The 72,089-nt window shown below is 48.2% G+C and overlaps 1 protein-coding gene, 1 long non-coding RNA gene, 1 other non-coding gene and 1 pseudogene across 3 annotated transcripts; 3 read left to right on the top strand and 1 right to left on the bottom strand.

Moving 5' to 3' along the window:
• LOC125946215 (uncharacterized) lies at nucleotides 1-11,197 on the top strand. The gene is made up of 3 exons (XR_007467464.1): nucleotides 1-76; nucleotides 7,311-7,378; nucleotides 11,110-11,197. It is a non-coding gene; the product is annotated as an uncharacterized LOC125946215 (long non-coding RNA).
• A 2,881-nt stretch (nucleotides 11,198-14,078) lies between these two features.
• LOC125946278 (uncharacterized) lies at nucleotides 14,079-14,584 on the top strand (annotated as a pseudogene).
• A 19,928-nt stretch (nucleotides 14,585-34,512) lies between these two features.
• On the top strand, nucleotides 34,513-35,157 carry LOC119456597 (uncharacterized). Its single transcript, XM_037718426.1, has one exon. It carries the CDS (start codon nucleotides 34,513-34,515, stop codon nucleotides 35,155-35,157), a length of 645 nt encoding a protein of 214 aa, XP_037574354.1.
• A 9,129-nt stretch (nucleotides 35,158-44,286) lies between these two features.
• On the bottom strand, nucleotides 44,287-44,361 carry Trnas-gga (transfer RNA serine (anticodon GGA)). The gene has a single exon. It is a non-coding gene; the product is annotated as a tRNA-Ser (tRNA).
• Nucleotides 44,362-72,089: the final 27,728 nt, after the last annotated feature.

The following is a 72,089-nucleotide window of genomic DNA, read 5'->3' as shown; positions in this document are numbered from 1 at the left end:
TCACCGATCATGTTGTTATTTCAGAAATACCTTGGGCAATGTTCCGTCCTCCATTTTTCCAGCGAGGAGTTCCTCGGTAAGATATACACTCTCTGCATATATTTTTGTGAGATTAGGTGAAGGCACGAATATAGAATGTGCAAGAATCTGATCGACTGCGACGCTCAGCTTTCATGGCGCATGTGTCACTAAATTATGGCGTCTGGGGAAAATAAAGGGCGTGTGTTTTTTATGGCTAAAATATGGTATAGAGATTTCGCTATATGAGAGTTCAGAAGCTGCACTTTCTTAGTAGAGTTAGTTGAAAAGTTGGAAGTGTGTTAATTGATTTATTTTTATACTGTGGAAGGTACAGTAATATGCCTGAAGCAGAGTAGTTCTTGCAAAGTTAACTATATTTCCGGAAATATATGTATATATTTAACTTTAGTGCAATGTAACGACCGCAACAGGCGTTGCTACGTCATTTCTAATTGTTCCTTGGGTAATTAATATATTGCGTTGCGATGAAACACTTTGCACGATTCTATAGTTCTTTTCAGTTTTAGGCGTCGTTTATAAGAGCTCGATGCTCAGAACATTGAAATATGTATAGCGGGCCTCGAAATTTCTCTAAGAACACCTACTACCTCCAGAATTATAAAAAGCATATAGAAGTCACCCTATCCTGCATATTTTCTTTAATGTCACAGAATAAACATTTTTGCATTTGGTAAAAGCAGCCAGGATTTGGATGTGCAGTTGGATGAGAAACGTCAACGTTGCTGGCACGAGCAACAGCTTGAAAAAGAGCACTGGCAGCGCATATTCACGAATGTCTCTAGTTCCGTTCGACAGGAACAGCCATCTTTGTGTCTACCTTCGCAGGGGCATCTGCGTCAGCAGGCGTTTGGTGTATTGCAATATACTGCACCCGAGCACATGTGGGTTAGGACCCTCCTGCGTCTATCCGTGCATGGCTTAGCCGTGCCAGGGGCAAAGATGATTCTAGGGTTGAGCTGATGCTCAAGGCTTGGACCTTTAAGGCAACCTGGCGGAGGAAACACACTGCATTGGGGTCCGCTTCACGCAGACGGCAGCCTCGGGCTGACTCATTCAGGGAAAATTGTTCGCTGCCTTTTCGTATCCTCCTCTCTAAAGAAAGGTGTGGTTCGACGACATGTCATCGTCCTCCCAAATCTACGTCTTCGTGTCTCAATTCCAGTTTGTTCTGTCGTTTACCCACTTTTAAAGCGCAGTCCATAGGCGCCCGTTCCTCCACTGAGCGTCAGCGTTGCAACATATCGTAACCGAGCGAGCGAGCACAGCGAAAGAGGAAAGCGAACGCCGACCGCAGCGGCAGATGAAAGTGCGCACGAGGAGAAAAGGGGAGGAGGAGGCTACAGTGAGAGCATGAGGCGGGAGGGCAGGAGGAGCGGAGGGGAAATGGCTTGCGCATGCGTTGAATTGCCGGCGGCCACGGCATCGTCAGCGGCCTGAGTGGTCGGGATGTCGGGAGGTCAATAGCTTACAAAACTTGACCTGCGCGACGATTACCAGGCTCTTTAAAGCCACATGTCAGGAAAACATGGTATAATATTGCCGCTTATGACTTTGCAACGGTACTTACGTGCCTTACGTTTGTATCTTTGTGCACAGCAAGGACGCCATTACTCGACCATGCATGTGTCGCTTGCACAGATGGTGCCGTTATCCGTGCTACGCTGGACGCAATCCGAGATCGATTTAGCCACGCGCACGGCGTTGAGTGAGCCGTAGCTCGGCATTGTGTTTCTCGATGCGAGCAAAAGTGTTAGGCATTTATGAGAGCTCGCTCAGCCATAGTACGTATAATTCGTGTAATTGAAACCGGTGATCATCCGGAGTTATGTGGCCTACAAATGCGCAATTGGTGGTAGAAACTTTGCGCTATGGCGCCACTCCATTCAACACGGAGGTCCCACATAGAGCACTGCGCGGGCCAATTTTTGCGGCCCGGGCCCGGCCCGCGGGCCCGTTTTTACATTGGGAGGCCCGCCCGAGCCCGATGAAAACTTTTATGGCGAGACCCGGGCCCGGAAATAATCTACGTTACCCGCTCGGCCCGGCCCGCCACCCCTTTACCTTAAGCCCGAGCCCGGCCCGAGCCCAACTCGAAACCGGCCCGAACCCGGCCCGAGACCGAAAAGTACATGTTTTTCAGAGTTGAGAAGCCCGAGAATAACTCGCAGAAAGCCCGAGCCCGACCCGGGCCAGCGTCAAAAAACCCGAGCCCGGCCCGGGCCCGGGTCAAAAAGCACACGCCGTGCCCGAGCCCGGCCCGAGCCCGTGAAAAAACTCCTCTACCCGGCCCGGCCCGGCCCACGGGCCGGCCCGGGCCCGGGCTTTCGGGTAAGCCTGAGCCCGTGCAGTGCTCTAGTCCCACAAATGGCGAGCAAGACAGCGATATATTTAACCCCTTAGATGGCGGCGAAACGTGTCCGTATCCATAGGGAGCGCAGGTGGAAGACATTGAGGTAAGAGCTGTAAGAGCATTGAGGTAAGCGCCACCAGTAAGGGGATTGTTATTATACCCTAGTGCGTAAAGGGCCTCTACAATATAAAGCCCACTACAAATACTAAGTGAGCACAAATGCACGTACATTAAGGCCTAGAGCACTGCACGGGCCGATTTTCTAAGCCCAGGCCCGGCCCGGGCCCGTTTTTACATTGTGCTACCCGCCCAAACACGACCAATAAATTTATGGCGATACCCGGGCCCGGCCCGGGCCCGGAAATAATCTACGTTACCCACCCGGCCCGGCCCGCCACCCCTTTACCTTAGGCCCGAGCCCAGCCTGGCCTGGCTCAAAATCGGCCCGAACCTGGCTCAGGAACGGAAAAGACCTGCGAGTGGCATTAAAAAATAAAATATTGAATAGAATGAGAGGAATTTATTCTTAAGGCATAAATACGTGTCATATGGAATTATCAACACCATTTGAGCTGTCTGAAATGCAAATACCAGCGCGCAAAGTAGTACGAATGACCCTGCCGAGCAGTATCGCCAGCAGTTGGGACCGGCGCGACCTTGATGCGGCCCAATCCACTTCTATCGCAGTGCCGCCACACTATGTTTCCACGTCGGGCGCCTCACTGCAAAGCATGTGCCGCCCCAGCCGCTCGTCCCCCTCAACCGTATTCTAGTACACTCTAGCCGAAGCACAGCCACTACCGGTCGTGAGTGCAGCGCATGGTTTGAATTAATTGAAAAAGAAAGCTTCTCGTTCCTCCATGGTGCAGCGTAATGCGCTGATGCTAGGCGGCCGCTTGAGAACATGCCTGCAATCATGGATGGACGCAGTGCCATATTTCAGTCGCGTGACGAATTATCTTATCTTCCCAGTCATGATTTTACCAATTCGCCTTTGAATTATCAGCAATTCGCGAACGCGCTTACCCTGCGCTTAAAACATTTTTTTTCATTGATTTAGGTGAGGAATACAATGGCTCCTCTAGGTTGAGACGACTTCGACGTTTCTGGACTTTTCTGGACAGCGCAAAATACGACAGAAGGAGAAACGGGAAGTACACAGGAGTAGCACTGCTAGCTTCCAGCTGCGCCGGGGCAACATATTTATTAGAGTGGAGACGCGCGAGGATAACTCGCTGCACGTTACATGCAGACCACCAGAAAGTCCGAGCCCGGCCTTAGCCCTGGTCAAAAAGCACACGCCGTACCCGAGCTCGGCCCGAGCCTCTGAAAAAACAGCTTTACCCGGCCCGACCCGGCCTACGAGCCGGGCTGGGCCGGGGCTTTCGGGTAAGCCCAAGCCCGTGCAGTGCTCTAGTAAGACCATCATAAGCTGTTACAGAAAGTGAGCATGTGAGATTTTTAATGCACGAATAAATATAACTTGTATATATGGTTACGTGATTTCTCTACCCATACCCCTTCTGCAACACGCCCAAGACTTTTTCCGTACCCCACTGCGACTGCGTCCCTAAAACAGCCTACCGGACATTTCTCGCACACGAAAAAACTGGCTTTGCGGCTTCTTATTTATTATCAGACATAAATATAGGCTGATGATGATGATTGTTTTTAAGGAATCATGAGGGAGGTAAGAATACAGGGATAATTGGAGATCACAGGGAGGGGCATTCGTCCTGCAGTGCACATACATACATATAGGCAGATGATGATTATCCTTTAAGGGCGTCGTTGCCTGTCATCTCTCTAATTAATATTTACTGTAATGAACTAAAGTACAAAATATTTAAAGAGCGTGACCCCCGCAGTGAGCATGCGCAAATATTTGAGTATAGAAGAGGGCACCAATAGTTAGATGGTGGTTTTCACTGTGTAGCATAATGCCGCTGTCGCAGTAAATGCGCTCAGATCCGATGGAATCGATCAGGTCTGCTGCCCTTTCTTGTTTCACATTTATTGGCACATAATCGGGTACCATTTTCCAGCACACGTCTGGTCCCTGCTGCTATCGTTGTTTCTCGATATTCGACAGTGCGGGAATAACGATGGCTTGCTTTCCAAATAACCATGGACTCGCGCCGGGTACAACCGCTTGCGACGTGGCAATATTTTCTCTGCACAAGTTTGTCATCGATAAACTATGCTCTCGCTAAATCGAAAAACTCATCAGCGTTCATTAAATCCGCCGTTGACCAAATGTAAGGTGTTCGCAAGCTTAACTTGTTAACAAAAAGTTCAATAATAGACACTGTCTACAAATTGCTGTATTTAAATACGCTTACACATTTTAACAAATACAAGTTACCACGTAATCAGAAGTGTAGAATGTGTATACCATTAACTTGTTTATACGTACAACCACTAAGATGTCACCTATAAGTGGATGCTAGAACACGCGTTTTTAGCAAAAAAGGTAGAAGTGCAACAAATTGGTCAAGAGTAGTTCATTTTACCTGTTTTGTAGTGGCGCCAAAAGGAGGCATTTAGCCTCTCCGGACTATGTTCCGCAATCTTAAGCTCCCATTTCATTCCTATTCCATCCCAATTGATGCCATCATTCAGTTACCATGGCATTCCGGGTATTTGAAAATGTGGAATGATTTTCGAATCATTACAGCTCCTCAGTTGCCACTCCGTAAATCTAGTCTGGACGCGCCTCTCGCGCCAGCCTAGACAGATTCACTCTTTTTCCCGTGCGACAGTGTTCTCGGGAAATTGTAAATGTCTGTTATAAATAGCTGCTTTTTTAACGTTACGTCGCCGCCGCAGGCTAGCGTATACAAGTTTCGCTTGAAAAACTCCCAATACAGCTTTTTGTTGCTTAATACGTGCTACGTAAAATTTTTTTTTTCGAGCGTGAAAGAAGCCCCGCTAATACACGCAGAATTGCCGCGCGAATGGCCACTCGAGGCACTTTGCGTGTATTCGCGGGCTTCCTTGACGCTCGGAAAAACGCTTATGTAGCACATATTGAGCAACAGAAAACTGTATCGGAAGTTTTAACGCGATAGCGTTAAGGGCCCCGGTGTCGCAAAAAATCCGGCGTCGGCGTCCGGCGTCGGCGTGCGATGTCAGCATCGTTGGCGGAGAAAATCATCCCCAACCACCCCGACCGCGCAGGCCCTCCACGTGGTGCAAGGTTCTGGTGAACAAAAACTTAATTTCTTACAGTGAAATCCGTCAGAAGAATGGTAAAGTACGACTTTACCATTCGGCGTCGGATTCGCCGTCGGATTGTTTACCATTCGGCTTCGGATTGTAATTGGAATGTACGAGAAAACCTAATTCTGCTATGAGGAAACTCAAGCACAAACCCTTTTTCCAGCATTTCTACCAGACCTACAGCCGCGCACTCGGGTACTTTACTTGCGAAAATGATATCCATATGGGTGCTCGCATCCTAGGCAGGTCAAATTGGGACGTCGCCTGCTAATTCGTTTTGGACACATGCGCACGTCGGGGCAATAACAAACAGTTAACAAAATAATCAAAGCGGTGCTACGGCCTTCACTTTTTATTATAAGACCACTTATATTGGCCCTGGAAAAACGTCTTTCCTACAATGCATTTCTGTTTAAAAGTGAAGCCGACTTTCAGGGGATCGGTTTTAACTTGGTCTTTGTAATCTGGCTTTCCCACGTGTAGTGTTGGAGTGAATGAAGCCTACTTGCCGGATGCGAATGATGCGATGCGAACGGGTCCCGATAACGCTATCGCGTTCTAGTCCAACACGCGAAGCTTAAGCGTCGTCCCATTTTTTGTTGCTCTACAATTTTCTCATTTACTCTTTGTATTTAAATATAACATTTCAGAAATTTATTATTTTATTAAGACTAAATATGTAATTAGGCGGAATGGAAAAAAATTTTTCTGAGTATCTTCAAGCGACCACAAACAAGGTTACTTTGGTTCCGTCCAGTGACGTGGTATTTGCATATTTTTAAATGTTGTTGCATGTTAGTTGGGACACCCTGTATAGAAAGGCAATGTGAATGTTACACACATATGTGACTGTGCGATACTATATGCATCCACCGCTATAGCCCAGTAGGTAAAGTGCTCGACTACTCAGCTCAAGGTCGTGTTCCTCATTCATGGTCGAGGCGCCCAGATATAAACGGCGTGATAAAGCACAGCTGCTTATTTGTTACTGATTTGTTTATATTTGTTTGATGAGGAGTAATCAAACTTGGAATGCTGTAAAAAATTATAGGGTTTTTTTAAAAACCTACGGCGTGCCTGATGATGAGGCACGCCGTAGTGGGGGACTCCGGAAATTTGGACCACCTGGGGTTCTTTAACGTGCACGTAAATCTAAGTACGCAGGTATTTTCTCATTTCGCCCCCATCGATGTACGGCCGCCATGGCCGGGATTTGATCCGGTAACCTCGTGCTCAGCAGCCCAACACCTTAGCCACTGATCAGGAATGCTGTAGGCTAACGTTTCGACAAAGACACATTGCTTCATTCAAATCCCCTTGTCGAAATGTTAGTTTAAAGCCATATTTCTTGTTCGACTCCTCAGAATTTCAAGTTTCCATCTTCCTTTGAATTTCTGTCTTTTTGATATTGGTTGGGGCGTTCAAGAACGCCAAGTGGTTGAATTTTATTCGCAGTCCTCTACAACACCATGACATATAGCTCGTATGTAGCTTTTGGACGCTAAATACCAAATTAGGATTTGTTAAGAGCTACACGTAGAAAAATACTCGCGGTTAGTTTACATTTCCTTCTCTAGGAAGCCGCGTCCACTTTGCGAGTGTCTTTGAGTGCATGTCTGTAATACAAGGAAGTAGTGCCGTGTGAAAATACTTTGTTTTAACCACGTAGTAATTGCAGGCATCTTTTTGCTTGCAGTTCCCTAAACTTTGGTGCCATCGGCGGGCTTATTGCTCACGAAATGCTCCATGCCTTCGACGCAAGCGGTGAGAATAAGCTACATTATTACATGTTTAGCGCATGGGTCAGGATGCTTCATTCGGAGGCCAGTCATGACGAAGGTTACAGTACAGTGATTGTAGTTGCCAAGCATTTAGCTTGCAGCTCCCGAGTTAAATATGCCTCCCAAAAAGAAGAACTGGCTGTACCTTATCGTTTAACAGCGCTACAGTGTCCTCATGGGGCAACCTGAGCTCGAAAGCGTGGAAAAGAAGGCTGGGGAAGACATATTTGCAGATTAGGCAACGGTGTCTTTTCTATAGAAAATTTTGATTTATTCGCAGCGTTCGCGAAAAGGAACCAATTCCATATAATGATTGCCATCTTCCGCAAACGCCGTAGGATGTAGTGTAGAGAGGGAACGCCCACTGCTGAAATATGAAACCGAATTAATTTGGCAATATATCCAAATCATCAGTACACTGTGCTATGCTGAAGTGTTACGCAGGCTGAAGGATACTATCCAAATATAATTGAGGTTTCATATAACCCTCAATTTAAAAAGAGGTAGAGGAAAGTTGGGAACTATGTGACAGACTTGTCAGCAATGAGGTAATAATCGGTGAGACTGGACGGCATCACAATCTATAACTTCAGAGCTGAAGTCAACGTGCGTGCGCAGAGTAGTAAATCAAATGAACTAATTGACACTTGCTAATGTGACGCTATAAACAGAAAAATCTGTTTAGAAGGAACAGCATATACGTTGTCAAAGCTGAGCATTGCAATCTGAGCAACATTTTTTTTGTGTCATATAGTAAGGTCATCAATGCAAGTCGATATGTAATATGCGGTACCTAGTACCGCAACCTAATATGGATTATACGTAGTAGCTAAAAAAACGGAAACTCCTTGTGCAACTACCTATGAGTGCAGAGCAGCTTAGCGAAATGTGATTAAGCAAACAAGCCGCATGCTGGAGTAGAATAAGAGTCGATATAATAAAACATCACGGGTATATATATATCACTTCAAAAGCACGGCGGCATACTAAATTGCAGCGGACGTAAACTGCACCCGGAACGTGACAGAATGGCAACATGTTTTTACAGCGTAAGCTGTTATGGGCTCATTCTAATAGCCGTTTCGCTTGGCGACGGTGTCCGCCGCTACCGCCGGTGGTTTCTGTAGCAGCTATCGCCGGGCATGAAAAATACCCATTACCCACCGGGATCAAACCCGCGCCCGCTGAGTGGGAGTCAGCTGCTCTACTACTGAGCCATGCCAGCGCTTTCTACCCGGCAGCGAGAAAATGCCCTTTAAATGCACCTTAGCGCTATGGGAAACACGCGATGTGACATGCGCGCCGCGTAGCGTCGATACGTGCACACTTTGCATTGTATTTGCATATTATTACACCAGGTTGCATGCCATCTAGCAGACGCACAGGTAGCGGTACAAGGTAGAAGGTTTGTGGATTTAAAAAATACTAAAAAAATGTATTGTGTACCTGAATAAATCAAGCAGGCTAGTGACTGTCCCCGCCATGTTTCAAAGGGCTGCCAATAAATAATAATAATAATAATAATAATAATAATAATAATAATAATAATAATAATAATAATAATAATAATAATAATAATCATCATCATTATGAGCTGGCTATGTGACTGTTTGTCACCGCTTGTTTCAAAGGGATGCCAATAAATCCTTTTCATTATCATCTTCATTGGCATCGTAGCGTGCCATTTGTCACGCGATGTTACATGCGCACCGCGCACCATTCATACGTACGAAAATTGCATTACAGTTGCGCTATATTCTGCCAGGTGTCCCGACCTGTAGCCATTGCATATAGCAGTTCAATGGGCGTAGCTGGACCTGGTTAACTCAAGTAGGCTAGGTGACTGTTTGACACCACCTCGCTTCAAAGGGGATGCAAATAAACCATCATCGTCATCAACAGCACCGCATCGTGCCAATGGGTCAAGAGATGTGACATGTGCTCCACGTAGTCTGGATGCCTGTGTTTACTATTCAGTACACGTTATGGCGCCTACTCCCAAAGTATACAAACTTCTGCTGAAGAAGAGAATTGTAGAGCTACGCGCGCGGCTGCAACCAGGCAACGTCAGGGTCAGCTCTGTGCCGAACCCGACGTGTGGCGGCACAAGCCACAGCTCGCCGTCGACGCCGGGCGGACAGCTGAAACTGTTCTCGTAAGAACGAAGCGAAGAGACTTCGCCGCGAAGACCCTGTAGTGCTTGGTGCAGAAAATTAACCTGCTATGAAGCCGTTCTCCAGCTTACGCTGTGACTGTGCTGTGTGCTGCGCAGGCCTGTGACTTTTATCCTCGAGAGCAAAGACTTAAAGAATGGAAATACTACAGGCGAACTACCTAGCTTGCAGTATGTTAGCCAACAGTCACTAAGGCAATTTGAAACAGCATCAGGGCAATCTGCAATGTAGCAGATTGCCAAATTAATGCCATAGATTCATTGAACATGGTGAGATACACTTGCAGGATACTTATTTCTCACGTCTATTGGTTGATGTTATGAGGCATGCGGCTGCTGTGACGCATGGGCATATCGAAATGCACTTCGCAGGTAGACCTCGTCCTCCACGTGCAAGACGAGAAACACGCCGTCGCATTCACTTCCTCTTCAGTTATGGTTATAGAAAGACAGACGATGTGACTAGCGTCTTGTGGAGAGTTGCACAGGCTGCAAATGCAACAAGCATCATCAAATACGGTGCAGTGATTGCCGAAAAAAAGCAATTTGAGAAATGCGCCCGAATTAAATCTGCCTCCTAAGAAGAAGAGCTGGGCGTGCCTTGTAAAGGCATAGAGCAGATAGCCCGTCGTTTATTATACTGACAAAGACGGTGCAAAAAAAGACAGGAAAATGAGGCAATGACCGTTGATGATTAGGCAGCAGAAAAGGAGGAACAAATTAGTTGTTTGGCGATTCAGCCTACGTTTGACGTCGATCAATGTAAAAGTGCCCCGGAGTGAGCGTGTAATTTCAGTGCGAAAGCTGGTACTGGGCTAGTGAATGCCGGCCTCATTCCATTCTGCTGCCGTGATGTTCTGAAACTTCCCCGGTGCAAGCGCGATGTAGTCAGTGCTCATCCACGTGCTGAAGGCGTAGTCACTGCGCGCGGCAGTCTATTGCATCACCCCTCGGGTCATGGGTGTAGGATAAGCCTAGAACGACCCTGCATGCGCTATCTGTCCTTCAAGGTGGTACAGTCACCCGGATGACGCATAGGCTCCCATATATGTGACGAGCTACTGTAGATCAATAGGATGATAGGCAGACCCAGTTTACTGCTGTACGAGGTGTAGTTGGCCGTTTAGGGTAATTGAATCGGGGCGGCTTTCGGCTGCGCGATCGACCTCCTTTGTTGGGTAATTTCAATGTATGGCGTACTTCGTAATGAAATTTTCTAATGTAAAACCATTTTCTTGCATTGTCTAGATTGTCTAAAATTCCCTAACTTATGATTTTGTTATCGAGTTTTTTTATTTAATTCTTGTTTAAAGTGGTTTTCGTGCTTTGTGAGAGAGGCTAGAAATCTACCTACCTATACGGTAAAATGCGGGTGACACTTTAAAAAAAGACGTTGTGTTTAAAATCTTAAGGCGTACGGTGGAGTTTGCAGATGCAAGAAGGTATAGGTGAAGACGGCTGTGTGGTGACTCTTTCTAGCAGCGGACATGCATAACGGTATAACCATGCTGAGTACCATAAATGATTTTTTTTTATTGAAGCTATGATATTCAAAAAGGTTGGATCAAACGTAAGTCTGGATTCTAATGATACAGCGGCGTTTAAAAACAAAACGAAGTGTTTTTTCAACCAATACAAAAACGCCAGCGAGACACTGTGGAAGGTGAGTATTGCATCGCTTTCTATTCGGCTGTGACATTCATCACATTTAGTTCGTTTCTTCTTTTACCATTGCGCGAATGTTGAAGTACGGCCCTGTCGCAAACAGCTCGATCTTCTCTGTGGTCGATCTTCTCGAGTTACCCTCGAGTTCAGTCACTTCTCGAGTTCTCGACTACCCCGATTCCAACAGGGCGTGGGATATTGGATGCTGGTAGAAGTCATAGTCATGAGCATGACTCAGCAAGAATGACCATGACTCAGCGAAAAGATATGAACACTCAAAAACCACTGGAATGGGTTCGGACGTGGTAATTACGTGAAGGAAACACTAAATGATCATGCTAAAAATCATAGTCATGAGCATGACTCAGAAAAAATGACAATTACTCAGCGAAAAAAGATGAACGTTCAAACGCCACTGAAATGGGTTCTGACGTGCGTACTAAGTGAAGGAATCACTAAAGGATGATGGTATAAGTCATAGTCATGACCATGACTGAACAGAAATGACAATGACTCAGAGAAAAAAGATTAACACTAAAAAACCACAGAAATGGGTTCTGACGTGGATACTAAGGGAAGGAAGCACTAAAGAATGATGGTGGAAGTCATATTCAAGGGCGTGACTCAACGAAAACGACAATGACTAAGCGATAAAGCCGGCAGATCCCACGCCCTCTGGGAATCGGTGTTATGTGAAGCAGTGTACGGGGAGCCTACCAATTTAACGAAACGACCATGAAAGCACAAGACGCAGGCGGCTCTTTCATGACCTACATGACACGCATACCATGACATTCATGTCATGAGTCCTCAGTAGTCCCTTTAGCCACACCTAAGAGACGTTAAGACAAAATCCTTAGTCGTGCTCATGATTATGACTTCCACCACCAACCATTAGCCCTTTCCTTCACTTCGTACCACATCCGAACCCATTCCATTAGTTTTTGAGTGTTAAACTTTTTTCGCTGATTCTTTCTGATTTTTGCCCAGTCATGGTCATGACCATGACAATCCTTTGGTGTTTCCTTCACTAAATGTATTTTAATTATTTTATTTATTATACCCTTAGGGTCAATGGCATTACAGAGGGGAGTGGGGACTGAGTTGAACATAAATTATGCATCACATCAGCAGCAAACAACCCAAAATATACTAGTATACTTGTACAATTTTAGCGGATCACAAACCAGAGTACATAAACATTATTTCTAGTTAGTCAATCTAGTGAATTCAACGCACATAGACAGGGTAAACCAAGATGCATTATGTACATAAACGATCACGAGTGCACAATTCATGGTAAGCAAAACATTCAAACAGTAGTTATAAACAACGGGAAAACAAGAATACTCAAACTGAAATGTCGCGTTAAAACGTTTAGTATCATTTATGGAGGCAACAGTTACGGGAAGGTGATTCCACTCACCAGATGTCTGTGGGACTAATGAGTGTAAGAAGGAGTAGGATCTACAAGATGGAATACTAACTTTGTAATGTGTGATGTGATACCGAAAGAAGCTCGTTTCGTAACACAGGGTGATGATATATCTTATGAAAAAGAAAGAGCCGACAAATGTTTACGCCGTGATGCTAAGGGTGCTAATTGCAGGTTAGATTTCATTGTGGTGATGCTGGCTTTTCTGTTATAATTGGAGTATGTGAATGTTCTGGAATGGTTCTGCACCATTTCTACTCAATATATTAAGTTACTCTGACTATGATCCCAAACTGAGGCGGCGTATTCCAGTTTAGGCCGGATAAGTGTTTTATGAGCATTAGTTTAAGAGACTGCGGCGCACGTGAGAAATTTCGTCGGAGATAACCTAACGATCTGTTAGCGTCGCTTATTACGTGCGCAATGTGTGTCTTGCAGGTAAGGTCAGATAAGACGTGAACACCAAGGTCTTTATAAGATGACACACAATTGAGTGGGATGTTATCAATGTAATAGGCTGGTAGGGTGTTATTACGTCTGTATACTCGCATTGGCGTGCATTTGCTTATGTATACTTCCATGCGCCACGTATTGCACCATGAACTGATAGCATAAAGATCAGATTGAAGAATGGCTGTATCATGGTTAATTTTTACTAGTTAATTTTCGAAATATTACGCAGTCGTCAGCAAAGAGATGACTATGAGATGTAATACAAGAAGACAAGTCATTAATATAGATTAGAAATAGTAGCGGTTCAAGGACAGAGCCTTGTGGTGCGCCCATGGAAACCAGATTAAGGGAGAGTCATCGCTGTTGACAGAAACGAACTGAGAACGACTGGACAGGAAATATTCAAGCCAAGTAAGTAACTGGGGATCAAGGTTAAGTTTATGCAATTTATACATTAGTAAACTATGACATACCTTATGAAATGCTTTAGAAAAATATAGAAATACACAGTCCGCAAGAGAAGAACGATCAAGATGCCCATGCCCATGTCAGGACCCATTTTAGTGGTTTTTGAGTGTTAATCTTTTTTTGCTGAGTCATTCACGTTTTTCCTGAGTCATGCTCATGACTATGACTTCTACCATCATCCTTTAGTGTTTATTTCCCTTCGTGCCCACGTACGAGCGCATTTCAGTGGTTTTTGAGTGTTAATCTTTTTTCGCTTAAGTCATTGTAATTTTTGCTCAGCGATGGTGTTATAGTGTTATTACGTTGTACTGGAGGGCGCCACGGGTGGCCCCTAGTTTGTATATATTCCCGCTAGTAATCGATTAAAGCTATCTTCGTTCGGCTACAGTCGTCGTGCTTGTTTGCACTGGCTGCCGCTCCGTATGGCAAGTCGGAGATACAACAGATGGCGACGAGGGTAAAAAGGAGTGGACTCGAATAAGTTGCAAGATGAGCCTCCTTCAGCCACCAGAATTCCTGCCAGCGCCGCGAAAGCCAGCGATGCCGTGGATGCAATGGCGCAAACTGTTTGAAAATTATCCGCTGGCCTCGGGGAACAACGCCCACCCTACTGGTCACCGCCAAGTGCTTTTGCTGCGCTGTTTGGGCGTGGAAGGTCAGCGCATTTTCTACGCATTACCGGAACAACAGTCATTGGCTTCGACTCGAAAAGAGCAAGATACTGGCACGGCCCAGAAGACGACGTGCGAACAGGATGAATTTACCATCGCTTTGGCAAAGCTCAAAGATTACTTCGTGGCAACAACTAATATCGTTGTTGAGCGGCAGCGGTTCCGCCAGCGTGATCAACTGCCGGGGAATCGGTGGTTTCGTTCGTCACAGGTCTTCGTGAGCTTTCTGTTACATGTGACTTCGGTACACATTTGGAAGAAATCATTCGGGACCAGCTCGTGGAAAAGACTGGCCATCGCCAGCTTAGGAACGACTACTGCTAGAAGGTTGCGCTCAGACTTTGCAACGTGCACTCCACATTGCCATAATCATGGAAGCAAGGCAACAACATTCCCTGCAACTTACCCCATGTACGGATATTCACGTAGTGGACCGCCTTGTATCATCATCCATGTGACGGGAGTGCTCTGCGGTCTCTAGAGCGGTGCTAGACCAGCCACCTCAAGAATTTGTTGGCGCTGCGGCTCCCCGAGGCACATGGCAAGTTCTTCAACGTGCACAGCCAGAACAAGAACGTGCAACACGTGTGGTAAGTTGGGTCATTTCGAATGTATGTGCAAGAGCCCAGGCAATCACTAGCCATTCGTGAGGTCACTGACGAAGAGGATATTCAAGTCATGACAGTTCTTGGCTGACGGCATACAACAGGAATACACGTAGACGTGCAAGTACACGCTGTCACTGTTTCACTTCTAGTGGACACTGGCTCTGCGGTCTCAATTTTGTCTGCAACTACATACAAGAATCTGAAGGCTTCGACTTCGTTGCGATCGTCTTCCGCTACCCTCTTCGATTTTTCACGCAATCGCATCGCTGTTCAGGCATGTTTCGACGCTCCTGTTGTGTTCCGCGACCGCCCGGCAGACGTGCTCTTCTATGTCGTACCTGAAGGGACGGCCACCCTGGGGTTGGACGCCATCATCGCCCTGTGTTTGCAAATCGATGGCAGGTTCGTTAACTGCATGACATCTTCGCAGGTACCGCAGGGCATTCCAAATAATTTATGCACCGAATTTGCACACTTGTTCGACGGGAAGCTAGGTCTAGCTAGGAACTTCATTCACAATGCGCGAGTTTGTGAAGGCGTAATCCCGGTCATTGCGAAATTGCGAAGATTACCGTTGGCAGTAAGGGACCAAGTGCCCGATGAACTCAAGCATCTTTAACGCGTGGGTGTCATTGAAAAAAAGTGATAATTCTGAATGAGTCTCACCGCTTGTCATTGTGCGGAAAAAGGACGGGTCCATATGTTTATGCGTTTACCTACGCCAGCTTAGCAAGGCGATTGTTGTCGATAAATTTGCGCTGCTGTACACAGAAGAGCTCCTCAACAAGCTGCATCGCGCAAAGTGCTTTTCGAGATTGGATTTAGCTGCAGCGTACCACCAAGTTTCATTGAGCGCAGAAAGCAGAAATTTAACAGCGATTATTACGGACCAAGGACTACACCCATTTCAGCGTGTACGCGTCGGACTTGCTTCAGCACCGTCAGCTTTCCAAAAAATGATGACTGCAATTTTGCAATCTTGCAGAAACACCTTCTGCTACATTGATGACATTATTGTATTTGGCAGTTTGCTTGACGAATAAACGCAAAACTTTGCAGTGCATCAGCGATAACGGGCTGAAGCTAAATCACAAGTGTATCATAGAGAAAGGAATTCAACAAGAGGGGACACTCCCTAGGGCCCAGCGGCCGAATTGACTGCAGCGTGCCAAGCGGTCGGCGTCAATCACTTCCGGTTTCAGTTTGGGCGCGCATATTTTGAACGCAAGCTAGCCGCCGGCTGCGCCCCCACCCCCTCTTTTTTTTTGCTCTTCGTGCAGAATCCGTTTATTATTTAGTAAAAATGATTGCGAACGATCTCATAAAGTCCCATCGAATTTGTGCCACGTGCAATTTCACAAAGTAGACGCAAGACCTTTTGTGCAATGAGGAAATAGTTATTTTCCTCTATATAACAGCTCGTTCCACGCTTTTGGTGCGTTCATCCATCGTTGTGACCTCAGCAGGTAAGGCAGTAGTTCCTGTGTGAAGCTCCACCGGACGGCACCAGCTGAAAAAAAAGTAAATTACAAGCATGTTGCATTTACAAGCACGTAACAGCATGTTACAAGCATGTGTCATTTTGGTATTTAGACATAGGAATACTGCGTGTAGAGGCGAAACGTGCGAAAGCGGTGAATGGGCTGCATTACAAACAAAAGCAATTCGCTTTTACATACATGGCGCAGAAAATACCGGACTCATCCCAAACAATACCATAAAATATGAAAACATCTGATTTCCAAGCGTTCCCCCATTTCCGGGCATTATTTCCCGCACTTTGGAAGCACAAATACACGGGCGACTTCGCGTTTCCAAAACTTGGCCTCAGGCGACGCGATGGTACGCTACATACATAGAGACGGATGCAACAGGCACTCAAGACAAATGTGTAGGTGCAAAGCCTTTTTTCAGTCTTTTAGAAGACGGAACTTTCGAATTACAAGTTTCTGATATGTTCCTCGGCGTTATCTTTCGCGCGTTCTGCCGGCGCCAGCAGCACAATCCCAAGTTATCACTCTTGGCAATCGCCCATCGCGTTTTCAACAGGCGTGAGTACCGAAAGAAGGTATATGTTGTTGCGGAGCCATAAAAAACGTCACAGACTTGTCCCTCTAAGATTCATTACACGCCAAACTAACTTTATCACCACGGCCGAGCTGCTTATTGCTAACCGCATCACGGCGCGCTGTGCGGCCAGCGTGTCTCAAAAGTACCCCAGAAAGTAACGAAATTATTTTTCGGTAATGTCTAGCATCAGATAAAGCGGCACAAGCTTCTCCTAGCAAGATGCACTAGACTACGCACCACGGCCGACTTAGTTCTCGCTAACTGCGACACGGCGCCCTGTGCGGCCAGTGTGGCTCAAAAACCTAAATAAGTTACCATAATCCCCTAGGAAGCGTCGGAAACATGTCTCAGCACGATTCATGAACTCAAATTAACTGCGCCAGGATGGCCGAGCTGTTTTTCGCTAACTGCGTCTTAAGTCTCGGTCCCGTTCCGTAAGCCTAATTGCGTCGTAGACCGTGAACAAGATTTCTCACCTTGCACTAGTCGAATAGTGCAGTGGTGTCTTGTCCCAGTGCAGAAGGAACGCAATAATACGCCGAGAGCCCAATAAACCAGGTTACAATAAAAAAAGGAGACAGACGGGTCGCCGCGCGCGAGCGCTCAAACACGTGCGCAGCCATCCTCGCTGACTTCGGGGCCCGGAGTGTCTGGCGGATGACGCATGTATCTGGCGCGTCATTGACCTGTGGCTAGGTAAGGCAAGGAAAATAAGTCGCAAAGCTTATGTTCATTTCTACGCAAAATGTTTTAGTTTTCGCGGCAAAGAATTTAAAAAATAAATCAATGCCTGTTAACTTAAGTTCTTTTTGTTTTTGTTTTTTCGATGCTCGCGGCACCTAACGTACGGTGTCAAAAGTATAGCGTGACGTGTGGCGACGTGTTTCCTGTTGCCAGTTTTGCTGAGTGTCCTCTCTTGTTGAATTTTTTTTCTCTATTTTCGGTGTGAGCAAACTTCCATTTCATGGTCATATTGTGAGTGATAAAAGCTTGCAGCCACTGCAGAGCAACATTAATGCCGTCCAGAATGCGCCTGCGCCGACAGGCAAGGCAACGTTACGCTCCTTTCTTGGAATGACTGGCTATTATGCTAAGTTGCTGCGGAAGGACTCTGCGTTCAAGTGGGATTCAAAGTGCCAAACTTGTTTTGACGAAGTGCATCGTTTCTTGTCGTTCAGATGCTTGCAGCTGTTTGACCCTGCCTTGCAGACCATCGTTACAACTGATGCTTCTGCAATTGGCCTCGGAGCAGTACTGCAGCAGCAGCGTGGTCACGATTTCTTTTCTGTTGCCTTCGCTTCCAGGAGACTGACAGACGCGGAAAAGAAGTATTCGACTGGTGAGCTTGAAGCTTTCGCATGTGTCTGGGCCTGCGAACATTGGCGTGTGTACTTATGGGGCCGTTCGTTTACTTTGCGCACAGATCACCAGGCCCTGGTAACTATGTTGACCACTAAGGGGGTGGGTCGCAGACTCTTCAGAATTGCAAGATGGCATGCTTGGTTACTTGATTACAACTACACTATAGAATTTCAGAAGGACACTGAAAACGTTGTGTCGGATGCGCTGTCAAGAATGCCCCAATCTGCACGCGCGGGACACATGGAGCCGGAAGAGTCTGATGACGTAGTGTGCGTTCTTTCGTCGTGCACAACCCATGAAGAATTCGTTGCTGAAACTTCGCAGCATCGGCTGCTGCAGAATGTCATCCGGTGGACCACCTCGTCTTGGCCTCCAAGTAAGGATCTGCCCTCTGTTGCACATCCGTTTCATCGCATCCGAGACGCTGTCTGTCGCAGGGGGGCTTCTTCTTTGTTGCGAGCAGTTTGTCGAACTGGACGTCTACTGGAAGCAGCTAATGAGTCGCACCCAGGTATTTCACGGACCAAACCACGGTTGCGTGAGAAGTACTGGTGGCCAGGAATGGACAGACAGGTGGAACACCTGATTCAGTCTTGCACTGTCTGTCAGTCTGCGGACAAAACGGCGCGACCGGAGTGCCGCCTTTACAGCCGGTAGAGTTCTCTTCAAGTCCTTGGAAGAAAAAAGGCATTGGGATATAGTTGGCTCATTTGTGTATGCACCCACACATACCCGGTTTGCCATCACGCTAATTGACTACTTTAGCAAATGGCCAGAAGTCTGTTTCACAGCGAAAGTCACGCCTTCTAATGTTGTATCATTTTGCGCAGTGTATTCAGCAGAGAGGGCTACCCCGAAGAACGTGTGAGTGACCATGGGCCTCAATATAGATCAGTCGAGGCTGAACAATTCCTGCAAGATAGAGGGATAAAGCATACTTTTTCCGCTATCTACCATCCCCAAGCGAATGGACAGATCGCGCGATTTAACCGTGTGCTTAACGATTACGTCCAGGTGTGCTTGCAGGAAAAGCGGCCCTTAAGGGATGCCATCACAGTGTACCTTGGAGTATACCGGTGAACCCACACGCGGCGACAGGTGAAAAACCTGCTCTGCTTCTGCATTGTCGTCACCCAAGAACTAAACAGGATTTAGTCAGAGCTCCAGGTGTTCAGTTCTTCCAGAGGCCAGACATAGAGTTGCAAGTGCTGAGTCACAGAGTGGCCGAACATCAGCAGGCAAGCAAGCAGTACACGGATATAGGCGACGAGTTGCCAAGCATGCGGCGCTTCATCCGGGCCCGCGGGTACGAGTCAAGTTGCCGGGGAAAATTCCCAAAGGTGGTATAATATATTCCCAGCACTTGACTGTGGTTAGGCACCGGCACCATGACACCTACGAACTAGAAGATGGTCGCACGTGGAACAGGGAACGGTTAGTGCCGTACCGTGCGGAGAACGATATTAAGTTTCTTCACGCTGCCACCGCTAACTTTGAGTTCGACGACACACGCAACTCCCTTGAACCACCTCAGACTTATGGGGCCATGGACTGTCACGAGCAGAAAGCGCAGGTCAAGCATCACCACCAAGTAGCGAACCACCAGCAGGGGCGTAGCCAGGGGGGGGGGGGGGGAGCTGATGGGGCTTCAGCCCCCCCCCCCCCCCCCCTCCCGCGAAATTTTTGCGTGCCGGCATGCACCGCCGACCAAAACTACCACCGACGCCGAGAATCATTATGGATTCTGCCTGCAATGTCTTTTTCACGCTCGACAAGACATTTTGGCACGAACATTGCGGACTCGGGCTGGATTTCGTGGCAACGCCCTTGCACCTGGAGTTACGTAACGCAAGGAACCCCATCCGCGCACAAACTTTCAAGGGCTTTTCGATAGCGAGCAGGCGCGTTGCGGCATCTCGCAGCAGCCACGGAGTCTACGGAGCGCATGACTTTCAGTTCTGAAACTTTTTGGGTATAAAGTTCTCAAACTTTTGACGCGCAAGGTGCATTGACGTTTCCAAAGGCGTGCTTTAAAAGATTTTCAATTCTGGAACTTTATGGGGTTCATGCTCTTATACACTTGGGCCAACATGCGTGCACTGTGAGCCCTAGTGTCCAAGCCGTTCCAGAAATGAAAGCACGCGCTCGCAATCTTCCACACACACAAAAATACTTAATATCACCGTGACTGCGAGCTAGCAGCTGATAATTTTCTCCAAACATTTTCAGGAAGCGTGCCCAATGTGATTGATCAGCTGGGCCAGGGCAGGCAAAGCAAAATATGAGAAAACAGAAGAAAGTAAATGGCCTATCACTGAGAAAATTCTTTTTGCGGGCGGCAAGGTCTGGCTCTCCGTAGCCACAGGGATCCTGGCCCTATGGATTTAAGCATAGCTCCCGCTCAAAATACAAGTATTTTCAAAGCGCTTCTTCGCATGCGAGCTAACTGTGGATATCCATATCTGAAGAACCATTTGGAAAGTTCCCGAGTAATGCCTCGTATCTAAGCCCAGATGCAGAAAACCAAATTATAGAAATTTGTGGTGAAATTATCAAAGAAAGCCTAGTTGCAAAAGCAGACGGCTTCTCCATACTTCCTTACGAAACGACGGACATCGCTGGAATCGAACAGCCTACTGTTTGTGCAAGGTACCTAAACAAGGATGCCAACGACATCGAGGGAGTGTTTTAGGTTTTAGCACCGGAATAGATGTCCTCTCTCATTGCGACTGCAGGTTCTATGTAAATGTGTACAAACTGCTGCAGATTCTAGTCACCCTTTCAGTGAGCATTGCCAGCGCAGATAGACCATTTTTTAACAAGAGTTTACTAAAAAACAACTTGTGTTCTACTATGTCTGTGGAACGCATGGTTAGGCAGGCGCTTCTATACACCCACAGAGACGTCGGCATCAACGTGTCCGAAGTCATTGACCGTTTCGCTCAACTTCCCCGCCGAGAGAAGTTTGTCCTTTGGATAGCGAAGCAGCAAAAATCAATGCAAGTAAAAAGCTCTGTTCCTTCAGGTCATTAAGCTCGTAATTATGAAAACGTATGACTCTTCGTTAGCTTTTAAAGCCGCAGACATTTTAGCCGTTTATTCAAGCAGTTACAATCATCATCAAAATTATCATGCGAATACGAAAATTACGAGGACATCAATAACCAATTTTCACCGACCTTGCTCACTGAAAGCCCAGCCCACGCGGCGTTTGCCAAAAACACACTAGGATATTGGGTAGTTCAACTTGCCGCATCATCTGTGGATTTCGTTTGTCCTTTTCTTTCCTTTTTAGCTACCTGCTTTTATTTCTTTTTTGAAACAAAGCAATACTCTCCTTTAATTTTGGGTGCCGCTGTGCAGGCAGTTAAACTACAGATTTTCGTGCTGATTTCTGCATTATTCCTCTATTATTCTACCCACACGGCGCTGTCGCGACCGCTGCATGGCCCGAGTACATATCACGATTTCTGCGATTATAGTTTTGTTCTTGCCTAGATTATCTGTCTTTCTGTGCGCAAAGTTTACTATCTGTGACTGCGCAACATGTTTATTTGTCTTGTTTGACGCATTATATACAGTGGCGTTTGCTTAAATACGTAGATTAATTGTAGACTTAGACATATATTTAAATATCTTGTTGCGAGGTTTTTTGTATACAAGCAGGGAACTTTGTTTCCAGCGACTTTTTCTTGCCCTTTAGTGAGTTGTACCTTCGCATTTGGATATTTCATTCTATCTTCCAATTTCTAATGAATATTTTGTAGAACTCCTACTATTTATTTGTACTCACTGTTGCGAGTATAATCTCGGTGTAAAAACAATACACGACCGGTAACAGCTGCTCCTGCGCAATCTATTGCAACGAGGGCCAGCGTCATTGAGATTTCTTCCTGGCCGTTGCAGTTGCATATATGCAAAAATGTAAACAAGGTTCTTGAATGACAAAGATTCATCAAAATATTTGTCCTCAACTTATTCGTTTCATGGCCTTTACGTTTTTCAAATCAGCTGCATGCACTGCTTTGCTGGTTTCGAACTGATATAGTTCTAAAATTCGTGTGATATTTTCTTTACTGATGAAATAGATAAAAAATAAAAACGCGGCAGCATTGATATCAGGTATTTCTGCCACAATTTTTGGGACATACAAATCTATTCGTTTATGAAAAAATACATATTTTACTTGACAGTGCCTAGCGTTCAATAATTCGTTTGCAGCATCTAATATACAATGGCATTGGCAATGCAGTTATTATTAATGTATGTGATCCCGCGCCAAATTCCATGATGAGGAGGCCGCGCTGCAACCCGAGCCCCCCCCCCCCCCCACCCCCCCGAAAAAAATTTCTGGCTACGCCACTGACCAACACCAACCCTGCGATGATCAGCCCGAGAGAGAAGGCAACCATCACCGTTCGCAGACTCTGAGATGTGATTTGTCATTTTGAAGGTAGTTTAATGAGCCGCCATTGCGGCTCATTTTCTTTAGGAGGGAGGATGTTATAGTGTTATTACGTTGTACTGCAGGGCGCCACGGGTGGCCCCTAGTTTGCATATATTCCCGCTACTAATCGATTAAAGCGATCTTCGTTCGGCTACTGTCGTCGCGCTTGTTGCGCTGGCTGCCACTCCGTATGGCCAGTCGGAGATACAACAGATGGCCATTACTATGACTTCTACCATCATCCTTTAGTGCTTCCTTTACTTATTACCCACGTCAGAACCCATTTCAGAGGCGTTTGAGTGTTAATCTTTTTTCGCTCAGTTATTGTCATTTTTTTCTGAGTCATGCTCTAGACTATGATTTCTACCAGTGATCATTTAGTGTTTCCTTCATCTAGTGACGACGTCCGAACCCATTCCAGTGGTTTTTGAGTGTTAATCCTTTTTCGCTGAGTCGGTCATTTTTTCTATGTCATGCTCATTGCTATGACTTCTACCAGCATCATTTAGTGTTTCCTTGACTTAGTACCCACGTCCGAACCCATTTCAGTCGTTTTTGAGTGTTAATCGTTTTCGCTGCGTCGTTGTCATGACCTACATGACATGCATGTCATGATACTAGGTCATTACCTATCATACTTATGTTCGTGATACACTCCTGTCATACCTATGCCAATTATGGTACCTACCAAGTTACCGAAACGACAATGAGAGCACCAAGACTTAGGCGGTTGTTTCATAACCTACATGATACGCATGCCATGACATTCTTTTCATGACATATCATTTATGTTCGTCATATACTGTTGTCATAGTATGCCAATTTTGGTACACACCAAATTAACGAAACGACCATGAGAGTACAAAGACGTAGGCGGCTAGATAGATGGATAGATACTGTCAAAGTAGCAATTGTTCGCCATGAAATGCTTCGCATTTAAATCCTCTCAACTTTGATCACCCTGTATATGTACGAACCGAATGACAATATGCAGAAGGCGATCAAGTATGCGGTAATTATTTTCAATGATCGTAATTAGACAAGGAACGTCAAATATTATTTTCACACATCATGCTTATTTTGGCGCCAATTTCCACTGAATGTGAGCGTGGGCTTTCTCTACCTCGTAGCACGTGTAGAATAAAACGCAAGCCCCTAATAACATGGAAACTGCGCTTTTGAACATTAAGTATGCGGCACTTCACAACAGACGACTTACGTTCCATAATGTCATACATTACATCTACACTATCGATGATTCGCCGCCATCATGACCTTTTCATTTCCACCAACATCTTACAACACGTGCTGGTCAGTTCGAAGGGACGTACGCTACCAAGTAGAGGTTTGCGAATATTGAAAACTTTCGAATACCGAATTAGTGTCCTATTCGATTTGGTCTTCGAATCATATAGTCGATATTCGTCAATGCGAATATTTTTACGATACCTTTCGAATGGCCCCAAACAAAGATATCGCTCAAATAAACATAAATTAACAGCAAAAGTACCGAGAACTTTCACCCAGCGTGCAAAGTATAGACATAAAACATCAGAATTTGCGTAGTGGAGCAGGCTACGTCAACAAACTTAACATTTGGTTGGTTTAGAACAATGCTAATCTTAAAACGCTAGTATTTATATATTTCCGAAGTCTTTCGCGTATGTATAGATCAAAAAGAAAAGAAAAGAAAATATGTTTGTGAACGGATGACAAACATTTTGGGTGGAGCAGGATCAGTAACTTTTTCAAGTACAAAGACTTCTAAATACGGATTATTGCAATGAACGCCACTGAAAAAAATAATATTTTGAGCTGTGCAAAAAAGCACGGAAAGTAAAACATTATTTCGTTATCCATTATAGCGTTGTGTGAGGCGAAATGATGGAAGGAAAAAAGAATAAAACATAGAGGGAAATGAAGTGAGTTTTTGTTGTAGCAGTTCTGTCATGAACGATTGTAGAGTTGCACAGGCTTACCAAATCCGCAGACAGAGCATTCCAATCAGTGACAGTGCACTTAAAAAAGAATTTTTAAAGGCTTGTGCTTTGCATGAATACCCCCTCACTTTTTTAGATGCTCGGATCGAGTTGACCAGCGATGAAATTATTCTATATACGCGTTGTTATTTATGCGCAGCTTGTCTTGGTAAAGCAAGAACATATAATTCAATCGATCATTCTGCCGTCTTGTCGGCAATGTATCCAAGTCAGCTTTTTATAGAAATATAGTCAGTGACGTAAAGGAACTGTAGCAAAGATAAACAAATCGTATTGCTTAACTTTGCATAATTCAAGTTTTTTTATAATTCATTGGGTGTGGGGATCCGATACTATCAATGAGTACTCGAGGAATGGATGGAAGAAGGTTTTGTACGCAATTACCTTAATTTTTTGGTGAATCTACGCAAAATCCTTCTCAGAATTCTAATTTCTCCATAGCTCTCTTTTCAATGTAGGCAACATGATCATAGCACTCAAAATCTGCGCTGAGTATAACGCCTAAGTATTTATAGGTAATAACAAAAGATCGATTTTGACCATTAATGGAGTATTCATGCCATAAAGCGAGTCCTTCTTCTGTTAAAATCATAGCCACCGTTTTCTTGTCATTCACCTTCATTTGTGAAGTTGATACCAAGAAGATATTTTCGTTAAAGCTGTGTTTAAAAGAGCCTGGTCGCGTGGACTACGTATTTCTTAGTAAAGGATGCAGTCATTTGCAAATAACTTAAGAGTAACCGGAATATCATGGGTGATGTCGTCAATAAAAATTAATACATAGAGTGGCCCAAGCACTGAGCCACGAGGAATTCCGGATGTCACCGGTTGTGAATCGTAGCATACGTTATCGATAGTACCTATTTTATTTCGGTAAGGAAGGTAGGCCTCAATCCATGAAACGAAAGTATCATATTCAGTATACTCGTAGGTTAAATTTTATCAGAAATTTTGGATTCGATAAGCGATTAAATGTTTTGTTTTTCAAATCTAGGAATATCATATCAATTTGGTCCTAATTATCTAGAGTAGCTGCAATATCGTGAACTGTGTCCAGCAGTTGTGTAACAGTAGAGAAACCTTTTCGAAAGCCGTGCTGGCGGTCGTTAATTAGATTATGTTACTCGAGAAAAGGTGCTTGAATATGATCTGTTCTAACGCTATTGCGCATCATTACAGCAGGGAAATTGGTCTGTAGGAAGAAATGAGAGAGGTGTTAATTGTTTTCGGTAAAGGAATAATCTTTGCAAACTTCCAATCGTTTGGAAGCTCGCCCTGCGAAAATGATTTCTTAAAAATTATGCACAAGAACTGTGAGCACCAATGTACATACCTCACAAGAAACGCGTTAGGTATGCTATCAATACCAGCCGACTTTTTGGAATCAATATTAAGGATCATTGATAAGATTCCTGCATTTGATATCGAGATGTCACTTAGAGGCGGAATATCATGAGTGGTTTTTTAACATGGTCTAACACCGTCATCATCGGCAAACACTGATCAAAAGAATGTATTAAATGATTCTGCGATTGCTTCTTTGTTAGTAGGCCTGACCAAAATATTCATGGTCATGACTATGACTTCTACCACAACGCTTTAGTGTTTCGTTCACTTAGTGCCCACTTCCGAACCTTTTCCAGTGGTTTTTGAGTGTTAATCTATTTTTCGCTGAGTCGTTGTCATTTTCGCTGTCATGCTCATGACTATGACTTCTACCACCATTGTTTAGTGTTTCGTTCACTTAGTGCCCACATTCAAACCCATTCCAGGTGGTTTTTGAGTGCTAATCTTTTTTTTCGCTGAGTCGTTGTCAGTTTTGCTGTGTCATGCTCATGATTATGATTACCAGCATCCTTGAGTGTTTCCTTCACTTTGTACCCACGTCCGAAACCATTTAAATGGTTTTTCAGCGTTTAATGTTTTTCGCTGGGCATTGTCATGAATTAAATGATACGCATGTCATGATATTCATGTCGTGACCTATCACTTATTTCCGTCATACACTCCTTTCATACTATGCCAATTTTAGTACCTACTAAGTTAACGAAACGACTATGAGAGTACCAAGACGTAGGCGGCTGTTTCATGACCTACATGACATGCATGTCATGGCATATCATTTATGTTCGTCATATACTCTTGTCATATTATGCCAATTTTGGTACATACCAAGTTAACGAAACGACCATGAGAGCACAAAGAAGTAGGCGGCTAGATAGATAGATAGATAGATAGATAGATAGATAGATAGATAGATAGATACTGTCTGTATCGTGCAAGGCTCACCTGCCATGCGAGCGCATGCGCCGCTACCACCATGCGAGTGAGGTACAGATAAAGATCACACGTGCTTATCATGCAGGGGACTATATATACCCACCTTGTCTTGTTAATAAACGTTCTTTGTTGCTGACTTCCCAACGTGTTACATCTGATATATGGTGTCAGAAGTAATCGCGTCGCGTCGCACATATGCAATCGACTCCGGACAGCAAGCAGCAACTGACAAATACGACGCAAAGTTCGGGCTGGACAGGATCAATTGCTCGCCAAGGATGGAACTACTTAAGGCACATGACCCCCTGCTGCTATCCGGAAACATTACAAAGCATTGGGGGCGATTGAACTGAAGTTTGAGCTGTTCTTGGAGGCAACAGCAGCAGCGAAGGAACCGAGGACTCCAGCCGTAAAGACCGCGCTTCTACTGAGCTTTGTGGGAGATGACGCGCTCGAGGTATTCAATAACTTTTCTATTTCCGCGGATGAAAGCAAACAAGATTATGAGACCGTAGCAAGGAAGTTCGCTGAATGCTGCCAAGAGCAGCAGAATGAAGTTTTTGAGAGATACTTGTTCCGCTCGAGACACAAGCGGAAGGCCAACCTTTCGAGCATTTCCTGCGTGACTTCAAAACACAGGCACGCAGCTGCAACTTCGAGCCCTTGACTGAATCCTTGATCCGCGACCAGATTGTCTTCGGTACAAACAACGCCAAGCTGCGCGAAATGATGCTCAAAGAAAAGGACCTCACGCTCCTCAAAGTTGTACACATATGCCGTGCAGCGGAAGTATCCGCCCTACAGAATGAAGCGTGGTCGAAGGCAGACAGCCAAGTTGCGGTGGTAAAAATGTCGCAGTTTCGCCCGAAAGGCGAAGCATCAATTGCAATAGCAAATTTGTAAAGAGCTATTCGGAGTAGGGATAGTAGAGTAGTTTTATCGGTCGCATAAGCTTGGACACATTCGCTTTCTAACTGAATTGACAAGCGTGGTGTCATCGCGCACAAGCAAACATGAATAGATCACACTGAATGACCGCAGACAACGGCTGTCAAAACGCTGGCGCGGCCGCTGCAGCGGGCGAATAATCGTGCGGTCTATCGCTTCAACGGAAACTGAGCGGCGAATGGACAGCGGATAAAGGTCAGAGCCGTGTGGAGACACGGCCGGGCTCGACTGGCGCGCGCGCTTGCTCGCTTCTTAAGAAGCGAGTGCGCGCGCCAGTCGAGCCCGGCCGTTGTGGAGATAAAGAGACGGTGCGGGCGACGGCACCACAGCCAGTGCAAGCGTATTTGTTGGCAGAGTAGAAGCTGCACCCCCCGTCCCTCGCGCGCTGCCTCCCCGCTTTTTTTTTTGCTTTCGCGTGGGAGATTGCGTTGCCAGTTGTCCTTGCGCTGGGTTGCAAGATAAGCATTTGGTGCCGTAGCACAGCGTCGCCCCGCCTCCCTCCCCCCCATACCCCCACGGCCTTTTGGGCGACAATCGCGTTTGCTTTCCGCCGTGCGTTGACTCTCCGTGATAGCGCGCGTCCCCCGCGCGCTTTTACTCGTACGGCGCGCAGCGACGATTTTATCGCCCTTGGAATCCATACGGAACCTGACGGCGACGACGACGCCGACGGCAAAAATCCCGTTGAAGTGTCCATATAATTGCTATCGCAATAAAAATCGCAACAGTACAGTTGCAAAAAATGCAATCGGTCTCATGCGCATTCAAGGTGTCCGGCCTTCGTAAAGACATGCTTTATGTGCAAACAAAAGAATCATTTCGCTCTGTGCTGCCGCAAACGAGTGGGTGAGGTACACGAAGATTGTGACGACTTCAATGTTCTGGATGTAAACATCTGCAACGTCAGCAGCAGAGAAGACTGGACGGTTAAGGCAGAAGTCGCGGGTGAAACGGTAGTTCTCAATGTTGACACATGTTCCCAAGCCAATTTGTTGCCCTACTTTATCTACAGAAGATGCAAGGGAGACCTGAAGCTAAAGCCAAGTAGTGCAGTCCTTCGGTCATATAATGGTGGTGTCAACAAGCACATCGGCGTAGCGACCCTGCAAGTTGCTGCGAATCATCGGTACAGCAGCTTTTGCTTTTTCATTGTAAAGAAGAGTAACCGGCAATCCTCGGACTAATCGCAAGCGAAACGCTGGTCCTGGTGTCACGCACAGTTGACACTGTCAGCGAAGACGCACCGCTGACATCCTGAAGGAATTTCCAGATTTATTTCGGAGAACCGGCTGCTTGCAACGAGAGTACCACATGGTCTTACGCAAGGATGCAACGCCAGTAGTAATGCCAGCGCGACGGGTACATCTGGCACTGAGAGAACCCCCTCCAGGATGAGCTAGACCGAATGGAAAGCAGCGTCATCATCGAGAAGGTCTTCTTCTTTCTTCTTCTTTCTGGGGTATTACTTGCCAAAACCAGTTCTGATTATGAGGCACGCCGTAGTGGAGGGCTCCGGATTAATTTTGACACCTGGGGTTCTTTAACGTGCACTACAACGCAAGGACACAGGAGTTTTTGCATTTCGCCTCCATCAAAATGCGGCCGCCGGGGCCGGGATTCGATCCCGCGACCTCGTGCTCAGCAGCGCAACGCCTTAGCTGACGGAGCCACCCCGGCGGGTATCGAGAAGGTCAACGAACCGACAGACTGGGTGAGTCCTCTAGTTATCGTCAGAAAAAAAAACGGAAAGCTGCGCGTGTGCCTCGATCCACGAAACATCAATGAATGTCTAAAGCGGGAGAATTATCAAATGCCTGAAACGCGAAGATATTGAGGCACAGTTGGAAGGGGCCAAATACTTCTCGCGCCTTGAAGCAAACTCCGGCTTCCACCTAGTCCCTCTACACAATGTGACGTCAAATATCTGCACGTTCGGCGCACCATTTGGGCGTTAGCGCTTTCTAAGGCTCCCATTCGGAATAGCTTCAGCGCCAGAAGTATTCCAGAAGGCAATGAGTGAAACCTTGACCGAGCCACTGGAGTGCACGTGTACATAGGTGACATATTATTCTGGGGAGCTACTAAAATTGATCACGCTGCGCGCCTCTGCCATGTTTTGCAGTTGGTCCAGACAGGCTGGATTGACGTTCAATGCTGATAAATGCAAGTTCAGGCTGACTGAAATTGATTTCTTGGGTGACGTCATATCTGAAGACGGCAGAAAGCCAAACGCTTCGCTGAGCACATTACTGGGCGAAATGCCTGACCCGGCAGACAAGGCGGCGGTGCACCGGATGCTAGGAGCGGCAAATTACTTCAGGCAAGTTCATGCCTCACTTGGCCGATAAAACCAACCTTCTACGCAGTCTTTTAAAGAAACGCACTATATTTGAATGGACTCAGCAGCATGCTCACGAATGGGCAGTTATTTGCAAGCATTTAAGCAAACCACCGTTGTTGGCTATCTTTGACCCGTCTAGAGAAACAAAAACCTCTGCAGATGCCTCAAAATGTGGGCTAGGAACTGCGCTTTTGCAGCGTTACGGCGACGATTGGCGGCCAGTTGCCTACGCATCTCGTGCTATGACAGCCGTAGAACAAAGATATTCCCAGATCGAGCAAGAAGCGATGGGCATTACATTTGGCTGCGAGAAATTTCACCAGCTTGTATATGGTCGCAAGATTCTTATTGAGACCGACCACCGCCCGTTAATCGCTATTACTTCAAAAGCGATTGGTGACATGCCACCACGACTTCAGTGTTTTTTTTCTGCGCTTGCTTACATATGACTATGACCTTCATTTTGTGCCAGGCAAGAAGCTGCTCCTGGCCGACATGCTGTCAAGATCGTCGCCAACTACAGCTCTGGATGCCACTGGATCCAGCGAAGGATGTAGAAGTCCCCGCAATAAGCATTGTCTCTGATTTGCTGAGCAAAAAGACAATGGATCGCCTAGCGAGGGAAACTGCAGCCGATCCCGAGTTCAAAGCAGTTATCAACTACCTAAACGGCAAGAGAAGACTGGAAGGCAATTTGAAACCGTTTGCATCCGAGTTAACTCTTGTCGAAGGCATTATATTTAAAGGATGCAAGGTAGAAGTGTCACAGTCATTGAGCACATTGATGCTCGAACGCATTCATGAAGGCCATTTGGGTATCAACAAGTCCAAGGCAAAGGCTCAACGTTTGGTTTTCTAGCCAGGGCTTAACACTGACATCGAAAGGATGCTACAAAGCTGTGTAGCTTGCCGCAAGTATGCTTACGCGTAGCAAAGTGAACCTCTAGTATTAAGGACTTCACCATTGTATGTATGGTACAGAGTGGGAGTCTACATCTTCCAGCAAGGTGGAAGTTCATACCTATGCGTCTTTTACGCCTTGCCCAATTTTGCAGAAGTAAAAAAACTGACCGACTCTTCCACCAAACCTGTCATCGAAAAACTGAGTGCCATTTTTTTCCAGATATGGTATCCCAGTAGAAGTTTGTACCAATAATGGTCCTCAGTGTTCATCTCATGAATACGGACTTCTTGCTTCTAGATACGAATTTCATCATGTGATTTCAAGCCCACGTTTCCCCCAGTCCAACGGACTCGCCGAAGAAGGCATTCAAATTGTAGAACGAATTATGAAGAAGACTTCGGAAATGAAACAGGACTTTTGGCTTGGACTACTAAGCTACCGTTCGTGCCCTCTCGAAGACGGTCGCTCACCGAGTGAACACATACAGGGAAGACGCCTACGCACGAGACTTCCGGACTTCAGCCAACACTCAAGTATTCCGTGACTAAACACAAGCAGCCCGAAGCTCGGGGCCGATGCCTACCAGCACTCAAGAAAGGCGATATTGTAAGGATCAAGGACAAGTCATGGACCCGCAAGGCACAGGTACTAGGGCCAGCCGACCAAGGTCGTATCAGGTAGCTACGGAAGATGGCAGAAGTTTGCGACGCAACCGACGACACCTGCTGAGGACGCGCGAGAAGTACCGTAAAGAACCATCGGAAAGTGAGCTCTCGTCGAGTGACGATAGTGATGACGCCACCGAGCCCGAATTGCCCCAGCGTGTACACAACGAGGAACATCGAATTCACACACAGCCTTGGGGCGTAGTGCGCAGGCCGATAGCTAGGACCATCAGAGCCAGGGTGGTTCTCAGGATCCCATTGCACATCCAGTCCTACGCAGATCAGCGTGGCAGACACGACCACCTGATCGACTACGCTACGATAGTAACTTTAATCAAGTAGCGTAAACTATTATGTGTCCGTAGAGAGATGTATCGTGCAAGGCTCGCCTGCCATGCGAGCGCACGCGCGGCTACCACCATGCGAGCGAGCTACAGATAAAGACCACACGTGCTTATCATGCAGGGTACTATATATACCCACCTCGTCTTGTTAATAAACGTTCCTTGTTGCTAGGCTTTCCAACGTGTCACATCTGAATACAAATCAAAGTAGCAAATTTTCGCCAAGAAACTGCTTCGCATTTGAAAGTACACGCCCCTGCGATTTAACCTATGTATTTTGGGAAAGGGCTTGATCCGGCAGTCGACGTCAGCAGGCTCCAGTCTCGGCCGGCTGCGCCCAAGGGGCCTCAGCCGCAGCTAGCGCGTCCCTCGCACCACTCTCGCACGTCACTCGTCTGCTTCGTCCACAGTTCGCTCTAATGCTGCTAATCATGTCAGAGTTCCCACACTGCCCCTCCCTCTGCGAAGGCGATGACGGCACTCTCCCGCGGTGGCTGGCAGCGACAAGACACCCTTAACGGCGGGCGAACGTTGTTGACTGCTAATGCACCAAGCGAGGATCGGCGGGGCCGGCAACGTCCGAGTCACCAGTAATCCTCGAGCCCGCAGGCCCTAAACCTGACTGGCTTCCAGGAGGGACTCTTCGCGAAGATTGTGCAGACCAGGTGGTGCAGCCTCCGAGTTGGTCTTGCAGGAACCTAAAGGCCCTAAACCGCCCCCTGACGTACATCTGGCCTGGTTTACCTCTCCGACCTCGTTCTCAGGAGTGCACGCATCAGGTACGCCGGAAGGAGCTGCCGCCCGCTCAATGCCTTGCCACCACAGAGCCCACACGGCACCGCAGCACGCAGGTGACAAGAGGGGAAGATCTCAGGTGATCCCGATTGTCGCTCTAACGGTGCCGCCGCCGTTACCGTTGGCAACTGCAGCCCCGAGCTCCGGCAATCTCACCGGAACAATGGACACCGCTCACGATGTCCTCTAGAGATGTCTGTGTTGAACCACGCACGGCAGTGCCGAGGGACGGGGGCGTTCTTAAGGTGGTGTTGGCGCCATCATGCTCATGACGTCACCTGCGCCAGTGGTGCCCTTCTCGAACGTGGCGCCGGGAGTTGCAGTTGTGCGTAGGAGAGCACGCCGCCACCAGGTCCCCCACCAGGCTCGATGACGGCGACGGATGAGGAACCGGCGGAAGCTCTCGTCACCGAGCGCCAGAAGTGTAGCTCGTACTGCGGAAATAGTCACGCACCAGGTCGGGATGGGAGTCGCTAGTGGCCGTGGAACGGGCGCCGTCAGCCTTCCCCACGACCATGGTCCATCCCGGAACGCAGCCGGGGCCCAACGTTACGTGCGCCAATGTGGGAAACGGCACGATCCACCAGTCCAGGCCGCCGCGAGCGGAACGCTGAACGGACGTGCTTCGCATGGGATCCGTATTTCTTGGCCCGTTTCCCCGCAACTCTGCACCCTTTCTTCACGAAACTTCACCAACGCATCTGTGAATGTCAGAGGATCCCTTTGACACCTTCGGACCTGATTTCGACCATTTCAATCATTTTTTGTTATCTGCTACGCCACCGACGCTCTAAGCCTAGCGCGCGACGCTTGACTCCGAGCCCATGCGCAACGCACAGCTGCGTTCCGTGCCACACCTGCGGCCGACGCCGCCCGGTTTTCCCGCCCCCGCGGATACCGTTAGCAGCCCTCCGAGCCGCCGACATGGCATACCAAGTCGAAGGCCTCTCCATCACCCCTGCTGAGCTTGCAGCCGACTCACGATGGATCCGTGGCGTGAAAGCGCACCGTGCAGCCGCGGCCCACCAGGCGATCGCCTCGATGCCGCTTGCCTCGCCCCCATCCAAGACCCCTACTCCACCGCCAGCCCTCACCTCCAGCACTACCACTCTCCGTCGTCACGCTCCCCTCCCTCACCTCCCAGCAGAGGACTTCAAAATCGTCTGCAGACCAGGAGGAGGGCTTAACCGCCGCACTACCACTAACGGAGCCCTGCTACAAATCCTCTGCGCTCTTGCCACCATCGACTATGCCACCGCCCGCACCACTGACCGTGTACGGATCAATCCGTACAACTCCCTTGCAGTCAGCACCCCGTCTGAGCCACGTGCTCGTCTCTACTGCCGGGTATCGAAACTCCGCCTGGGTCCCACCTCTTACTCCCGCGTGTCTAAATGGAAACACCCGACAACGCCCTCCGCGGTATCATATACAACGCCGTGTACTCCCAAACCCAAGACGAGATCGTCCAAGATCTCCAATTCATAAATGTCAACACCCCGTACGCCATTGCCGACGCACGCCACATGGGGCGCTCCAAATCCATCCTCGTCACCTTCGTCGGCACTGCCACCCTTCCCAGTGCCATCGCCTTCAACTGCGGGATCTAACACTGCCACCCGTTCCGCCCGAAAGCCGAGGTCTGCACTAACTGCTGGGCTCCTGGCCACCGCGCGGACGTCTGCACCAAGCCCAAGTCCGCCCTTTGTCACCGCTGCGGCCAGGCTCACTAGGCACTCGAGCCCCCTACCTGCGTCCCCTGCTGCATCCTGTTCAAGGGAACCGTGCAAGCTTCGGTTCGACCGGAACGGCCCGTCGTCACCTCCGGCCACGTCTAAGCCCCAGCCTTCCCCACCAGCACCACCCACCGGGCCCAACCTCACGACCTCCCGGCTTTCCCGCCCCCGCCGCCGCTCTGCCTCCCGTGGTGCCCGGTCTGCCAGCCGCCACCGCTCCGTCTCCTTCCCGCCTCTGCCCAGATCCGATGCGTCCAACGCCCCCACCACCACATCACCGGTTAGCTGGAAATCGCAGCCTCACAAGTCGGACCCCCAAACCGCGGCCCTCGGGGCCACTATCGCTGCCGAGCAGCTTCAAATTCAGGAGCTGTCGCGCCAGTTGCAGGCGCGCTAGCGCGTCTGTCATCCCCCGCTCCTCCTCCTGCTTGTCCAGCTCCCGCACCTTTACAAACGCCGCCTCGAGCCGGCGTCATCTGAGGAGCCAATGAACACGGCACCCTCGCCTGCGTCATCGCGCGCCTCCTCTCCCACCCGCCGCCTCCGCACAAACGCCGATCACCCTCCTCTTACGACGTCGCGTCCAAGCGTAACATCGTTCGCAAAACAGCCTGCTTCTTGGAGGCTTTTCAGCAGCGCGTCATGGCCCGCTTCGCGCGACTTGAGGAGCGCGTCGCCATTGTCGACAACCGCGTGGCCGCCATCGAATCCCACCTTACCGCCCTATACACCAGGGTCGCGGTCCTAGAGGCCCGCCAGAGAGCGACTGAGGCCACCCACACGCACCTGTCGCTCTACGCCCCACTTACCCCGGCACGTACCCCAACTCCGTCCGGTGACCCTGCCATCCATCATGGCCAGACACCCCCCGCACCTTAATCTCTGGCAGTGGGACTGTCGGGGATTCCGCGGAAAGCGAAGCACCCTGCAGCTGCACCTCGATAACATCGCTCCCTACACTCTCCCCTCCGTCCTAGCACTCCAGGAACCCCTAGCTCCCGTGAAGCTGCGCGACTGCGTCTCTTTTCATCCTTCTTCTGAGGCCCACCCAAACGATTGCCACGCTGGTGCACCGTAACCTTGCTGCCGTGCTGCACCAGTTAGGCGTTTCAGCCTATGCCCATCTCCTCCTCGAAATCCTTCCCCGTCGTCGCACTGAGGCAAGCCTCTTCGTTCTCAATGTGTACAGCCCTCCCAAAGCCCCTTCAGCCCCTCTACTCCTCGTCCTCCGCAAAGCGCTCTCCTGCGCTGGCCGCAACGCCCTCGTCTTTCTGTGCGACTTCAACGCGCCCCATACTAGCTGGGGCTGCCCCCAGACCACCCGCAAGGGCCACTCACTCTGTACTTTCATCCACAACGAATGCCTTTCCGTCCTTAATGACTTCGCTCGCCCCACCAGGATTGGATCCAGTGTCCAACGAGACATCAATCTGGACCTTACTCTCGCCAAAACTGTAGCCAATTCGACCTGATCTAATACGGGAGTCTCCCTCGGTAGTGATCACTACATCCTCTGCACCACTTTACTTCTTCCCTCCCTTGCTCGCACCTCTACTCGTCTGACCCAGATAGTTGACTCGGACCGCTTCCGTTCCACTAGTCTCTCTACTACCTCTCTCTCCTCCTATCACCGATCTCTCTACCTGGACGGAGACCATTTTGACGGACGTCTGTACTGCCACATCCACACTCCCTGCAGTACCACACTCCACCACGGCAGACAGCCGTCTACTGCACCTTTGGGAGGCCTATCAGACTGTCCACCGCTGGTGGCAGGGTCAGAAACACAATCGCCGCCTGCGCCTCCGTTTGGCCCGGCTCACGTTGGACATAGAGGAGCACTGCTCCTCTCTTCTTCGACAACAGTGGGGCGAGACCTGCGACCGCATTGCCGGCAACCTGGGCCTCCGCGACTCGTGGTCGCTTCTCAGGGTGCTGTTAGACCCTACGCACACCAAAGCTTCCCAGTGCAAGGATATCTCCCATCTCCTTCACTCCTCCCCATTCACCGATACTGACTTACTGGCAGCCCTCCGGGACCGCTCCCTGTGCACGGACCGCCCTACACCTTTCCCGGCTACACCGGCTACCCCAACCCCGACCTTGAAGTGGACATCTCCCTGGGAGAGGTTCGTGCGGCGCTACTCACGCTCCATACCACCTCGGCCCCAGGTGCGGACCGCATCGCTAACAAGACACTCTGAACCCTAGATACCCCTCCCTCGAAGCCCTTACTGACCTTCTCAATACACATTGGCAGGCTAGTACTCGTCCGTCCTCCAGGACCCATGCACGTGTCTATTTCATCCCAAAATCCGCTAAACCTATTGCCCTCAAGCATCTCCGCCCCATCTCTCTCACCTCCTGTCTCGGCAAGCTGTTCGAGCACGTCATCCTGGCCCGCCTCCAGACCTACCTGGATCATCATGACCTACATAGTGACGTCCTTTTCGGCTTTCGTCCCCAGTTTTCCACCCAGGATGTCATGCGCCAGCTCTCCGAGGATGTCCTACACCCCTCCCACCACAAACGCGCTCGAGCTATCCTGGCGCTGGACCTCACCAAACATTCGACAATGTACACCGCACCGCCATTCTGGACGCTCTCTCCTCCCTTCATGTCGGACCCCGTGTCCATGCTTACGTCACCGCTTTCCTCGCCCACCGCACAGCCGAAATCTCGCATGGTCTACTTGCTTCTCCTTCTTTCTCCCTAGGCAACAAGGGTACCCCCCAAGGCTCTGTCTTATCCCCTATTCTATTTAATATCACCCTCTCCCCGCTGGCACGTGCTCTACGCATTATCCCAGCTCTGTCTCATGCTTTTTACGCTGATGACACCACCCTGTGTGTGACCACCGGAACTCTTGGCGACATGGAGACAACTCTCCAGGTGGGTGTGGAGGCGTGGCGACGCATGCTCGGTTAATTGGGTTGAGCTGCTCCCCGACCAAATGGGAGCTTTTGCTCCTTCTGCCTCGGGGGATGCCCCCCCCTCCTGTCGCCTTCTCCACTCACCGTCTCCCTTGATGGCACACCCCTTCACCTCGTCTGTACCCTCCGCATCTTCTGACTCTTTCTTCAGTCCAATGGCAAGCACACCACCCTCATCAGTCGACTCACAAACACTGTACAGCAGACCATCCGCCTAATACGCCGCATAGCCAACCGTAACCACGGCATGCGCGAACACGACCTCCACCGCCCTGTCCAGGCCTTTGTTCTCAGCCGCTTCATCTATTCGCTTCCGTATCTTTCCTTTCACGCACTGAGGAAGACAAAGTTATACAGCCTCATTTCCCAGGCAAGTGAATCAGTGGCAGACAGGGTCAAGTCCGCCTGTCTCTTGCCACATCGACTTCAACAGGCTCGGCTACTGTCGATGGGCGTCCACAAACCTCCTTAACGAGCTACGGAGGCCCATCGCACGGCCAAGCTCCTCCGTCTCTCCCGCACTCCGGCCTGGTCGCGCACTTCTCTATACCCTTAAACTCTCCCCTCTTACCCCTCTTCCCACCTCACTGCCCATCCCTTCCCACGTCTACTCCCTGCTAACCGTTAATCCCCCCCTAAGAATATGCACCCTGAACACCACCCCTTCCGTAGAGCAGCGCGAGCCTCCGCGCTCTGGCGTCAGTACGAACGGCAACCCGCCGTGGCTTACGTGGATGCCGCCCCGTACCGCCACTACCCAGCCTATGCCTTGCAGTCACTGACAACTCTTTCCGACCCACTCTTACTGCCTCAGTATACACTTCCACCTCGGTCGAGGCCGAAGAGGCAGCTATTGCCCTTGCCATCACGCAAACCTCCAGTGATTCCAAGCCTGTAGTCTACAACTACGTGGTTGGACGGGTGGCATCCCCGGCCTCCGGTATCATGCGTTCCGACACTGTTCCCTTTCGCCCAATCCAAATCATCTGGGTGCCCGCTCACGTGGCCCATCCTGGCAACGAGGCGGCCAATTCCATCGTTCGCGATTCGACTGACCGAGCAAGCCCGCCCCCGCCGGGAATGGATACGCGCGATGCGCTCCTCACATACCACGATATCACCTTGCACTACCGCCTATCTCGTCTCACATTCCCCCCACCGCACAAATCCCTTTCCCAGCACCACCAACACTTGTGGCGCCACCTTTAGGCCCACACCTTTCTTACTCCTGCACGTCTTGCCCTCTTCCACCTCGGGACGTACTCGTCGGCCTGCCGCTAATGTGACAGCTCACGCGCCAATTACGATCACATCTTATTCTCTTACCCGGCGCACTTTCCCCCTGCCTCATGGCACCTAACCAGCCCGCAGCAGTGGGAGGCTGCTTTGTCCAGCACCGAGTCGGATCTCCAACTCCGACTGGTGACCTGGGCAGAGGGCGTCGCGACTAGGCACGGCCTGGACGCCACAACCGGCAGCCTGAAGGCCGCCCACAACGCTGCTTTTTAATTTTATTTACTTCGGGCCTTTTCAATAAACGTTTTCCACCACCACCACGCAGGGGCGGCTGAAGCGAAAGAAAAATAAAACCAGTTGACAGTTGGGATTCACGCCGTCGAGTCGTCTCTCTCTCTCTCCTCCGCGCGTACTCGCGTCCCAACACCGCCAAGTGGCTTACAACAGTGATGCAACCCGCTTAAGTAGCCTTGCGATGATTTTTGCAGTGACGCGAACAGGTGACATCACAATGGCTGGTAGACAGTTGCGGCTTTGCTGACATTTCTGGAGATGTGATAGCTGGAGAACTGCGTGAACAGGAAGATGGACTTTTTGCAAGCCTGCTTCTCAGCTTCCCTAACGTCACCAAGATTCTGGCCGGTCCGATGTGGCTCTCGCTGAATTGTTTGCTTTAAGGTACAGTGTGAAACTCTTTTTGGAGTACTGTAATTGTGCTGTTAATCGGGCTAGTTGGTAGCGAGATTCCTTATTAATGCTCCCAGAAGGAAAAAGCGGGGCACAAAGGAGACGCAGACAACATAAACGTGGCACCACCCGCGTTTGTGATGTCGGCGTCTCGTGCACTCGTGTTTCTGTGGCGTTACTTCACGCTGGTTAGATGAAAGAAAAAAAAAACACATTTCTTGGTGCCTCGCTATAGTACCACAACGTTTTTCATTCCAATCAATTTTCTTAAGTACAGGAGCATTGGCCACTGTTGAGGCGTTCAGTTACAACTGCTTTATTTGGGGCACTATGTTTGGTAATGTATTTTTAGGGGGCGATAGAACTATATACTTTGAATAAATTGTGCTTAACTATGTTTATTGCGCTACTGGATACACGAAGAGGTGTCATTACACGGCAACAGTAATGTAATGAGCATAGACACCGGGCTCCTGAAGATCCCGAAGGCCAGACGGAACTTGAGATTTCATCTGCGCAACGCTGACATGGAGTGGAGGGAAGCGTCACGAGCCAATGCAACGTCGAATGGGATGGTGGCGCCATCTATCAGTCTTTTTTGTAACGGATAGCACACACTTCTGATATTGAAGGTGCGTCGTATAAAGATCTGGAGAGTAGTGGAAGAATGTGGAAAGATTGAGAGATGGAGCCACCGTCTTGCATGATGTGCCACGCTGTCAAAGCGCCGCCTTTTGAATTATATAATTCCTTTGTGTCCGCAAATCCCGCCCTCAAGGTGTACATCGAGCGGACGAAATATCAATTCGGCTCTCCACGGCTCTCCCATAGTGGGTGAATGGAACAGATAATGAGAATAAATCTTGTAAAAAACACTTTACTTTAGGGTTACAATAGAAACAAAATCAACTGTTTCTTTTTGATTGTAAACAAGATCGAGCTAGTTAAAGACGTGACTCGCTGAATATATTTAGGTGTCGTTATTGCAGATTAACTATCTTGCAAAGCACATATCGCTATTATATGCAATGCAGAATAGTTGCAGCTCTGGCCTCTACGACGTGAGCTCAAACTTGCGTTTTTGAATATAGGTTGACTGTCTACTTAACATTAATTAGTTCGTGCCACGTCATTGAGCGCTAACGTAGTGTTTGATCCATTGAGGCCGGTCCAAATAAGTAAAGAGAAAGTCAGAAGCGTACCACAAGGTTTAAAAAAATATTGATCTATGGATTTAGTAACCGAAATGCTAACATAAACTTGCTTGCGCTCTGCAACGAAGAAAGGTAGCCAGGTCAATTTTTTTATTAATGAACCACAGTTGCTTACATTTAGCTGAACAGTGCCAAGTAGTTGAGAGCTTGGTATTCGGGTTTTTATGTAACAGAACGCTTCTTTGTAACATTGTGGTCCCTGTAACATCGCACTTCAAGCTTCGGAAACGAAAATAAAATAAGTATTCATCATGAGTTTATGTGGTTTCTGACCAAAACACCCTAGGGTCTCAAGCGGGCGGTCTGCCACTGCACGAGCAGCTCAGCAAACAACTTCGTGTTTCGACTCATATACTCTACTTGTTAGTCTGAGCCTGCGTGAGCCCAGTTGAGTAGACTTTTTGTAAAACTGAGTGCAAATCAACCCTAAGGAAAAAATAAATTTTGTGAATGACACTGAGAGGTTCGGTTACTTTTCCGACCTATGCCACTAACATGCGAGATCAAGAGACCGACGACAAAGCGCATTGTTCCGAACTGTTTCTGCGAATGGAAACTGAACCGGAGTGAAATTGGTGTTCATTGAAGGAGAACCTAAGAGTTAATCCTTTTGGTTCGACTCCTTTTAAGCGACACAATGTTCGCGGGAGAGAAAAGGCAACGTTGGCCTGGACTAACAATAGTACCTAGGTAACAAGGATGTAGTTGTCGATTTGTCAGTAGGTTCGTATTTGTGTGCGTACGAAGGAGGATTGCACGCTACGCGAGCGAGTGTTTTTTTTCCACCCTGCATTTTCAAACGAAGAGCCCATAGGCGCAAATTACACCTTAGTGAAAGCGCAAGAGTTGGGTGCTTTTGAGAAATGCACTCCAAAGACTTGCGAACCTTAGGCGCAGGCAGCTTAGGAAATAGAAATCAAGGGCGCAATTCACAAAGCCTTTTGTTCATAAGTGTTATTCGCCATTGAATGTGTGCCCTTACTAGCAATATGGCCAGCATGGCGATTGGCTAGAATATGGTTTTACAAAAATATTTTAGTGTAAGAACGCCTCAATGAATAATGGCCCAGTTTAGTAGCTCGAGCACCACCTGACATCGCACGCCTTCAAACTTTGATTCAAATGACACAACCCATTTGTGTTATTGAAACCCACCCAAGCTTGTTGAATCGAACACCAATCGTTAGTGCACAAACTCTGATTAATGGCCTCTCACCAAGATTAAGATTAACGTATAGTCTGGCGAACTCGAAAAGATGGAATCACGTGTGTGGCACAGACCCGCTAATTTCAGGCCCTCTAAGTTCACATCGACTCATAATCACCTCGACTTACTCACATGCATTTAACCACGTTGGTAGAATGGGATTCAGACTGACTAGTTAGGTGTAAGTGCGAGAAAGTAGGTACGCCTGAAGGCGAGCGTGAGCGGCACCAGAGGCTGATGATGAGCCGGTGATGACAAGCATAAGAGTAAACAGGAGAGTGTGTCATTCTGTATTAATTGACGTGACTCCAATCATCAGTGAACGCCTGATTGTGAGTGGTCCTGATTATCGTCGTGAATAAGTACGTGTGAGGGCCAGCATATGAGTGTACATGACAGTGCAAGTAGACGGGATTCCGACCGTGACTCTGAAGTAAATTGTGATCTTGCTCTATAAGTCAGCGAGGCTCTATCGCACTCGTGATTTAAATAAGATGTAGATCTATCTGTTCGAACCAAGCGAACAATTCTGTGAGTTCGAATGAATATTCAGTCAAGGATTCTGTTGCTACTACTGTGTCCGTCATTCTGTGAATCTGAGCAAGCCTGAGAGAGTCTAGTTTTATGTTCTTAAGGTGGGCCGGCTTGAATCTGATTCTGGTGAGTCTGAGGATGGATCTTCCAAGCTAACAAGAATTTAGGTCAGTCTGAGACCGACTAAGCCCGGCTTATCGAAGCTGGGTGTGTTTGAGGGCGAGTGAGCCCCTCTGCCTCCCAAAAAGCAGCTATAATTTGTAAGCGAGCCTATGTGGGTTCTGTTTATTTTGCTCGCCTATCCCTACACCACAACCGCCTTTCGTTTGAGTAGAAAATGTGGCTGGGGTAGTTGGTACTAGTCTATGGCGTACAAATTAGCGCGACGTGGAAAAGACTTAGAAGGGGAGAGTAAGAAAAAGCAGAGCAAGCGCTAACCCTTTCCATTTCGTCAAAGAAAACTTGCGTTATGGGTTAGCTCTCCTAGTTCACAAAATGGTTTCAATGGTTGACCCAATAAGATAACATCTAAAAACAATATTTTGGTGACCGTGGTACAAATAAGGCCCTTTATCTACGCAAGCACCAACGGAGCAAGCAGTGCCCCTCCTCTCGGCTTGCTTCCATGCCGCAAAGAAAAAAAAACGATTGCTTTATAATCTGGTTGCCCTCTATAAAATGCTGTTGACGGGTTACATTAAAGGTATAATCAAATTATTCGTATTATTTATTAATAGGGGATATTCAAAATGCTTAGTGCTCCGGCAACACAGCCGAGGACACCATCTTCCCCGAGACGCAGTTACAAACACTAAGCCGCACTAAGCTGCGGCTCTGTATGCAGCTTACACTAAGCTGCAGAGCCGCAGCTTAGTGCGGCTCTGCGATTGTTGATGTGTGGCTATGAGGACTCTTAAATGTAACAATCCTCTTCGTCCCGCTGCTAAGGATGAGCGAACTTCACGGTGGCCCCATTAATCAAAGAAGTCACGTATGCTCGTTTTGGCTCTCTTATATATCCGTCCGGATGGCATTCTCAACCAAGTGTACTACCTTGAAACCATAACTTCTGCATACGCGTTTTTCGCGGTAATATACTATTCCAACCTGAGCTAGGAACCTTTAACAGTTGCTAGAATGCGCTTGAATTTTCGACCAAATCCTCTAAAACAGCTTTTCATTGCCCTAAAACCTTCCAATTTCCTTGCGTCCGCATGAAAAGGCGTCTCATGTGAAAAATGTCGCAGTTTCGCCCGTAAGGCGAAGCATCAATTGCGATAGCAAATCAGTAGAGAGCTATTCGGAGTAGGGATAGTAGATTTATCGGCTGCATAAACTTGGACACATTCGCTTACTGACTGAATGAACAAGCGTGGCGTCATCGCGCACAAGCAAACGTGAATAGATCACACTCGATGACCGCAGACAACCAGTGTCAAAACGCTGGCAGCAAGCGCAGCGGCATGTAACTGAATTTTACAAGATTAACATTTGCTAAGAAAACGAAACAGGATGTACATTATCTACTCAGAACCATACACAAAGGCAGAATTATAATCACATCAGATACGTTATAAGCGACCAAAGTGTGAGCTGAGTTGTTTCTTACTGAAATTATTAAAGGGAAACTGAGACTTCCACCCAAATGTAGCAATTGCTACAATGGAAACCCAACCGGGTTCCTCGAAAGAAAGCCTCGCAGTTGAAGAAAAATTCGTCCTGGTCCGGGACTCGAACCCGGGACCACCGCCTTTCCGGGGCAGCCGCTCTACCACCTGAGCTAACCAGGCGGCTAGCAGATGGCAGGGCGAAGTCGAATTTGTCGACAACTGGAAGCAAAGGCAAGTGTTTGATGTAAAAGTTCAGCGGAAATACGCTAGGTGGAGATAAGTAATTAAAGGAGAAACAGACTTCCACCTAAATGTAGCAATTGCTACAATGGAAACCCAACCGGGTTCCTCGAAAGAAGGCCTCGCAGTTGAAGAAAAATTCGTCCTGGTCCGGGACTCGAACCCGGGACCACCGCCTTTCCGGGGCAGCCGCTCTACCATCTGAGCTAACCAGGCGGCTAGCAGATGGCAGGGCGAAGTCGAATTTGTCGACAACTCGAAGCAAAGGCAAGTGTTTGATGTAATAGTTCAGCGGAAATGCCGCTGAACTATTACATCAAATACCTGAAGTATGCTTCAGGTATTTTGAGCTTATCTATCTATCTATCTATCTATCTATCTATCTATCTATCTATCTATCTATCTATCTATCTATCTATCTATCTATCTATCTATCTATCTATCTATCTATCTATCTATCTATCTATCTATCTATTTATGAACGCACGGCGCGTTGTTGTGAACGTGCTGCGCTGAATTGTGGGCATGTTGGAAAGCGCAGCCCCTGTGCAGTGCTCTCTCCCTTCCAGGAGGGACGCATAACACTCTCGGTGATTTATTGGAAGCTGAGTGGGCCACTGAAAGACAACGTCTTTTGCTCACACCCACTGGGCAGCGCCTGCTCTCGAGATTGGGACATCCAGTTTTGCACAATTACGATGAGGACATCACCATCACTGTTTCGACTTGGGTCCGTACAGCCTTAAAGGTGCACCCACTACCACGAAACATGTATCCTGAGCATGACGCGGGATGCCGGCGCGCCCGTGTACGCTACCTGATGCGCATGCTCGGTGACATCCCAGAGACAAATACCCTATACACGGATGCTGCTCGGTGCCACAACGGTATTCCGCGGCACTGCTGGATGTCGCTGAAACATTTATTACGGCCGCCTCCTTGCGGGGTTCTACACCTGGACACGGAGAAGTCCTTGGAGTAGCGCTTGCTGTGCGACACGCTCTCCAGATTACTGGGGAGGTGTATATCCTAACCGATTCCCAGCAAGTATGCCGCGCCTTTTTGACGGCACACGGCATATCCTGCACCAGTCACCAAACACAGACACATCTGCCCCACAACGCATTCACTTGCTCTGGACTACTGGCCATGCCTCACTGTCGGGTAATGACCGCGCACACGCTGTCGCTCGAGAAATTACACTCCGAGCTGCCCGGCATGACGAGCATCGGAGTCCAGATCAGGTGGGCTCCCCACTCACATAGAGACATGTTAAAATACTACACACGAGCTAGACACATCATGGGCCCGCCGCCGCTGTCGTTCTCGCGAGAGGAAGTGGTGGCACTCCGCCAACGGCAAACACAAACATTTCCCAACCTCCTCTCCCTACATAAATATTAGCCTGACCGCTACGCAGACTCTTGCCCGGGCTGTAGCAGCTCCCCCAGGGCGTTCCAGGTCACGGTGGAGTGCACCGCAAAATTATTCCCGCCCCTGCCAGTCATCCTGCACCCCTTCCCCACCAAAGAGCTGTGGGAGGATGTCCTCCGCAACGGGCCTCCCGAGGTCCGCCGGGCCCTAGTTCAACGGGCCCGTGCTGTCGCTGAGATCGTTCTAGGGATCCCGGACTAGAGGTCCCTCCAACATTCTTTGTACCTGTTTCTTTTTTCTAATAAAATGTTTACTCTCTCTCTCTCTCTCTCTCCCTTGCTGCCACCCCTTACGTGCCCGGACAGGCAGAGCTCCAACCTACTCCTCCGGTGGATATAAAAGGCCGGCGCCTCCGGCATTCAGAGCCTCTTTCGTCATCATGCTTCGTCCTCGTAAACGTATTATTCTTTAGCTACATCTTGCCTCGTCACTGTCAGGATCTCCTCCAGCCCATACCTTCGGCGCTTGTATCATGCTACCCATGGGAGCCTGGTACCTCTCGTAACAGCTCGATGGCAGCTGCGGGAGGGCAGCGGACCTTGCAACTTGTGCCAACTAAAGCAACGTGGCCCGTGGACCTCGCAAGGAAGCCCATGACTGCAGCTATGTGAGTGTCGGGCTTTTCCCGTTTGAGATTTGCCATGCTTTTGAGATTAGCGTTAAAGCATGAAGCTGGCAGGTTGTCTTTATCAATAATAAGCATTTTGCATTATCGCACTTGCTGAGAGGTGATAAATAATAAATCGGGAGAAGAGTTTAGTGTCTGAGCTGGTCATGGATCTTAATTATCTGCACAACCCTGAATTGTTATTGCTATGTGCAGAATTGGGGGCGGAAGCAGCGAAAGCCATTGGAAGCCGCAAATCATCCAGGCTTTACTTGCATTGGAAGCAGATGATATCGAGCTCATTGAATTTTGGCAAGTTATCAAAGAGCGCGAGGCAGACGAAGAAAAGAGGCGTGCTGATGAGAAAGAAAAACAATTGCGCGAAGTCGAATTAAAGCGCTTAGAGCTAGAATTCCGGAAAGCGCAGGCGACTAGCGTTGAAACGTAATCCCCCGCCGCAGAAGCCCCAGAAAATTTTAGTATGAAGGATCTGATGCAGCCTTTCCAGGTAGGAGAAGACATTGGAATGTTTCTCGTGAACTTTGAAACAACGTGACCAGAGAATAAAGTTCCTTGAAGCGTCGTGGCCACAGCGCCTGTTTACCGTATTGCCATGTCACGTGGCGGACGAGATGGGGAGACTTAGCGCGGAACAGTATGATGACTACGATGCTGTAAAATCCAGTCTTCTGACAAGGTACCGCTTGTCTCCAGAATCATTTCAGCAGCGCTTTAGAAAACCCACAAAGTTGACAGACGAGTCGTACGTTGAGTTCGGATATAAATTAGAGCTCAACCTTGTGGATTGGCTTAAGAGCGCGAAAGTCTACGGAGACATAGCAAAGGTAGTCGAGTGCTTGTGCTTTGAGCAGTTTTACTACACGATCCCTGACAGGCCCGACAGGGCCACAGTTGAAAAAGCAGTGGAGCTCGCCGAGGAATACGCGTCACGCCACGTATCGCATCGAAGTGAAGGGCAGACGCATGACGCGTTTCCAAAACAAGGCATGGAAAATAGATCCGCATAAGTTTTTAGACGCAACGAGAACATGAAAGGCGGAGATGCGGAGAAAGAAGTCGTCTAGACGTTACCTAAAGCTCCTTTCAAGGCCGAGTAGAACAGAGAGTTTGAGGCACAGACGCCGATAGCATGCTATAAGTGTCATAAAACAGGACACGTGCCTCTGGTTGCAGAAATCAGCGCAGTGTATTCTCCTATGTCAGCGGCGACGATGAGAACTTAGCGCTACTTAAGCCGTTCATGGAATAATTTACGGTAAACGGGAAGCGCTGCAGGGGCTCTCCGAGATTCCGCAGCCACCATCAATGTCGTTCATCCGCTTCACGTCAGGCTGAAGGATTTCACTGGTGTGTAAGTGGTTCGTGTGGAAAGGGAAAGTTTGGCGCTATCTTCTGCAGCCCCTGAGGTCACTGGCGAGTGTGCATGGATACGGGAGGTGGTGCGGGAAGACAGCGTTTGCCTGCCTCTCGCTCGCGTCCATATCGAGGGGCCCTTTGGAGTTCTCACTACTGAGGCTGTGGTTTCGGCCAGACTTCCAAAGGAGTACCCCTACCTATTTTCTAATAAATCAGAGATGCGTCTGAGGGAAATGGGAACTAGCTTTGGAGAGGGAGAGGTATGCGCGCTTACCCGTTCAAAGGCACGAGAACTCGCTACGCAGCTGAAGTATGATACGCCTGCCTCGACAGACGCATGCGAGACACCCGAGCCGAACGGGGACGAGCTTGCGCATGATACCATTGCCGATGCAGACGATAGTACGGAAGTCGCGTCTCCGCAAGCGCAAGAGCTGGCTGCAAAGGAAAATGAGACGGTGCAAGGTGAGCTTGGCGTTATGTTGCCGCCGTCGTGTAGTATATAGTCTGGTCTCGGTTGACAAGGCTCACTTTGTGAGAGATCAGGAGTCAGACTGAACAGTTATCAAGAGGAAGGGCTCCGTGCGGGAAGGAATTTCTAGAAAGAACGTCGCTCTGCACAAGAGAAATATGGCCTTTTGTTCGCCCAGTATAGAGATAGTCGAGGCGTCATCTTTGACCAACTCTTAGTGCCTACAAAATACAGGCGCTATTTGCTCGAGTTTTGCCATGGTCGTGGATGGTCTGGACATTTAGGTGTAAATAAAAGCAAGGCGTGGCTTCTTTAGGAGGTATATTTGCCGGGTTGCTTAAGGGCCATAAAGGAGTTCGTGCAATTCTGTGACAGTTGTCAACGCGTGGGTAAGCCCCACGACAAATGTGACGTTCCTATGCAGCTCGTTCCAATAATCACTGAACCGTTCCAATGTTTAGTGATCGACATTGTAGGGCATCTTCCCCTCACTAAGCAGGGCTACAACTACTTGCTAACAATACTGTGCCCAGCGACAAAATTCCCAGAGGCAGTGACACTGAAGGAAGTGTCATCCGCGAATGTTGCCGACGCCTTGTCGTCTGTTTTCATTCGTGTTGGCTTCCCGTCAGAAATACAAAGCCACCAAGAACCGTACTCACTAGTGCGCTGACAACTACCTTCCTCGAGCAGGTGTGGCTTTAAATTAATACACAGTTCTGTCAGCCACCCGCACTCGAACAGTGTCGAGAGGTGTGATTCTACATTGAAACGCGTTCTTCGCGCTCTCTGTTATGAGCAGCAAAAAGAGTGGGACGCTTGTCTTCCAGCCGCGTTATTCGCCCTGCGGACAGAGTTACACGAGCCGATGGGATTTACGCCGGCTGAACTTGTTTACGGCAGGCATATCATATCGCCGCTGCTCGTGTTGAGGGAGGTATTGGAAGGAAAACGTGAGGCCTCCACAGTCGTAGAGTAGTACGTCTTGAACCTTTTGGAGCGCCTCAATAATGCTCAGAAACTGGCTGAGAAGGAAATGAAAATGAGCAGGGATAGCTCGAAGGTCTACTATATATGACCCAAAGGGAAAGAGCGGTCATTCAGCCAAAATGATAGGATCATGTTCCTCAGGCCATCGAAAGCGAACAAGCTAGATATTCAGTGGGGTGGCCCTGCAGTTGTTTTGCAGAAACTATGGGCGACTAACTACGTGGTGCAAATGCCCGGGAAACGAAGGCTTTGCAAGATATACCACGCAAATCTTTTGAAACCCTACCGAGAGCGAGAACCTATTGCATACCTTACTCTGAACATGCCAGAAGAGCTTTCGCTTGAGATTCCAGAGTTAGAGGTAGATGAAAGTAGCTTTTCGGTAGAAGAAATAGGGAAGCTCGCAGTGCGACCTAAATCACTCGATTCCGAGAAGGCACAAGGCCTCCGTGTGTTAATCGAAGAATTTCAAGAGCTGTTCTTAAAGCGACCGAGTAGAACTAGTCTGGTGACTGATGATATCGAGCTTACTGGCATGAATCCAACTAGCTCGAAACCCTATCGAATGTCGCCTAAACAACGGGCCATCCTCTAGCAAGAGGTAAAGAAAATGCTAGAGTTGGGCGTCATGGAAGAGGGAACAAGCGATTATAGTTCCCCTATGATCATTGTGCAAGCTCGTGGAAAAGATACGGGGCCTTGTGTTGATTATAGAATATTAAACGCGGTAACGAGGGACCAACCTTTCCCTATACCCAATATCGAAGACAGGGTAGAGCAGGTAAGCGCTGCGAGATATATCTCGACGCTTGACTTAGTGCGAGGTTATTGGCTGGTGCGCCTGTCCAAAAGAGCTCAGAGGTACGCCGCATTCTTAACAACATTTGGGATGCTTGCACCCACTGTTTTGAGCTTCGGTCTCAAAAATTTGCCGTATTGCTTCTCCAGTCTCATGAGTAAAGTGCTGCGCGTTATGGAAAACTTTGATGTGCCTTACATAGATGACGTGACCGCGCTTTCCGATAGCTGGGAAGAGCACCTAGTTCATCTAAGGAGTGCGTTTTCCAGGCTGAGAGACGCTGGACTTACGATGAAAGCTGAAAAATGTCAGCTAGGTTGCCAGCAGGTCAACTATCTGGGGCACGTTGTAGGAAATGGTCTCCGCAGAATCTCTGAGGTGAAGTTGACGGCTATCTCATCATACCCTCAGCCGAAAACTAAGAGCCCCATTAAGGCATATCTAGGCCTCGTAGGATATTACAGGCTAGTTGTATCTCCCGCAATATTCTGAAATTGCTTGCCCTCTCTCCGACGCATTGCGCAAAAACCAGCCGGAACAAGTTGTGTGGAACGACGCAAAATAGAACGCGTTCCCGTCACTAAAGAAAGCGCTTATGAGTAATCCGGTTTTGAGCTCCCCGAACTATAAGAAGGAGTTTATAATGCAGCGTGACGCGAGCAACAGGGGCACAGGCGCGATGCTTTGTCAGAAAGCTGAAGAGGGAAATGAGCATCCGATCGTGTATATCAGCAGGAAATTAACCACCCGAGAAGAAGCTTACTGTGCTTCTAAAAAATTATGTGCCTGTCTTGTATGGGCGATTCAGATACTATTCTGCTACGTATCCGGCTCGAAGTTCCTAGTCGAAATCGACCACTGTCCTCTGTCCTGGCTGAAAAATGTGTCAGGGGAAAGCTGGCGGCTTCTTCCACTGCAGCGATTTAATTTTGAAATACGATATAAGAAAGGAAAGATGAACGGCGATACAGATGGCTTAAGACGCTCCTTCTAATTGCGCCTGTATGTGATCTGAATTTCGTCTGTGAGGGTTCTTGCCAAACTGTAATGGAACTCTTCAAATGGGATAGTTGATCCTTTAATTTTGAGAATTGATGGTCCTGGCGAATGCATTGGGCTGTGTATCTTTTTACCTATCGCCTGCCAGTTTTTTTTAATGTTTGCTTAATGTTAAGATTAGCCTGGTCGATGTCTGGGGGGATTGTCTGGTGCTTGCTCATTGTTTTCAACGGCATACCTCTAGTGAAGCACCATAAGCAACGAACCAGAACTAAAAACGCAGACAGAGGACATAGCCGCTTTACAGTGCTCATAGCTGTCAGAGGAAATCTGAAGCTGGGCTTACATAGTGGTTTCTGCGAATCAGTGTTGCTGTGTAACCTTGCCGTGGGGCAGTTCTCAGTTCCCAAGAGGACAATGTTGCTACCGCCGGCAACGCTAATGGCCAAACCACCATTCCACATAAAGGTCAAATGCCCGGCAACCTGCATTTCGGATTCCTGCAAGACATGCCTCTGGAGAGTGGCTGCAAACCCTTGTCCATCGTGATAGAGTTCAACCCCGGCGGAGAAGCTGTTATGAACGCACTGCGCATTCTTGTGAACGCACTGCGCGTTGTTGTGAACGCACTGCGCGTTGTTGTGAACGCACTGCGCGTTGTTGTGAACGCACTGCACGTTGTTGTGATCGCACTGCGCGTTGTTGTGAACGCGCTCCGCCTAGCTGTGGGCATGTTGGAACGCGCAGCCCCTGTGCAGTGCTCTCTCCCTTGCTGGCACCTCTCTCGCGCCCGACAGGCAGAGCTGCAAGCTCCTCCTCCTCCGGTGGATTTAAAGGCCGGTGGTGGTGGTGAATTCTTTATTTCACCCAAAAAGAGGGAACCAGTCCAAAGGACCAGTTGCGCTGGTTTAGATGAGGTCGGCTGGGATCCCTTGGGATTTTTTTTTAATTTGAAAGCTTGCCCTTAGGCATAATACAAAGCATATTAAAAATACACGAACAGACTTGATTCATGTAAAAAATCCAGAAGTGAACGATGATACGGTCCATGAATCCAACGTTCAAGGTCGGGTGGGCGGCCAGGCCGAAGGCCTGTTGCCCGTAGGTGGCGGAGACGGCTTAGGTGAAGTCCTGAGCACGTCCATAATAGGTGTGTCACTGTCACATTTTGAATCGTAGTGTCACAAAATGGGCACGATGTACCATAGGAACCGTGGTACTGTTGTGCCCAGAGAGCGGTCACAGACGGGGTGAGTGCGACCCCGACACGCAGCCTCCGTAACGTAACCTCCTCTCGGCGGGTTAACCCACCAGGGAGGTCTGACCCACACGGAGGTATAAGAGCTCGTGTGGTACGTCGGAGGTTTTCTTTTTCCCGGAGCAGTTGTCCGCAAGCGTCTTCAGGAAAATGCGGAAGTGGGTACGTTATGTTCTCAGGGTGGGTTGCCAAATCTGCTTCAAGTAGACCCGGCAGGGCTGCTCGAGGCACCCACTGAACGCGTATCACTAAATTCGTAGTGGCAGCAATACGGTGAATGCTATCCGATAGAAGAGAGGACCGAGATACCCTACGTATGTCGTGGATGGCTTGAGTCGAGTCCGTGCGAATGATGAGCTGAGAATATCGAGCAGCTTGAACAAAGGGGAGCAACGCGGCCAAGGCATCCCGTATGGCGGCAAGCTCGGCAAGATAAGCCGGCGGTGCAGGATCGGCAACATACGAGCACGTCTGGCCTGCCTCTGGTATCAATGGGCACACGAGAGCTGTGTGAATCGTGGTACCATTAACACTGGCGTCAGTGTATGCTACGAGAGCCGAATCGCCTTGATTATCATCGGTGCGACGAAGTCGGGAAACTTGAGCGTTCGCCTGGCGAGGAACCGGGCTATGCAGACGACCAAGAGGCTTATTGTCACTTAATTGTACCCTGTTCCAAGGAGCTACATCGGGTGTCGTAGAAGCTGGGTTGTCTATTTCATGTCCCATGTACCGGGCAAGTGCGGCAGCCGAGCATAGCTTCGATGACTTAAGGGCACGCGCACATCGACGCTGGTGCACCAGTTCGTCAAGAGTGTTGAGTTGGGACTGGGCCTGTAAGGTTGGCAGCGGAGTTAGACGTGGCAGTCCCGTTATGGCACGCATTGCTTCATGATTAACGGCCTCAAGGCGAGCCCATTCTGTTTTCGTGAAGTGTTGAAACTGGGCTCCGTAGACGAGTCGTGGTTGCAGTACGGAACGGACAAGAAGGCGGGCCATGTCAGTGCGCGCTCCGCCAGATTTCTTCGCAATCCGACGTATCAACTGTATCGTTTCTGCGGTTTGTTGCTTTGCCTTCTTGACCCATGGTCCCGCAGATCCGGAGGCATCCATTTCAAGGCCGAGTACACGGAGAGTTGAAGCCTCGTGTAGCGGCTGCTGATCCAGATTTAACAGAAGAGGCCGGAGTGCCAGTAGACGGCGCCCATACTTGTTCGCTACTGACATGTAGGTTGTCTTGTCCTTGGAAATTTCAAGCCCTATCTGAGCACACCAGTTGTGTGTTACGTTCAGGGCCTCTTGAAGCGCTTGTTCTTGGCGGCAGATTTCAGGATGAACTGACCAAACGGTGATGTCATCTGCATACATTACGTATTGTGCGTTACGTATCGTCGCTAGCTTCCAAGCTAGAGGAAGGAGGGAGATGTTGAAAAGGACTGGTGCGAGCACAGATCTCTGTGGGACACCCCGATGTGCGACAAAATGACCTGCTGCGTGGGATTACGCGGCCTCCACCGCACGCTGGATAAGCCGGCGTTGGTCTGCAGGCTCGGGGGTACGTTGGAGGAACTCCCAGGACTCTAGGGTGTTTGCGTTGTGTGTGGTGTAGTGCATACAAGTCCCTGCCATGTGTATGAGAATGGCCGGAGCTGAGCACTGCAAACTTTGCATCTAGGCGTTATTTGTTGCGGAAAGATTATACTTTATAAGAGGGGGTGCGGGAAGCTGCCTGTTTGTAGTTTGCGCCATTGGACGGCCTCGCGTCTTGTTAGATCCCGGTGTGCGGGAGGATATATGCATCTTCCGAGTCGGTAGTACTGGAGGATGTCCGTGTGAGTGGTGGGTAGAGAATCGTACGAGATAGTGGTGTCAGGGGAATCGGGCCGGTAGATCCTACACTCTGTTCGGAAGCTAAGATCTCGAGCAAGTGTATGTACCTGGATGTTTCCGTTGGCTAGAGTAAGCCCACGGAGTAAGCGGCAGGTGGAGGAGGCGGGAGTAGAAAGTAGAATGTGTGATGCCGGGCGAGAGATCGTAGTTGCGGATCGCCTGTTGAGAATCTCTAATGACGACTTTGGTAATAGGATCAGTTAGCGCAAGCGCAATGGCAACCACCTCTGCTGCGGTGACTGTTTCTACGTTGCGAATGCTGCAGGCTGTGTACCAGCTACAATGCGGGGCGAGGGCTGCCGCCACCTCATTCAGAGCCTTTTTTGTCCTCATGCTTCGTCCTCGTTAAATGCCTCGTCACTGTCAGGATCTGCTCCAGCGCTTACCTTCTGCCTTCGTGTCCTACCCATGGGAGCCTGCTATCTCTCATAAAATTATCTATCTATCTATCTATCTATCTATCTATCTATCTATCTATCTATCTATCTATCTATCTATCTATCTATCTTTTTACGCCAACCCACTGGCCCAAGCCAGTAGACAACTTGGGCCCCTGGCTATGTCCTCGTTATCGTGATGGAGTTGTGGTCACTCCATCATCGCCATTCTAGCTTCGTCATGTTTTATCTAATAATCATTATAACGACGCAACATATTGTCACCGTCGAAACGAGTCATGTTTACGGCCTGACTCTCGCCATGCCGTTTTCTTCACGCCATCTACACCGAGCAAGTGCCCGAAGTTGTCTAATAGTTTCGCCCGCTAGGTATTGTCTCATGGTTGGATGCTGAAATACATGCTTCCATTGCGGTACCGAAACTTGGCCTGTAGAATGCGCCATTGTACGAGAAATATGTTTTGGACATGCCAACGTGAAACAAAGCGCAATGCTCAGGGACGTCCAACGGTGTGCGATCTGCAATGTCGGGTCGTTATGAAGCAAGCCTCTACACAGGGATGCTTGCTTCGCTGTCCGAACGTTTCTCACAGGATCCAAACGAATATCCTGCTAAATTCTATTTTTGGTATTTTAAATTAATTATTATTCATTCGATATGACTTTCCTGATATACTTTACCACATAATTCTACGCTTTTCAATGCTAATTCCATAGATATTCGGAAATTTATCCTCCATATTTCGAATAATCCACCCATTTCTTGGCCAATCCACCACCGTGGGTAGGAGCCACATGCGTGATAGGCAACAACAACAACAACAACAACAACAACAACAACAACAACAACAACAACAACAACAACAACAACAACTGGTAAAGCGTGCTCTTACCGGTCTAGCCTTCAGCGTGTACCGAAAGCCAGCCCACTCAGGTAGATACCTCGGTTTCAAGTCAGTTCACCCGACAGCCCACAAACGCTCAGTGGTTCATTCGCTAGTTCTACAAGCCGTTCGCTGCTGTTCTGATGCACGCAGCCTGCAAGATGAGCTTTATATCTTTAACGAGGACCTAACGAGGAATGGGCACCCCAAACATTTATTTCTAAGGACGACTAAGTTCCTGGTGAATAATCAGCAGATAGCCAGGCAAGTCATGGCTGATTCAGCATCAAGACTAAAAGCGTGCAGTTTTCCTGTATTCTAGGAGTGAGCGAAGCCGCAGCTCGTGTTTTCATGAAACGTGGTGTACACATCACGCATGGACCAGCAAGCTAGCTTAAATATGAATGTGAAGGATCTTCTCCCACGGGCACGCTTCCCTTGCGTGGTATACATGATTCCATGTGCAGATTGCGAATCAGTGTGTATTCGTGAAAACGGAAATTTCTGCAGGCATCTCAAGCAGCACAAGAATGATGTCGCCAAAGGACACGCCGTGACAAATGCTGTCGCACAGCATGCTGAGAAGTCGGGTCACGAGATAAGATGGGAGAACCCGTGGCCATAGAAAAGAACTTGACATCGAGGCTCAATCTAGAATATCTATTACTTCGAACGACAAATAACACAACGAATAGATAGATAATGTGGCACTTTAAACCCTGTGTACTCTCGAAGTTTCACGTGATAAAGCGGCACTACTCGTACAACACAAGAAATGAAGATCCTTTGCTCCAACGCATGTGTGCTGTAACTTATGGAAATGATCGAGTCCTTCTCATTGTGCAATGTTTACCACATATGCCGAATTTGGCCTAAGCACCGAGACGGCATTTACGCCCACGTTTTATGCGTTTTTAGAGCGCAGCACTTCGCACATTCCTGCGGCTAGCGTCAGCGTTCTACTTCGTAGCCGAGCGAAGGAGCACAGCGAACGATCAGAGCGAACATGGAGTGCAGCGGGCGACTGAAAAAAGCGGTGAGAGTGAAGACAGCGCGAGGAGGATTGTGCAGCGAAACGATGAGGCGGTAAGTAGAGGCATAGCCTCCTATATACTTTCTATGCCTGCTCGATCACTGCACTTCCCATTCTTTCGCACCGTCGCGACTAGTTCGAAAGTGAGCCGCCAGGTGACGCCTGCAGACCTGGGTAGTGCAGACGACAGAGCACCGCAGTCGTCTCGCTGCTAGCTTAGTCAGCATCGAAAAAAACGCAAACTTAATTGACGTAAATGCAGAAACTTGTTTTATAATCCTCTTAGACTACTTGTGCCATCTCTTAGTGAACATTAACTTCGCATTCGGATGTCATAATAAAGCCGTATCTACGCTATCTATATAAATACATGAAAATATTGCATCTAGCTTTTTATTATTATTAATTTTTATTCCAGTTTCCTTATACAAGAAACCAAAGGGTCCCGGACAAAAGGTGCTTCCTTGAACATGACTGGGTCCGGGGCCCTATACAAACTGTACACGGAGGAAACAGCGATATGAAAATCAAGAACTTATTTCAGTATCTACTCACATAGAGAAAGAAAAAAAAATTGTCGCAGTTTCACCTGAAAGGCGAAGCATCGATTGCGATAGCAAATTTGTAGAGAGCTATACGGAGTAATGATATTAGCTTTATCAGCTGTATAAACTTGGACATGCAGCAGCACCGGCAACACGCAGAACTGTTGTCGACGCCGTCGGCGTTTTGCCCGCGTTCGTTCAAAATGCGTGCGGCGTTGGTGACTGTTGCCGGAGCCTCTGATATAAATAGGCACTTGGTTCCGCAGCTAAACGTCGCCTCCCTTCCCCCCCCCCCCTTTTCCCCCACGGCCTCTCGCGCGTCGGAAGAAGGCGCGTTTGCTCTACATATATGGTGATTGTAAAGGAGGAAAGAGACGCCTACTTCTGCAGCCCTTAAGGGAGCACGGCGCAGAACGCGCGTTTGTTCTCCGCCATGCGTTCACTCCCCGTGAAAGCGCGCGCCCCTCGCGCCCTTTCACTCGCACATACAGCGTTCGGCGCGCGGCGACGATTTCATCTCCATTGACGTCATACGGAACCTCACGGCGACGGCGACGCCGACGGCAGAAATCTGCTTTTGAGTGTCCATATAACTTTTGAGTGTCCATTTGAGTGTCCATATATATACCAAGAGAAAGGAAGCACAGTCGAGGACGGCAGAAAGTCAGGTGGGATGATGCGGTTAGGAAATTCGCAGGCGCAAGTTGAAATACGCTAGCGCAAGACAGGGGTAATTGGAGATCGCAGGGAGAGGCCTTCGTCCTGCAGTGGACATAAATATAGGCTGATGATGATGATGATGATAATTGCTATCGCAATAAAAACAGAATTCAAAACACTTACGGTATCCACGTCTTATCTCGCGACACACAGGCACAGGTGTACATGTGCACTGTTGTGTCTGGCGGTCCCTCGGGACAAAGGAGGCCGGCGCCGACTCAGACGCGCCAACCTGGCGCCCTTTCTCGCGGCCGAGAATTGTCACCTGGGACTGAGGGATTAGCAGTTGGTCCCCGGGCTACTTCATGCGTGGCTAAACGGCAGCGTCGCCCCTTGGTGCGGTCCCGTGAATTACCAGCGTCGCCCGAACCACGACGACGCTACGCCGACTGCTGCCTTTCGAGACAGCCACCGCCCTACCTGGTTCCGCGAACTGACCACTATGGAGAGGCGAATCTTGAAAGGGGCCCGCGTCTGGCAATCCCGGGGGAACGACATCAACGTTCGGTTCCCAAGGTGTCAACCGCTGCCTGTGTTCGGGGGCAACCTAACAAGATTGGAGGCGGAGCCCGGCGGGAAACGACGACACATCACGTGCGGGATATGGCCACCTGATCCAAGATGCTGATTGGCTAAAAGAACTACAGTGTGTTCCCTCGTCGAGTGAAAGAGGGAAACGAAAGGGATAAAACAGGGGACTTGAGTGTTGTGAAGGACGCTTGAGGCTTGACCATGTAGAGCACGCTTGACGATGTAGAGCACGCTCGACCATGGAGAACGCTCGGAGATGTAAACGCTACCACATGCAAAGATGTTAGCACGTAGACGGATCCAATATCATGGAGCCCATCTTGTAATATACCATGTACAGTGTATATAAAACAATTTTCTAATCTCCCTGGATATCTCCTCCTCTTCGCACCTGGCACGGCACCATACATGGAACCTTGATGGACCCTCGGACCATCACCATTCGCAACAGTGGCTGGCAGCTTATGGGATCGGCCTGCGTTGGCTACATCGGTGTGGTGAGTGCTACGTGTTTGCTTCTCTTTTCGCCAGACTCATTAGCGCAGGTGACTAAGTCGTTAATGGTGTTTGATGTTGTTAGTGATTTTGTCTCACAGACCAAGAATACAGTGTCTCGTGGGCTGAATTACTAGTGGGGAAGAAACACAGGGTGCACTGTAAATACGGATAAGTTTGAAATCCAGGAACTCCTCAAAAGTTGTGAGCCGATGGGCATTTTGGGTTGGCCCTGCGGTAGGCAAAAGTCAACAATTGGAGCTTTTACAGAATGAGGAAGTGAGTTGGGAGAAGGCCGGAGAGGCCAGGAAAATTGTTTCGTTAGTGAAGAGAGGAAATTCTGCAATCTCCCAAAGTGGCAGCGATAAGGACGGGCTTAGTGCCGGAGTTTGCGCTTCATGTCGCCAGAACTCTCTAGTACAAGTAGGTATAGTTGCTAGGAGAGTAACTGTGTGTTTTCTGGCGGGCACCATTTTGGGAAATTCACCTTCTTTAAATAGCGAATTTTAGGAAGGGTGAATTTTGAAGGCAAACAAGATCGCTATGGAGAAATTCAGAGTGCAGGACCTCCTTCTAATTTGCGAGGAGTTAGGCATTTCGGTCGACTCCGCAAAAACGAAAGAAGCGGTTCTCGACGTCATGAAGGTAGAAGAGGTGACGGTCGAGGAAGCTGATGAGGCTTGGGAGACAATTGAGGAAAGAAAGAAAAAGGCAGAGGAGTGCAGGAGGCGCGAGCTTGAAGCTGTAGAGAAGCGCGAGAGGCGCGAGCGTGAAGAAGCAGAAAGGCGCAGGCACGATGCCGAAATTCGCGAGAGGCGCGAGCTGGAGGCAGCGCAACGGCACGCTCTTAGGATGAAAGAGCTTGAACGGGAAGATCAGATGCTCAGATGGCGGACAGCGCGACGCCAGCTCCACACTTTCGAGACAGACGAGGGTATTGTTAATTTCCTCGCCGGTTTTGAACGAGTGTGTGAGAAAGAGGGTGTCAGCCGGGACTCGTGGGCCGAGCGATTAGGAGCACTTCTCCCGTTTAGCGTCGGCGCGTGTTTCATGCATTGCTTGTCCGAGGAGAAAGCGCGCGACTACGACAGGGCTAAGAGGGCTTTGTTCAGGCGCTTTGGTGTAGCATGGCAGGCCGACTTCGAAGGCCCAAAAGACAATGAAAAAGGCGAGCCTGTTGAAGATAACATTAGCACTGAGAGGACTAGTGTAGAAAGCTTTCGAAAAGGTGTGATGCAAATGGCACACACACAAAGCGAAGAGAGCGGCGGATTTCCCGCACCAGAAACGGAAGGCCCTTTAGGCCAAGTGTGTACGGCGGCGGCAATTTCGGCCAGCCTGCCAGACAAGGTCACACATTGCTTCTCGAATAGGTCGGAGCAAATGCTGAGGGAACCGGGAAAATCCATCTCCAGCAAGGGAGCTTTCAGGGCAAAAGCACGTGAGGAGACTCAGAGACTGATAGGCTTATTCCCTATTGAGCAGCGGTCACAGGACCATGGAACGATTCCAGAGGCAGCTGTAAGCAGTGATGAGTTAGACGTGTTAGTAGCCGGAAGCGAGGTGAATGCGGTCACCGAAGAGAGCGGTGGTTTTCCCGCCCTAGAACCAGGGGCCGACTATGAAGGCCAAGATGGCAGTGACAATGATTGTTCAGACAGCGCTGAGAGGGCTGTGGTGCCCGTCGTTAACGCAAATAGTGACAAGCGCGAAGAAGCACTTGTTTCGCCGTTTAGCGAGGCTGTTTCGGAAGCAAGGGCCGACTTCGAAGGCCAGCGAGAAGTTTTGCATGCTATCGACGGCAGTGATGGAGCTAGGCCAGATGAAGATAGACTTGATGACGAGCTAACATGCTCAAAGATGAAATCTGGTTATGTTCTATTAGAACGGCAGTCGCACTGTGAAACCCAAAAGGGTAACAAAATTTCAAGTGCGTGTGCCGATGTCGCAGGCTCTGCGAAGCATGCCAAACGAAAAAGGCGTAAGCGCAGGACGAGAAAGGCGAACGCGGTCGAGGCGCTTAGAGTCAAACTTGCGAAGCGCCAAGGCGACATTAGCAGATGCGCTAAGGTCATGATCCAGCCAGAGACGGCGAAAAAGCGACGGAGGGTAAACCCCAAGCTTAGGCGTTTCCTAAGATCGGGGATCGGCATGACACACGTCACGAAACGGAGAGTTTCCCGAAGACTCAGGTGTAGTGACCGCCGCCTGACCGCAACGCGTAAAGTGCACTGTAGACAGAGGGATGGTAACTGTCGCCTAACCGCCTCGCGTACAGCGCATTGTAAGCAGAGGGACAAAGGGAAGCGTCCTGTAGGCTGTTACAATGGCCGATCACTCGCGGGAGAAAAGAAAAGGGTCTGCGTAGCAGATAATGGGACAGTACGCGCACGGGTCTGTCAGTGCATCCCCCTCCCAACACTTGGAAGCGGCTGTCCTAAAGTCGCAGCTACAAGGTGTGTCAGGCAAATCAGCGGCTTTTGCCTTCTTCGCGACAGCACCTTGCGAAATCCCCGGAATGCGCGACCCCCTCGAGTGCGTTTGAAAGAAAGGGGTGCGTTTGAAGCCCGAAAACAGAGAAAACAGGAAGACGGGTAGGATTTTTTCTTCTTTTGTATTCTGTCTGCCCGAGATTGAGTTCAGTTTTGAAAGTTTGACAGGCGTAAAGAATGCCGCAGTTTTTTTGTTATGTTGTTAACCTTTCCGGCTCAGGTTAGACCCACGATTTAAAGGGGAGTGTGTACGCGGCGACAGATAAAGAATTGTATTGCAAACAGTGTCAGGGTTACAAAAAGTTTAGAAGGTCACGCGCAGGTTGCGCAAGTTGATGACCGGAGTTTTCGCGCGAGTTAGTGTCGCGTCATGTTTTGTTTGCTTTCATGAAAACGTGACAGCTGATTTTGGAAAGCGTCGGATGGTTGTTCCCGCACGCACGTGGAGAGGACCGCGCGTTAGAAACTGGTTGCGCGGATCGCCTTTAGCGATAGACTTATTTTGTCTTCAACGTCTTACAAAGGGGTATGTCATATGAATACGGCCACCTGCTCAGATGGAGCTTATAGCATTAAAGCAGCGCAATTTCGAAGTGCGCAGGGGAAAATGCAGAATAAGTTAGGCCTTGTGAGCCACTTTGGGCACGGGATAGATGGTTTTCTTATTTGCTGATTTAGTATCTCGGCATTATGTAATGATTGTGTAGCTTTTTTGTGCTAAGTGTTACGGACTATGAATTACTGAGGGCCAGCTCTCCCTTCGCCTTCCTGATCTTTGGAAGCTCTAATTCATAATTACTTAGCTTCATTACTTTAACCCAGATGGTGTCTGTTTCCGAAGACACGTCATCGGAAGTTTTTTGGTACTTGTCCGGATCAACGAGCACCTTGTGTTTCAGTGTTTTCTTTAGATAGGGGGCAGTCGGATTTTTGGAATTGGTAAAGTCTGGCGATGAGAGTGGCTTGCAGTGGCGCTTGCAGCATTGTGTGTGGCTGACAAAGGTCGCTCCTTGGAGCTTGGAGCTTGTCATTTCTGCAGCCCAGTCTAAGCCCACCTATGAAGAGGCCTTTGGCGGGAAGATCATCATTCCTGGAAGCAGCGGCCCCATGGCTTTGAGCGAAGCAGGCATCAAACCGGCCGAGCTGCATGGAACAACTCGACCTCCCGATGCATCATCTGGCGGCGGGGGTGCTGTTGTGTCTGGCGGTCCCTCGGGACAAAGGAGGCCGGCGCCGACTCAGACGCGCCAACCTGGCGCCCTTTCTCGCGGCCGAGAATTGTCACCTGGGACTGAGGGATTAGCAGTTGGTCCCCGGGCTACCTCATGCGTGGCTAAACGGCAGCGTCGCCCCTTGGTGCGGTCCCGTGAATTACCAGCGCCGCCCGAACCACGACGACGCTACGCCGACTGCTGCCTTTCGAGACAGCCACCGCCCTACCTGGTTCCGCGAACTGACCACTATGGAGAGGCGAATCTTGAAAGGGGCCCGCGTCTGGCAATCCCGGGGGAACGACATCAACGTTCGGTTCCCAAGGTGTCAACCGCTGCCTGTGTTCGGGGGCGACCTAACAAGATTGGAGGCGGAGCCCGGCGGGAAACGACGACACATCACGTGCGGGATATGGCCACCTGATCCAAGATACTGATTGGCTAAAAGAACTACAGTGTGTTCCCTCGTCGAGTGAAAGAGGGAAACGAAAGGGATAAAACAGGGGACTTGAGTGTTGTGAAGGACGCTTGAGGCTTGACCATGTAGAGCAGGCTTGACGATGTAGAGCACGCTCGACCATGGAGAACGCTCGGAGATGTAAACGCTACCACATGCAAAGATGTTAGCACGTAGACGGCTCCAATATCATGGAGCCCATCTTGTAATATACCATGTACAGTGTATATAAAACAATTTTCTAATCTCCCTGGATATCTCCTCCTCTTCGCACCTGGCACGGCACCATACATGGAACCTTGATGGACCCTCGGACCATCACCATTCGCAACAGCACCAAGTAATATAACGCCACAAATTGATCTGTCACAAGAAAGGGAAAAAAAGGAAAGGGTATGTTTAAAACAACCCTAGTTTACAGGGGAATTGCTTCGGTTATAAAGCACTCTTAAAAGCAGCTACTGACGAGTGCCGTTCTATTATTGGGATAAGATCCTTATTCTCGTTCAAAACTTTAGGTATTTGATATTTTAGACTTTGTTCATCGTAGTTTGTTCGCAATTTTGGTAGTCTGTATTTTATTGTTCTAAGATCAGAACTCCGATTCATTACCATGAACGAAAATTCACAACTTTGACGGTCTTTTTTTACTTCTGTATGCATGTAGGTCGCAAGCTTGCGTTTGTAAAGCTGATCTACCCTCAGTATCCCATCGTCTTGTGCGCGCGCCGCATCATATATTCATGATTAACGCGCAAAACGGATATTTATTGACAATGATCTTAAATTTTCAGTACCCTAGAGTTCCACAAGCGAATTCATAATACTTGTAGCTGCACATGACAGTACTGTTTATGGTTCCTTAGTTCAGCGGCTTTGTCGTTGCGTTACTGAACACGAAGTCTCGGGTGCGATTCCCGGACACGAAGCCGCACTTGATGTGGGCGTCTGCCTAGATTTAGGTGCATGTTAAAGAACCACGTACAGGTGGTCAATGTTAATCTGAAGTCCCACACTACGGCGTGCTTCATAATCATATCGTGGTTCTGGCACGTAAAACCCGAGAATTTAAGTAACCGAGTAACAACCGAGTAGCGTTATGTCGTATTAGGCGTCCAGTCAATTCCTAGCGATGGCTTTCAGCCAAGCTGCTCTCGCTTCACTGTCACTAGGAATCTCATGAAACGAAATTCCAGGTAACTTATGTTTACCATCCGAATTGAACTTTGGAACACTACAGTAGGCCATAGCATCACAAGAACAAATAAAAATCTCCAGTCGCAGGAGCGCAACACACGTTTTGACGTACAAGCATGTGGCAAATTTCACGCACACTACCCAGGGCTGGTGGCGCCATCTCGTGGGGAACGGCGTCAACCGGCTATAGCGAGAACGGACGGTGGCTTAGCCGCCTTCGAGCAGGCACAGAAAGTACTATGGTAGAGGGTATGGGAAGAAAGGCGTAGTGCCGCGCACGAGAGGCTTTGCGACAATGGCTACGAGATGGCGCGAGAGTAGCGCGCGTCGTCTGTATTGAAACAACGCGCCGTATGAGCGGAAGTTGTCTGCGGCGGCTGCTGTGAATGTCACCCACGCATCACTCACGCGCTTCCTCTCGCGATCTCCCGATTAGCGAGGCCGTCGCGCCACACTTCGCTCCAATCGCAACGTGCCGAGCGACACATTGTCCGCACAAGCAATTGCATTGCGAAATGAAAACACGTGTACAGCAGCGCTCAAATTTCGCAGTTGGGAGTATAGTAACCGTCGGTGAACTTCTTTCTATCAGATTATGATGCGAATTTGTACGGATACTCAGGAAATCGTTTACCGGCTTCTACATGCATATTTCAGTTGCATCGCACTTTATTTGTTGCAGTCACAAAACGCCGCTTCGTATAAGCACATAGCAAATCATATTTTTGAATTGCTATATTATTTTTAGTTAATGTTTATTTTTGAGAGTTTTACGTTTTTGTTGTATGCGCCTAACATTTTGTTTTCATTCTTTCCTGTCGTTTTCTTTTTCTTTAAAATTTCCTCCCCTCTGACTCTTTGGTTACTTGTCCGTGTTTCAGTTCAAATTAATGTATAGTTTCCTTTGAAGAATGTAGCGAATGTAATTGTATTTTTTATATGCGCTATTAAAGGTAATTTCATAACGAATTTCTATTTTTCTTGGTATTGTCCTTATTGCGCGCGTTTATTCCTCTGCGGCTTGTTTTTGGTGTTGAGTGCTTTGCACACTTTTCGCGGTGGTGCATCTCAATCGATGATGTTTTTTTTGTGTTCATAAAGTCTGTGTTTTTCTGTTTGGGATACTTTTTCTCCGAGCGCCCAATTTACACTGGATGTTTTCTGTTGTTTCTGCCACGTATTATTATAAGTCTACCGTGGCTGACTTGCTGCCGAACCCTGTAATGTGCCGGAGCCTAGTCAAGTTGCAAATTGCAGCTTTCCTTCTGCCAAACACATATTTCTCATGGAGAAATACAAGTTCATTTGATTCATTTATTTATTTATTGAGTGATCGACTGACTGACTTATTGAATCCTGGTGTACGAGTAGGCTGGGCTGAGAACAGCGAATGTTCGCAAAGGTGGTTTTAACATCCATGTTTTCCGAGTGGGTGGTTATATTAGGAATGAAAAAGGCATGCACAAGATATGAGGCGACCTGGTAGAAGTTAAGAAATGCCAAAACTGCCTTTTAGTAGCATAACACTACCTTGCTTTGAGCAGGCTCTTCCGAATAGGCGGGCGGCACGCTTCTGGGTCGTTTGTAGGGGGCAGGGGAGGTACACTTGAGATGGATGTCATAAAGATTACGAGTAGTTAACTTTCGGGCGAATGTAGATGAGGTATACATCTTTCTTAATCTCTGGAGATGCTTTTATGGGGTTAAGTTGCAGCTACCTCAGCGTGTGCGATGCTTCATAGCACATGATAACGATGTGCGTTATCCATGATATTGAAGTGGTCTTGTGAACTCCAACATAGTCCAAAATCAGACGTCGGTAATGAGAGACAAGGAAAGGACAACTATACTGCGACATCCGTTTATTTCACGCTGCAGCAAAAACGGAGCGATACTGGAAAGCCATCCCGTAGGCCAGATGAGGCAGTGCTGCAGAAACCACCTCAGGTGTCGTTACGTCAAGATGCTAGTGAACGCCTAAAAAGTAAAATAGCATGTCACAATTATTTGGGTGGACTTAAAGGGTGCGGTAATTTGCAATTACGTTACAAAGTGCTGTAGACTTTTAAGGGCATTGCTTGAGCTCCCTAGTGACAAAAAATGTTCGAAACCTGTGCGGTTGTCACTGGCAAGATTCCGGGAGAGGTTCTCGTCTCCCTTTCTTATAAAATTTCAACTAGCAATGCAACGCAAAGGAAGGCAATGTGTCATTGAGTGTCACATAAGGTGCCAATAAGATGAAACTTTTAACATGCTCACAAAGTTCTACAAGGCACCAATAACAAAGCTATGGGGGCGAAAGAAGGACGCTTCATTTTTGACCCTGTTTATATGGAGCGATGACGATGATAGCAGTTCAAGGCGAGAAATAATGGGTCAATACACAAAAACACTGAATCCGTCGACACACTTTCACAAAGTTTTAAAAACGATATCTGCTATTTCTAAGTGGAAACGTGCGCGAAGTATGTCATCGTGAATTCCCCCATCTGGTAATGCATTGCAATGTAATCTGTCATTTAAATAGTCCTGTTATCCTTTGCACATAAATTACGCAGCCATGGTAAGAAGAGAGAAAAAAGCTTTGACGCAGAATGAAGCAGCTGTGGCAGTTTGGCATCCACAAGTGGCTACATATTCAGTTTTACGTCAACTAGGGTATAACAAGCTTCGAACCCAGGTAAGCTCACATCTTTGCAAATCAATAATTGCAATCTATCATCGATAGGATTGAGACCCTTTTTATTTCTGTAGTGAGTTAGATGCACACTGCACGCAAAACCGACACACCTTAAGGTATATGGGGAAGGCTTATCTTCCTACAACCGGTCAACGTATATTTTTTTAGAGTAAACAGTTGACGTCTAATTACGTTGCTGCAACATTATTCAAAAGAGAGCCCCACAGAACGTTATTTCCAGAAAGGCGCACCGAACTACTGCTGCGAATTGCAACCAAATGAAACATACGAAATGGGTCCAGTTCCAGATATTGCCACCATGTGTGTTGCAATGCTGCCTAAATAACTGGCGAACAGATAATTATCTTTGTAAAAGAATATTCGCTATTGTAGCCGAATGCTACTTAGGAATCAGTTTCTATGTGCTGGAGATAGTCAAGGGGAAGAATATCTTACGTTAGTAACTGCTGTCATCGACGTGACTGTGACTGAGTGCAACATTGCTAGTAATTTCCTTGCTCTCGAATATTTCTCAGCTGCCGATATATGCATTCGAAAATTGTCCATCTCGGAATTGCGCTGTAATGCGAGGAGGATGACACTCTTATTTTTGGCATGTAACATCCTCCATTGAACTAGTTTCCACACAACATACATTTTTTTATATAATAAAGAGGGGAGACTGTACTTGCCTTCAACACACCAGTAACCACCACAAGGTTTGGGGCAGCACTCAAGGCCCTGGGCCTCGCAAACTTCTGGCGTACATTCGCTGAAGGAGCAGTCGCTGAAGACACCCTCATTGCTGGGGCAATGAGCCTGTGCTGGTACAGACGCCACGCACACGAACAGCAGAAGGACCAGGGCAGTGGTTTGGGACTTCATCATGCAAAAGGCAGCAGAAAGAGCTCGCTCCTTCGACTTTGAATGATTGCGTGCTTCTTACTACACATCGAAAACGAGCCCAATTTATATATCGCTCACAGATCACAAGCGGCGCTATCCGGACGTCAGGGGGAGCCACAGTAACTTGCGCACGTGTGTGCCAAAGCGATCTCACATGTCACCTTATCGACAGGAGTGCTATCCTCAGAGGAATTTGCGCTAACATCGCCATGTTTTGCACCTGAAGCAGTGTATAATACCGCTATTTTGCTAGCAGCCGGAAAAAAAACAGACGTCTGCTGATTAGGCCCCCGCGTCCTCCCCCTCATGTGAGCTCTGGAGAAAGGAATAAAAAAAAACGAAGCAGGAAGGATGCGAACGTCGCCGACAACACCGTCGAAGTGAAAACTGCTGCGGATGCTCGCACCGTGCGAGTCAGCATCTTATGCTATCGGGTTTATCCAGCGGCAATAAACGGTTGCCAGACGCAGGTGCAGAGTTAGTATGAAAAGGGATGGTATCTGCTTTGTTTTTCGTGAGCGGGTATAGTAGCTTTTATAAATAGGGTAACAGACCGCACAAACGTTCATTTCGTTTCCCCTGCCCTATAGGCAATTCCTTCATTTCGCTACAACATGCACCACCAACGCAAACCACTCTTCTATAGCTTTCATAGTCTGATTGTTTCACATGTATTTTGTGTTGCATTGCATTTTAATCCTATGGTATGCTGATGTTAATAGACAGGAAGACAGCAGTGTGGATCAGAGAGCAAACGAGGATAGCCAATATTCTAGTTGATATTAAGAGGGAGAAATGGAGCGGGGCAGGCCATGTAATGCGTAAAAAATTAAAATTAAATTATTGGGTTTTACGTGCCAAAACCAGTTCTGATTATGAGGCACGCCGTAGTGGGGGACTCCGGAAATTTGGACCACCAGGGGTTCTTTAACGTGCACCTAAATCTAAGTACACGGGTGTTTTCGCATTTCGCCCCCATCGAAATGCGGCCGCCGTGGCCGGGATTCGATCCCGCGACCTCGTGCTCAGCAGCCCAACACCATAGCTGATGATAATGTGTGGTGTTTTATGGCGCAAGGGCCAGTTATGGCCAAAGAGCACCATGCCAGTGTTTGTGAATGTGCCGTCGAGCAATGAATTCTGAGAAGTACATGAAACATGGCTGTAAAGGGGCCTAGAATTATCGCTGTAAAGTGCGTAAAATATATATGTACTAAAATCATGGCAATGACTAATGATGTGTACTATGAAATGAGGAATGCATTGAGAAAGAAGAATAATATATTTAAAATATTTAAGATACAGTAATTGGCAAGAAGCACTACTACCTAAACAGAGCCCTTGAACCACAAGGGCCTGGAGGCATGTGCTATCAAAAATTATCACAGCGACATCCTCTGGAGAGAGGATGTGCTACGAACTTATTGGGCTAATAACATGTAGCACAACATCATTCAAAAAATCGAGGACTGCTTTGGCATTAAAAAGCGGTTCTTCACCAATAAATAGCATGGGATGTAGAGGGATATTGTAGCGGTATGCTACCGGAAAATGTTTCCTTCTTTCGGCTTCGGCTTCCCGACACTCCACGAGGACATGGAGGACGGTCAGCCTCTCACAACATCTACCACAGGTTGGTGGTTCATCACCAATAAGCAAAAAATTGTGGGTGCCATATGTATGTCCTATTCTTAGACGACAGAACAGGACATCAGTTCGTCGTGTTTTAGTTATGGGGGGCCAGTAATCTAGCTGTGGCTTAATCAAATGAAGCTTATTACTTGTTTGTGTGTCCCACAAGCGTTGCCAGTGGCTTCGCAGTTTCTTTCGCAAGAAAGGTTTCAAATCTGTTGCAGAAACAGCAGCTGTAGAGTTAATAGCGGTTGATGTCACTGATGTGGCCATTTGGTCTGCAAGAACATTGCCCTCGATGCCTCTGTGCCCAGGCACCCAGCATATAATGACATGCTGGTTAGTGGCGTAAGCTCTACAAAGAACAGAATAGAGCTCAATGAGTACAGGATTTCTTAGTTTGCAGAATGACATCAAGGCTTTCACGACACTTTGAGAGTCTGTATATATGATAGTCTTTTGAAGTTTTGATTTCTTTATATGCTTTACAGCTGATAAAAGTGCATAGGACTCAGCCGTAAAGATACTTGTTTCCGGGTGGAGTACACCGGATTCCGAGACGGATGGGCCGACGGCTGCATAAGAAACCCCGGCGTGTGACTTAGAAGCGTCTGTGTAATACTAGGTGCACGAGTACTTGGACTGAAGTTCTAGGAAATGCATTTTAATGTGTGCCTCTGATGCGTGTTTCGTGACTTCTATAAATGATGTGTCACAATCTATGAGCTGCCACTGCCACGGAGGTAACAGTTTCACTGGGGCCATAGGACGATGATCAAGCCGCGGAACACCCATTTCCTCACTAAGATTCCTCACACGCAAAGAGAACGGCTTTCTCGCTGCAGGTCGATTGTGGAATAGTGTGGCAGCGGTCACATCGTTTATTGTTGAATAAGACGGATGTTCAATATTTCCTTGCACTTTCAGAAAATATGTAAAACTGCTGTATGACCGCTGCAGATGAAGTGACCACTGATTCGACTCTACGTAGAGGCTCTGGATTGGACTTGTCCTGAAAGCACCAGTCGCGAGGCGGATACCTAAGCGGTGAACAGGGTCTAGTATTTTTATTGCACTTGGCGTTGCAGAATTATACATTATAGACCCGTAATCAAGGCGTGAGAGGACAAGACTTTTATACAGGTTAAGCAGACACTTTCAGTCACTACCCCAAGTCGTACGTGATAGAAGCTTTAAAAGGTTCATTGTCTTCAGGCATTTGGCCTTAAGATACTTAATATGAGGAATAAATGTAAGCTTTTAATCCAAAATAATGCCTAGAAACTTATGCTCGCTGCTGACAGAGAGCGCATCTTCTTTGATTTGTATACTGGGGACAGGCATTATGCCTCTCTTGTTTGTAAAGAGTACGCAAGTGCTCTTCTGAGCGTTTACGTTAAAACCGTTCTCATCTGCCCATTTGGACAATTTGTTTATTACAAGCTGCACTTGTCGTTCGCAGATGGCAATATTGCATGACTGGAAGGCAATTTGCACATCGTCGACATAAACAGAGTAAAACATTGACCGTGGAATGACTGTGTGCAGGGAATTCATTTTTACAATAAATAGTGTGCAACTAAGCACGCCTCCCTGTGGCACACCGGTCTCTTGGGTGAATGACTTAGACAAAGCGTTGCCCACTCTTACGCGGAATGTGCGATTAGATAGGTAACTTTCGATTGTATTTACCATGTTGCCACGGACACCCATCGCAGAGAGATCTCGGAGAATGCCGTAGCGCCATGTCGTGTCGTAAGCTTTTCCTAGGTCGAGGAACACTGAAAGACAGAACTGCTTATGTATAAAAGCGTCTCTAATATAAGACTCAATGCGAACAAGGTGGTCTGTTGTGGACATACCTTCCCTGAAACCACATTGGAAGGGGTCTAGTAATTTGTTATTTTCAAGGAAACAGATTAAGCGCCTGTTGATCATTTTTTCAAATAGTTTGCACAGACAGCTTGTTAGCGCTATTGGCCTGTAGCTGCTGGCTAGAGACGGGTCTTTGCCTTGTTTAAGCACGGGAATGACTATAGCTTCCTTCCACGAGGGCGGGATATATCCATGCGCCCACATGACATTGAAAAGATACAGGAGTGTTTCAGCGCTTCAGGATTCAGGTGCTTAATCATTTCATATATGACACGATCACCGCCTGGCGCAGAGTTATTGCAGCAAGCGAGGGATGCTTCAGTTCAGTTAAAGTAAATGGATAGTTGTAGACCTCACTCGATGAACCTTTACGTTTTAGGGGCTGTCGCTCTTCGCGTTCTTTGACTCTCAAAAATGCTTGTGTGTAGTGGGACGCACTGGAGATATATTCAAAGTGTTCGCCCAGACAACCAGCCTGATCTTCCAGGCTCTCTCCTTGAGTACTTACTAAGGGGAGTGGGTGTACCTCCCGGCCTTTTAATTTATTTACTCGATTCCACACTTTCGTCTCATCCGTGTAAGAATTTATACTGGAGATGTACTTCTCCCAACTCTTCCTTTTAGCACGTCGACGTGTTCTTCTAGCCTGGGACTTTATTTGTTTGAAATTAATCAAGTTTTCGGCGGTTGGAGAGTCGCGAAGTCGTCCCCAAGCTTTGTTTTGATTTTTCCGTGCTTCCTTGCATTCTTCGTTCCACCACGGGATACGACGTTTATTAGCCAGTC

Source organism: Dermacentor silvarum, chromosome 6, assembly GCF_013339745.2.
Source record: "Dermacentor silvarum isolate Dsil-2018 chromosome 6, BIME_Dsil_1.4, whole genome shotgun sequence".
NCBI lineage: Eukaryota > Metazoa > Arthropoda > Arachnida > Ixodida > Ixodidae > Dermacentor > Dermacentor silvarum.
The sequence above is the reverse complement of the archived record's forward strand: the minus strand, read 5'-3'. Positions and strand labels throughout refer to the sequence as shown.

Coding starts and splice junctions, on each gene's coding strand:
- LOC119456597 (XM_037718426.1), top strand. CDS start 34,513: ATGTCAACACCCCGTACGCCATTGCCGACGCACGCCACATGGGGCGCT.